This window comes from Chlorocebus sabaeus, chromosome 3, assembly GCF_047675955.1.
Source record: "Chlorocebus sabaeus isolate Y175 chromosome 3, mChlSab1.0.hap1, whole genome shotgun sequence".
Lineage (NCBI taxonomy): Eukaryota > Metazoa > Chordata > Mammalia > Primates > Cercopithecidae > Chlorocebus > Chlorocebus sabaeus.
Genome location: NC_132906.1, coordinates 92,506,782 through 92,577,897, shown reverse-complemented (window position 1 = coordinate 92,577,897; position 71,116 = coordinate 92,506,782). Strand labels below are relative to the sequence as shown.

The 71,116-nt window shown below is 44.0% G+C and overlaps 1 protein-coding gene, 1 long non-coding RNA gene and 1 pseudogene across 7 annotated transcripts; 1 reads left to right on the top strand and 2 right to left on the bottom strand.

Moving 5' to 3' along the window:
• Positions 1–14,113: 14,113 nt before the first annotated feature.
• LOC103214805 (poly [ADP-ribose] polymerase 1-like) lies at positions 14,114–17,919 on the bottom strand (annotated as a pseudogene).
• A 4,147-nt stretch (positions 17,920–22,066) lies between these two features.
• Positions 22,067–34,035, bottom strand: LOC140711433 (uncharacterized). Its single transcript, XR_012092629.1, has 3 exons — positions 33,901–34,035; positions 25,804–25,945; positions 22,067–24,355 (listed from the first exon to the last, which is right to left on the bottom strand). It is a non-coding gene; the product is annotated as an uncharacterized lncRNA (long non-coding RNA).
• Positions 34,036–34,077: 42 nt separating this feature from the next.
• Positions 34,078–70,456, top strand: ANKRD10 (ankyrin repeat domain 10). 6 transcript variants are annotated; one of them, XR_012092627.1, is made up of 7 exons: positions 34,078–34,449; positions 38,786–38,938; positions 43,147–43,238; positions 55,076–55,169; positions 56,022–56,257; positions 65,204–65,299; positions 68,880–70,456. XR_012092627.1 is itself a non-coding variant. In XM_007960900.3 (6 exons), exons 1-6 carry the CDS (start codon positions 34,240–34,242, stop codon positions 69,353–69,355), a joined length of 1,281 nt encoding a protein of 426 aa, XP_007959091.3. In that variant the 5' UTR covers positions 34,085–34,239; the 3' UTR covers positions 69,356–70,456. The 6 variants fall into 6 exon arrangements, 2 of the variants coding, with proteins under 2 accessions (XP_007959091.3, XP_007959092.3); XR_012092626.1 differs by having other exon boundaries at positions 65,204–65,884; XR_012092628.1 differs by lacking the exons at positions 65,204–65,299; positions 68,880–70,456 and adding an exon at positions 56,344–59,418.
• Positions 70,457–71,116: the final 660 nt, after the last annotated feature.

Below are 71,116 nucleotides of genomic sequence, written 5' to 3'. Positions count from 1 at the left end.
ACTGATCAATCGACCCTGTGACATTCTTCTCCTGGACAATGGATCTCATGATCTCCCCACCATGCACCTTGTGACCCCTCCCCTGCTGACAACAGATACCCACCTTCAACTGTAACTTTCCACTGCCTACCCGAGTCCTGTAAAGCTGCCCCTCTCCTATCTTCCTCGGCGGACTCTCTTTTCGGACTCAGCCCACTTGCATCCAAGTGAATAAACAGCCTTGTTACTTACCCGAAGCCTGGTTAGGTGGTCTTCGATAAAGACACGCCTGACAGGCTCTTTCCTCTAGAGGGGGCTGGTGGGCACCCGCAAAACCATATCCATTTAAAGAGAAGCAAATGCAAATTCAATGAACATTGTTAAACTATAGGGCTTTTATTTCCCCCTAGGTTCAAGTTCTGGCCTGCCGTCAAGTTTGTCAAGTTTTAAAAAATATGGATGACGAGATGGCCACAGCATTTGGTAAGGAAGTCCCTCCTATCAGCCTCTGGCCTGTATGTGAAGGGGGCTGGATGGTTGTCTGTGGCTGTTTCCAAGATAACCTGGTACAAGTTGCAGACAGTGGAGGGAACTGATTGGTTTGAGGCTAGAATCCCATTCCCGTGGCCCATAGATTTAGTGCTGACATCTAAGAGTCAAACTCAAGAAAGTAAGGCAGACAGAATTTTAGACCATTACACCTAAAAAGTGCCTGGGAGCCTTGCTTCTCAAAGTGAGGTCCAAGGACCCGCAGCCTCTGCATCACCTGGGAGCAAGCGGCAAGCCGGGCCCAGCCCTCCGGCACCAGCGCCACATTCAACCTGATGCCGCTGATTCCTTGCACCTGAGAGGCCCCGTGGCTGAGCCGTCCCCTCCTCCACCGCCTCAGCCCTGCCAGCCCCCTGGGAAGATGGTGGAAACCACGGACCGCCTGGCCCCACCCCGGGGATGCAGACTGTGCTGGTTTGGCTGGACCTGGTGCCTCTGTGCTTCTGTAGAGCTCTGCAGGTAATGCTAAAATACAGTCGCTGTGTTTCTATTGGACGGCTGGGCCAGGGCCACTCAACAGAAACACAGCGCAAGCCGCAAATGTGCTTTTCATTGTCTAGTGGCCACATTAAAAAGACACAGATGAGGCCAAAACGGGCAGATCACGAGGTTAACAGGTGGAGACCATCCTGGCCAACATGGTGAAACCCCTGTCTCTACTAACAATACAAAAATTAGCTGGGCGTGATGATGTGTGCCTGTAATCTCAGCTACTTGAAAGGCTGAGGCAGGAGAATCCCTTGAACCCAGGAGGCAGAGGTTGCGGTGGGCTGAGATTGCGGCATTGCACTCCCACCTGGCAACAGAGCAAGACTCCGTCTCAAAAAAAAAAAAAAAAAAAAAAAAGACACAGATGAAACTCACTGTAATAACATTTTATTTCGTGTGATGATTTCAACATGTGATCAGTGGAAAATCATTAATGAGATGTTTCAGTTTTTCCATCACGCTGGATCTCCACAGTTTGATGTGTCCTTTGCACTTCACGGCCATTTCCGTGTGGACAGCCACACTCCAGTGTGTGAACGTGTGACCAGTGCCCGCAGTTCTGCTCTGACCTCTCATTTTACATGTGGGGAAACTGAGGCCTAGGGCGCTGGGACTCAGAGCACACGGTCCTGACCCCCGCTCACATCGATGCCCTTGGGAAGCAGTCACCTTCCAGGACCTCTCTGCCAACGTCGCCTGTGCAGTGGGGTCAGGAGTAGGGGCTGGGGGCCACCTTCCACCCGGCAGGGCCTGGGACTGAGGCTGCGGAGGCTGCACGGCCTCGAACAGGGGCTCCCGTGGGAAGGCAGGGGCCCCCAGGTACTGGGCCCCTTTCCAGGAGCTGCTGCTGTCAGACGTCAGGCTTTGCTCCATTTCCACGTCTGGGTGGGAGAGTCTGGGAAAAGCTCTGCCTGTGGGCGTTCTGATGGGTTATGTGGATGGATGAGCGAGTGCTCCAGTGAATGAGTGGATGCTCCCATTCTCGCTTCTGCCGCCCCGTCCGCTTTCCGGGTACTCAAGGGAACTGCCCCAGGTGGGAGTTAGGCTCCCCAAGGTCAAAGAATGGCTGTGACTGGACTCACTTTCCTGGTGAATCTGGCAGTTGCCAGATTCTGAGAGTTTTCGTGCTGAGACCAGCACCTGCTCCAGCCAGTGGCTCAGTCACCACCGACGAAACAGCGGCCTCAGGGAAGGATTCAGGAAGAGGAAAGACTGGCTGGAGTTTCTGATCATTTTCCTGGGTCCTGACCAACTAAACCTAGAAGGAGGCGGCAGCTCCTACCCCCATCCGCACCCCCAAATTTCTTCTAGGTAGAAAGCTGAAAGCGTTGACAGTGAGAATTCAAATCCCTGTGTAGGTCAGCGAAGCCCACCAAGGCAGGCCAGGCCCAGACTGTCTGTCCAGAGCTTGCCCCAGCAGGGGAGTCGCCACCATCATGTGCAATTTCAGAACCTCTGAGTCAGGCAGGGGATGGGGCCTCACTAGGGCAAGAGAAGCCCAGGTCCCAGGCAGGCTTTGGCCAGGGGCGCTGGGGGCGGCTCATCAGACAGGCAGTGGGTGTTGGTGAGGGAGCGTGTGTGGATTTCTCTGGTCAGCTCTGAGTTAGAAGCGAGGACAAAAGCCAGAGGAGCTGTCGGTGATGAATGCATTCCTGTCCCTCTGGAGCTGGCTGGCACAGGGGTTGCGGTTTGGCTGCCTGAGTTGTTGCTAGAGGAGCTCTGATTTCCTGCAATTTGACTATGGAGCAGGCCAGCCCCCTGGACTGGCTGCTGCAGATGTGATCAGCTCTGTTTCAACGGATGCGCTCGTCATTGTTTGTATTTTAGCCTCTCCTCTCTCAAAAAATTCAACCATCAGCAATTAGACATGGTTTTAAAACCTTGTTCCTCCTGCTAGCTTCATCTCTACCTAAAGCATTTTTCTATCCCTGACCAATCTCCCCGTGGGTGGGGAGGCCTGTGGAAGGGTCCAGACAACCTGTCGCTGTGGGCAGCTCACCGTGGGGTGGCTCGGCCTCCCGCCTCTCCTTGGCCCCCAGACCTGCGGCTGCTCTCCGAGCAGGAGCTCACCTCCCCACAGCTGGGCCCCTATCCACCCATCTCAAGGACTCCTAGGTGTCTGCAGCTTGAGGAGACTCTCCCAGCTTCGCCCATGGAGTGGACTGGTTCACACTGGGCCAGGTCACGGACTGTGGGTGTAGTTGTTAGAGATGAAGAGCTGCAGAGAAAGCCCATCCTCATGGACAGGAGTGACTCCCAGTAACGATGGGGTAACTGAAGCCAGAATTGGCCAGGAAGTTCAGACAGTGCCCCAGGAGGACCCACTTCTTTTTTTTTTTTTTTTTTTTTTTTGAGATGGAGTCTCGCTCTGTCGCCCAGGCTGGAGTGCAGTGGCCGGATCTCAGCTCACTGCAAGCTCCGCCTCCCAGGTTCACGCCATTCTCCTGCCTCAGCCTCCTGAGTAGCTGGGACTACAGGTGCCCGCCACATCGCCCAGCTAGTTTTTTGTATTTTTTAGTAGAGATGGGGTTTCACCGTGTTAGCCAGGATGGTCTCGATCTCCTGACCTCGTGATCCACCCGTCTCAGCCTCCCAAAGTGCTGGGATTACAGGCTTGAGCCACCGCGCCCGGCCGAGGACCCACTTCTTAGCTAGTCAGCTGAATCCTGTCCTCTGCCTGCCCCCATCTGCCGTGGGGACCCATCTGCCCTTGGTGGGTGCTCTGTTACTACTGCCCTGCTGTGCCTGCTCACAGCTATAGAATCCTGACTCCTGGACATGGCTGGCTGGAGTGGGACAGAGACCAGGGACTGAGGCTGGGCCATCCTTGGCACACCAGCACCTGGGCAGTGTCTGGTTCAGATGAGTGCCCAGTAAATGCTTGCCCTTCAAATGCGTATCCACTCTTCTCCAAGACCCCTATCTCACTGGACACCATGACTGTTTAGGAACTTGGAATTCCTAAGATTGGTACTTCTGTCCAATCACTGGCCAAGGTCTCCTCAAGGTGGAGGCCAGTGTTGCCAGGGCAGTGCCCCAGTGAGACCACAGCCGGCCCCAGTGGACAGAGTGGGTCCTGAGTGGTAGCACCCAGCCCTTTGGCTGGAATCTTGGGGCACCCGAAGCTAAGAGGGAGGTGGCGCCGCCTCTGGTCTGGCAGTTCCACAACACGAGGGCATGTCCCTGACGTTGTCCTGGCCTCTCCTCTAGCTCATGCCTCATGATTAAGGATGGTGTCTACAGTGCCAGACACCTTATCCACTACCAGGGCAGGAGGTGGGGGCGCAGGCCTGGACACTGGTTCCCCTTTTATCAGGAGGAGCAAATTCCTCACAGAGCTGGTAGACTCTTGCCTACCTTACAGGGCTATAGCCCACCCCGCTGCAGGGGCCTCACTGGGGGCACGCATTGCCAAAACCCAGCGCTGTGAGCGAGGCAGAGGGAGAGTGTGGCTGCTGGGCGAGACACCGAGAGCCCAGGACGAAGCATTTTTCTCAGGCGTCTTCATTTCTTTGGTGGCATCTTCATTTCCAGTGGCATTTTCAGCCTCTTCCCCTTTACCCTCGAATTCCGCATGAGCTGGTCCTGGGGTGACTAGACACACGCTTTGCCTGGGACTGAGGAGCTCCTTGTTAAGGGACTTTCCGTGCTAAACCTGGAGGGCCCGGCAAACCAGGACCTACTGCCCAGCCCAGCACTGCAGCCTGGCCTGGCAACCGTGCTGCAGAAACAGCGGTGACTGTCAGTTGCTGCAACACCTGACCATGGCCCAGGCTTCATGCTGAGCGCCTTCTGCATACACTGCTTTACTGGACCCTCAGAAAAGCCCATAGGCAAATACAAACCCCTGTTTTACAGACAGAAAACCAAAGGTCAGAGCCATGAGGACGCTTGTCCGAGATCACATTCTGGTGGGAGCAGAGCCCGTGTGTTCTTTCTGGGTCTGTCAGACACAAAGCTCAGGGCTCTCATGGTAAAAGCTCCCCAGGAGGACTCATAGGGACATAAAAGAAGAAAATGAGGCCGCGTTGACTCAGAGATCAGGAGCGACGTTCGCTCACACGTGGAGGGTAGCTTCGGGAGAGCCTCAGGGATGGGACAGAGGGACTCAGGGCAGGAAGGAGACTTAGGACCACATGTGGGCCAAGCGTACAGCCTTGTACCTTTGGGGGGCAATGTTCAGTGTCCAAAACGTCCCCGTGGTCTCAGTTTTTCTGAAGTTATTGAGGGAGCAGCGGCCTGGCCAGCCAGAGAAGGTTCTTTCCAAAGTCAAGTCCCACATCCCCTGGGGTCCAGGAGTTCCTGTTTCCCATTCACTGTGTGCACAGATGGCCTTAGGGGACAGGAGCACAAGGGCCAGCCCTGCAGGGCCAGCTCTAACGTGCTCTCGTGTGCTTCTCCCAAGATGAAATTCTAGTCCAGGAGATTTTGGATCTGAATAAAACATCATGGACTGAAATGCCAAGCACAGCATCAACATTGTCAACAATACGTAAGGAAAACCGCGAGCACACCCCTTTCTTTTTTTTTTTTTTTTTTTTTTTTTTGCCTAACCCACTAATCGCACTGATTCCTGGAGCTCTGTGCTATTGAGTATATGACCTACTATTTGAACATTAAGACCAGCTATTTCCGGGGCAAGGGCACATGGAGATGTGAACAATATGGTGTCTAAAACCATTTCTACAGCTTCCTGAGACAGAGGAAGTCAACCCTAGACTGGCAGAGATAATTCCCTTTACTCTGGGATCTCTGGAGTGCAGGTTCAGGCACGTTCTCGCCCTTGGGAGCCACTGCAGGAACGCAGGGCACAGGAACATGAGAACTGTGCACTAACCAGCAGTTTCCAGTTCCTCCCACACACGCCCACGCTCTCACTTCACGCTCACCTAAGGCTTCTGAGAGAGCAGGGCAGTTGTCATTACCCCATTTGACAGAAGGTAAAACCAAGGTCTAGCAAATGACTTGCCCAAGGCCACACAGTGAGTCATGAACAAACACAAAGAATGTGCCTTCCCCAAGTGCAGCTTCACATGGCAAAGACATATGCAAGTAAATAGAACAGCACATTTAGAACCAAGACAGAGTACTGAATCCACAGTTGCCAAGGAGAGAACTGGGAATCAGAAATCCCCACGCAGTGCATGAAATGTATTCAGCAGCAGGAAAGTTCAGCACTCTCTTGAAATCTTGCGTCCAGATGTAAATTCCAGTTCCTAGGATTGGTTCACCTGCCCTCTGCCAAGGTCCACACTGCTGGTTCAAGGGAGTCAGAGGACACCTGACTCTGTTTACACATTCACTTGCCAACGCACACGTCCAAATACAGCTTGCAAATCATATTAGCCTCCCATCCCTACATTTTAAAATAAAGCATGGGCCAAAAATGTTTATACCTGTGTAATCACGAAAACTTTTCCCCATTTTTTCCATGGTCTTCATCAAAGAAGTCCATATTAAAGAGGATCATGACAACAGCACTTCTCAGAAATATCAGAAAAAGCAACCCTCTTCTGGGAATACAGGCAGACTTTCCTTTGATTGTAATTTCAGCCTTGCAATTACGCCTGCCCAAGTCCAGCTGTAACGGAAGAGGCATGAGGCAGGCAGACGCAGGCAGAAACATCTCCTTTCTGAAGGATAAACCCTTGGTGGGTGAACGTGCCTGCTGCCCCTCGTTGGGCAGATCTCCCGGTCTCTGTCAGGACTGAGGGACCCCTAGCACCCCCCACCCCCTGCCATGGGGCCAACCCTGGAAAAACCACAGCCCAGGGAAGCACAGCAGAAATGTCTCGTGGGCAGGCAGATGTCAAGACAGGGAGGCAGGCACTGCCACAATGCCTGGCCCCCTCTCCCAAAGCTTCAGCTATGTCACTTCTCCTCCCCAGGGCAGGTGCAGAGAAAGTCAGAGTGTCCCTGGAGGGTTCCCTCAGGAGTAAGGAAAAGCCTCCCTCCAACAGATGAGTTTGCTGCAAAAAATACAAGTGTGCAAAGGCTCAGAAGGTGAGGCAGTTAGACTCCATAGGGTGTGAAATATCTCCTCTTTACCCTAAAGATTTAAATCCAGAAAGGACATCTGTGTATAGCCAGAACACATGTGCAGGATGTCTGTCTTATACCCCACACTCAGGACCAGGTCACAGCTCCTGAGCCTAGTCATGCTCCAGGCACCAGGGAGGAGAGCTTATTAAATACACACCCCTGGGTCAAGCATCTCTGTTGGAGCCCAGGAATCTGCATCCCAACCCATTCCCCAAACAGTCCCCCAGTGGGACAGCCTCCGGAGCTGGGAAGGAGTGAACTGGAGATTTTCTGGGCTTATGCAAGAATAAGATTCTATTTAAACCTAACATTCTTAATATCTCTGAATTTTTCCCACTCATTGGCTTGTGCAAATTGCCTGATGGTTATGGGTTAAATATCACTGGGCATCTTCTTGCCAGTGGGCCCCATGGCAGGCGAAGTCACAGGCAAGTCTACAGGAGGGACCTCAGGATCCAGCTCTGTGAGTCAGACCCGTGAACACACTGAAGGAATGAGAGGAAATAAGAACAGACTGAGGCCCTGAGGCCGAGGCTGAGATGGAGGCAAGTGGGGAAGGTCTGAGCCTGGGGAAGCAGTGGAGGAAGAGGGGACGGCATAAGGCACACCTTGCTGTCAGAGAAGCCACGGAGAAAGAGCCCTCCAGGGCCCCGGGGCCACAGCCACCCTCCGAGGGCACAGTGCTCATGAGGGCAGCCCAGGAAGTCAGCCCACATCGTCCTGAGCCTCCACCATGTCGTTGCTGCCTCCTCTGCTCAGCCCTAGAGGCTGCTTCAAGGCCTCCAGGTGGAGTCTCCCTCCCTACGCAACTCCTGAGCTCGGGACAGCACCAGACTCCTTTAAGCCCCAAACACTACACTCTAGTGTAAATGAATCAACTGAATTGAATTGTTTTGCTCCTAACCACCAAGCCAAGACCAGCTGCATTAGGGACTGAAAGAAAAGAAAGGTAAGTGATGAGTTTGGGATGATGGGGAGGACCAGTCTAGAAGGGGACGTGGGGACACACAGAGGCTAACATGACAGCCTGGTAGACTGGGGAGAGGGAAGGCGTGGTGCCTAGAGATATCAAGCAAAGGGAGGACAGGGGAGACTGGAGAGGAGGGTCCCCACACAGGGTCTGTGGTGAGGAACAGATACTCGGTGACATGGTGTATCAGTCTGTTCTCGCGCTGCTATAAGGACATACCTCAGACTGGGTATTTATAAAAGAAAGAGGTTCAACTGACTCACAGTTCTTCAGGGCTGGGGAGGCCTCAGGAAACTTATAATCATGGTGAAAGGGGAAGCAAACACGTCCTTCTTCACATGATTGCAGGAAGATGTGCTGAGCAAAAGGGGGAAAAGCCCCTTATAAAACCATCAGCTCTCATGAGAACTCACTCACTCTCATGAGAACAGAAGCATGGGGGTAACCGCCCCTATGATTCAACTGCCTCCCACTGGGTCCCTCCCATGACATGTGGGGATTATGGGAACTACAATTCAAGATGAGATTTGGGTGGGGACACAGCCAAACTGTATCACATGGCATTGCAGAAAGCCACCAGTCTACAATAGCTGCTCAGAGGGCAACTGATAGCAAATTTAAGATGTTAAGTGTCTCTATGGCCATTCAGACTTTTTGTTTCTCCAAATATTTGGTTTGGGTGGGCTCCTCTACCCTCACAGTCAACAGGGGACAAGGAGGCTGAGGGCCCTGGGCAGGAGTAAGACTGGTGGTGTCACTTACCCCTCTTACATATGGGGACACATGGCAGAGGCCTCACATCCTTAGGCCCAGGCCCATCATACTGGGGGCAGCCTTCCCAGGAGCACCCATCATAGCTTCCTGTCAGAGCACTTCCTGTGGGGACTGTGCAGCAGTGGGACTGCAGGAATTGCTCTTTGCATGGTCAGAACAGCCCGGTGCCCAACACTCCCTATGGCCTGTCCAGCCCTTGGAAGCCTCTCTGGGCAGTGTTCCAGGCTCCCTGAAGGGTCAGGCCACCAGGCCGGTGTCCACTTTGTTTCTCTCCACCCTCAATTTGAGGAACACCCCAGCTATGCAGGAGCAGATGCAAATCCCAACGCTCCTGGCATCACAGGCAGGGCATTTTTGGCCAGGCTGCCCCTTCCAGAATCCCTATAAATACTGTCGTATTAGGAAGTAAGATCTTCATAGATGTAATTAAGTTGAGGCTTTTGAGATTTGATAACCCTTGGTTCCAAATTCGCTGACACACATCCTCATAAGAGAAAGGCAAAAGGAGACTTGAGTCAGGGAAAAGGAGAAGGTCATATGAAGATGGAGGCACAGACTGGACCTATGCAGTCCCAAGTCCAGAAATGCTGTCAGTCACTAGAAGGAAAAAGCAATGAATGCAATCTTCCAAGGAAGACCCTCTGGAGAGAGTATAGCCCTGCTGACACCTTGATGACAACTTGATCTGTCTTCAGGCCTCCAAAACTGTGAGAGATAAATTTATGTTGTTTCAGGCCACACGGTTTGTGTTGCTTTGTTATGGCAACCCTAGGGAACAAATACAGATGTGAACACTGAGATGATATATGCTGATTTTAGAGCAACAAATATAAAAATTATTCCATAAGCAATTATAAATGCTCTTGAAACTAGCAAAATATAGAAAATCTCAGCAAAAAAAAAAAAAAAAACAGAGAACCAAATGGAAATTCTAGAATTGGAAAGAATTTTAAACCAAAATTTAAAAAAAAAAAACTCATTGGAAAGGCTCAATAGTGAATGGACATGACAGAGGGAACAACCTGTGAACTCAAAGAACAATCAACAGAAATTATCCAATCTCAATGACTGAGAGCAGCCTGGAAAACAATGAGCAGAGCCTTAGAGATCTGTGGGACAATTACAAAAGTTCTAACATTTCTCCCATGCCGTCCTAGACCGCAGGAGAAAGAGTATGAGGCTAAAAAAGAATTCAAACAAATAATGGCCGAAAATCTTCCAAATTTGGTGAGAGACATAAATCTACAATTGAAAAGTTGAGAAAATTTCAAACAGGATAAGCCCAAAGAAATCAATGCAAAATCACATCATAAGCAAACTTTTGTAAATTAAGACAAAAAAAAAAAAAAAAAAAGGGAAAAAAAAAAAACCAAAAAAAAAACTTAAAAGCAACCAGAGAGAAACAATGCATTGCCTTTAGGGGAGAAACTATTCAAATAACAAATTTCTCTTCTGAAACCATGGAGGCCAGCAGGAAGTGGCATGATATTTTTCAATTGACAGTGCAAAAGAAAGCACTGTCAATCCTATATTCCACAAGTAAAAACATCCTTCAGGACTGAAGGGTTTGTATTTGGAAGAATGACTTACCCAGCCTTGAAACAGAGTGGTATACCAGACCTGATTCCGGCTAGCACAGGACTTTTTTGAGAGGGCCCTGAAACAGGGCATAGATATTTGTCTGCTCGTGACAACTGCCTTTGGTTTCCTACATTCCCACAAGGTGAGACTTAGCAGGCATTGAATTTTATAGTCCAGGGGGTGAAAGTTTCAGTTACGTTGACTGTTAGGTTGATTGGATATTTCCCTTTTATTGGGCTTTATTCAATATTTGCATGCCCTCTTACCTTAGGTATTAGGACTAATTTTAACCACATCCACCCCCCAGTGATGGGGCTCACTCATAGTCCCTTTTAGGTTTTCTTGGAGTTAACTTTAAGGGTTCCTTAGGCTATTTACACACTTCCTGTTGGCTTTTTTTCCTCCCTTCTGGGTTTTTTGTCTGTTTGTTTGTTTGTTTTACCAGTTCCTTGACCCAAGTGTAATGAGTCCACCCTTGTTCAGCTGTTCACACAGCTGTCTCAGTGGTCAGGAGCACTTGATAGGGACATTCCCAGCTTGAGTGAAGCTTGCCTTCCTTGCAAGTCTTAATCAGCACCATGTTGCCAGACTGGAAGTGGTGAATTGTGAACTTAAGAGGCGGGGTTAGAGTTAGAAGTCCTTTTAACTTAAGGGATAATAGGGTAGAGGATATGGCCAGTGCATCATTTTTTTTTAAATTGGTCTTTAATTTTAAAAAATTAGTAGGAAGGTCTGTAGCTCTGCCTAAATACGGGGGACCATATAATAACCCAAACCTTTCCTTGGGGCTGTTCTAATTTTAAGGGGTGCTATTGGGGTCCAAGGCATATTAGTTTCTGTGATTAGTTTGGTAGTATGCTTCTGAGAGTTTGATTTATTTTCTTTACCTTTCCAAAGGAGGGGGATGCCAAGGGGTGTGGTAATTCCATTTAATGTGTAAACCCTCCATAATTCCCCTTAGCACCCTCAAGGTAAAGTGGCTCCCATTTTCTGAATCTACATTTTCCAGCAGGCCAAATCTGGGTATAATTTACTTTAAGATTCTTTTGACGACATTCCCAGTGGTGGCAGTTGGGAGAGGGAAGGCCTCCACCCAGCTAGAGAGGTGGTTTCCCATTACTAGTAGATACTTTAGTCTCCTCATTTTGGGCATTTCTGTAAAATGTTCTTGAATGCTTTGAAATGATTTTAACCTGGGAGGTCTTCCCCCGGCAGTTTGTTTTCTGACTACCCTATTGTTTATTTTTTGGCAGGTCACAGAACTTCCACGCACTTGCTTAGCAAGGGTATACATCCCTATACACACATCATTTTTGAATATTGCATCACACATAGCCTGGGGACCCCAGTGACTTCCCTCGTGCATTGTGGACATGAATTCTCTCATTATGGGTTTGCTTATTATTTCTCTTCCAGCAGGGAGCACCCACCTCCCATCCGCAATTTAAGTGGCCCCTATCTTGGCCAGTTCTTCTTTTTCCTCTTTGGAAAATTGGTGCCTTAATACTACCTTAGGGATATCTGGGATTAGACTAAATAGTTTAACTCCTTCCTCCTGGAAGGCTTGATTAGTGGCTTCATTCGCAAACCTGTTCCCTAGAGCTTCTATACTGTTCTCTCTCTGGTGGCCATTTACATGAGCTACTGCTACCTCTGCTGGAAGCAGGAGATTTTTTAAAACCTGTTTGACCATTTCCCCATGTACCAATTCTTTCCACCTGCTATTTATTAGGCCCCACTCTGTCCAGATCTTTCCAGAGGTGTGTACTGCTCCACAGGCATATTTGAAATCAGTATATATAGTGCCCTTGTGGCCTTCAAGGAGCTTTAGGGCCTGGTTAAGACCATATAGTTCACAGGTTTGGGCCACCCAGCCATTAGGCAGTCTACCTTTCTCACATGAGGAGTGTGTGTTTTCACTAATGACAGCATAGCCATAGATCTCTTGCCATTTATTACTCAGGACAACCCATCCACAAACAGGCTTATCCCATCATGTAGTAGAGCTTTTTAAAGGTCCGGTCTAACTTTAGTCTGATATTCTCTGATATCTAAACAGCTATGGTCTGATGTCTCTTTATTCTCCTCTCCTTTCCATAGGAAACTGGCTGGATTTAAGCAAATATTTGTTGTTAAGACCAAATCATTTTTTTCTAGTAATATGGCTTTATATCTTAGAATCTGGGAATCAGTTAACTATTTCCCAGGTTTTTGATTTTGTATACTCCTCACCTGATGTGGGGTGCTCACTACCAGGGCCCTGCCAAAGGTCACCTTTCAACTCTTCTCCGCCAGCAAGGGGTGTGACAGCTACTGCCACATTCGGGCCCTCCTCGACAGGATTGAGAAGCCTGGAGATAAAAGCAACAGGTTGCCTCTTTCCCGCCCACCCTGCCACCCTACCAGGTTTGAATGAGCACCCCAAGGGCCTGGTCTGTTACAGACAGATGAAGTGTTTTATTTAAAGATGGGAGGGCCAGGGCTGGGGCTGTAGTGAGGGCTTACTTTAAATCTTCCACAGCCTTAATTTCTTCTGGGGACCTTTGCAAGGGGTCGGGTTCCCTTTTTAGTAACTTAAAATACAGAATCTTTGTCCTTTGAGCGTATGAGTCAATCCATAACCTACAGTAACCAGTAAAACCTAAAAATGTTTGGAGTTCTCTCTTTGTCTTAGGCAAGGGCAGACCCACTATTCCCGATATTCTCTCTGGGTTTATTCTCTGCTTTCCTTCACTAATTAGGTGTCCTAAATATTTAACTTTTTCTTCTACAAATTGTGGTTTGGTTCTGGAGACTCGCAATCCCCTTTCCCCTAGGAAATTAGGGGATTTCTAATACCTCGGCCCTCCTTTCCCCAGAAATTAGAAGATCCACCACATGTTGTAACAACTGGGTTTTTTTGACAGTTAGAATTCCTCCAGAACTTTTTCTAAGACTTGGCCAAGTAAGTTTGGGGCTTCCATGAAACCTTGTGGCAGCACAGTCCAGTGATACTGCTGCTTTCTCCCAGCTATGAGGTTTTCCATTCAAAGGCAAAGAGGTCCCTACTCAGAGTCTAGGGGACATGGCCAGAATGCATCTTTCAGATCCACTATGCTGAACCACTTATGTTTATAGAGTATTTTATTAAGGAGGGTGTAGGGGTTAGGCACCACAGGATGTCGAGTTTGAACAATTTTATATATAGGCCTTAGATTTTGCACTAATCTGTAGGACCCATCTGGTTTCTTTACTGGGAGAATTGGAGTATTGTTTGGTGACATACAGGGTTTCAATAATCCATCTTTTTTTAGTATGAAATCAATTTTTATTTTTAACTAAAAATAAATGCTTAACGTCTTTCCAAAATCAAAACTAAAAACAAACAAACAAACAAAGGGTGGAAATGTATGTTTCCTCCCCTGGGGAAACCAGTAAGGCAGACATTCTAGCAGAGCTTGGTTTTTTCCACAGGACTAATCTATGCAAACAGAATCTCTCTCCAGCTTGTCAGTTTTATCTATCCGGCAAGAAAAAACAAAAAGTTCCCCTCCCTACAAACACAACACAAAACAAGAGACTAAAAAAGTTGGGAAAAAGCTTTTAATGTGTTTCTGCAAAATCCTTTCTGAGGAGGTTTAGTACAGGTACTAGCCACCAGCAACTTAGCCGACCAGGTGAGTTGGTGCAGAAGCGCTGAGGGTGAATTCATACCAGAGCCACCATGTGCGACTCGGCCACCTCTCCCAGTTACCACAGGGAGGTCTTAAAACTGAATTCCAGTTTCAGCAGATATTTCAGATTTACCTGAGCAATATCGTAGACAATCTACTCATTATGCAGTAGACAGGTGTCATTCACACTAGATGAAATCCTGGTCCCAAGAGGAACCTCTACACCATCCATAGTAATACTAGCTGAAAGGTCAGGAGTAGTTTTGCCCAAACCTTTGACACTGTGCTTGCCTTTGGGTAACTTGCTGATACGTGCAGCATCGTTCAGTTCACACACATTTCTAAGGGCAGCTTCTTCTGACAGGATTAAGCCTATTGGTTCTCCCTAAGGTGTATGGCAGTAGTTGGCACTCTTGGAGATGAGGTCCGCAAACTAGATCACTTTATAAGATGTATGGCAGTAGCTGGCACTCTTGGAGATGAGGTCCGCAAACTAGATCACTTTACCAAACATGTAGCCCATCATGGGCGGGTCAGGTGGGGCTATCCAAAGACCCTGGGACAGGATCCCAGCAAAGTTGGTGGTCCTGGACCCATGCCACAGCAACCTTCAGTTATGAAGCTGCTTAAAGGGCTTGTAGCACTGGCACTCCCCTTCACGCTCTATCTTAAAGATATCAGTGACTTCCAAGTCATACACATTGTGTGTGGTTGCATGAGTGTTCTTAACATACTTCTTGATAATCTCAGCTTCTTTAGAATCTCTGTCAACCACCTTAATGTCAGTTTTGAGCTTCTCATAGTTGACATTGATGGGGTCCTTGCTGCTATCATGAGACCCTCCCCTGAGCAGACTGTAGGCCATCTCGATGTCTCCCTCCCCTAAGCAGACCATAGGCCACCTTGATGTCCCCTTCCCCTAAGCAGACTGTAGGCCACCTCGATGCCCAGCAGGTTGTCCAGCATTTCTACCTTGGCCTGCACAATGTCTGCATTGTTCAGGAGTGGAGGCTTCTTCATCCCAAAGTCGCGGGGGATCAGGATGTAAAAGCAATTTGAGAGATCCAGGATCTGAGAGTCACTGCTGCCCTGGGACACCGCTGCTGGACCTTAGGATGGAGTACATGGCCTGGATTTGCCTTTTGCTCAGCTTCCCCAAGGGCATCTGAAGGTCGATCTCATACCCCACCATGGCTTTCTTCATACTTTCCACATCAAAGATCATCCTGATGAGGTCCTGAACTGGCTTGGGTAGCTTGGACTCAGTGCCAGGATTTACTGTCAGCTTCTTCACTGCCTCTTTGTCCTGGCCATAGTCAATCTCCAGGGGGTAGAACTTTTCGGGATACTTTGTGAATTTTTGGAGTGCCAAGCGTTCCTGGTTTTTCTTCATATACTTTCATGAAGTGTACAATGGTGTCCTCCTTGGACAGCATCTGTTCCGGTTTGTTGCTACCGATCACCGTGCCCACAGGGCCCCAGGACCTGAATATCCAATGCCTGCTTTCCTTGTCATGCTTCAGAAGTTTCAGCTTGTAATAGGAGTTGGTTCCTTTAACAATGTCAGCCAGGCCAAGGGTGGCACTGAAGACCTTCCCACCTTTCTCCAGGACATGTGTAGAGTATTCCAGACCAGAGTCATGATCCACAACTGCTCCTCCTTTAAGAGTTCATTTCATTCTCTTTTTAGATTCATTAATACCTTCCTCCTTGACCTGGCCCTTGCTTTTTTTGGAGAGTACAACCCCTGACTTCCCTCTTGGGGCCACGACTTCAACAGGCTCTGCCTTCACCTCTGCCCCCCAGGGGGACAAGATGTGTGCTGAGAACAACTTCTGGAGCCTCTTGGTGGAGGCAGAGAAGTCCTTGAGGAAGTCCTCAGACACAGCTCGGATGTTGGCTTCTTTCACTTCCTCCATCTTCTTCTTCTTTTCCACCTCCTCTTTAGTGCTGGTGCACGGGAAGCCTTGTTGGCCATCCCCGTCAACTTTCCCCCGAGTTTCTCAATCGTGGCCTTCACTTCATCCTTGTTCGGGGAGAGCTTCCCAAGAGTCAGGATCTTCATGTTGGATAATGGCTTATCTGCTGGAGCAGAGGCGTTCACGGCAGCAGGCTTGGAGGCTGTGGAGGGTGGGGGCACGGGCGCCACTGTGACACTGATTTCTGTGGGGAATATACGGTCCTGCTTTTTAACCTTAAATTTCTTGAGGTAAGAGATTTCTCGGAATTCCTTTGGGGTCACCTATTCCTTCTGGTTGGGTGTCTGTGTCTTGACCATACACTTGGTCCAGGCAGTGACGTCCCCGGTGCAGTAATAAGTGTCGCTTGAAGACCAGCTGACCCAAGCATTCCTGGCAGGGAAGGAGGGCACTGAACGCCATGCTGTCAGCTACTCAGTCCAAGATCATCGACTTCCTGGAAGGCACCTGCTGCCCCTTGAAGATGAGCAGCTCCTTCAGGTCATTATTAGAACACCTTTTCTTTAGCTGGTCCTTGATTGTTCCACATCAGGTCATTCTGGGCCTTTAGGGCCTTTTCAAGCTTATTATCCTTGTCTTTTTCTTTTCTGGATTTTTTCTTGGCCACTTCATCCACTGCTTCCGCCTCATCGCCTTCTCTCTTTCCTTCACCCTTGACTCCTGGGAGCTGCTTCTTCAGGGTTTCTTTTCTTTTCTTTATTTTATTTATTTATTTATTTTTGAGACAGAGTCTCGCACTTTCACCCAGGCTGGAGTGCAGTGATGTGATCTCAGCTCACTACAAGCTCCTCCTCCAGGGTTCACGCCACTCTCCTGCCTCAGCCTCCCCAGCAGCTGGGACTACAGGAACCCACCACCACGGCCGGCTAATGTTTTGTATTTTTAGTAGAGACGGGGTTTCACCATGTTAACCAGGATGGTCTCGATCTCCTGACCTCGTTAACTGCCCACCTCGGCCTCCCAAAGTGCTGGGATTACAGGCATGAGCCACTGCACCCGGCCCAGGGTTTCTTTATCCTCTGCAGCCAGGAGGCTGAAGCCCTTGAGGTGACTGGCACTGTACTCAGGCTGGAGACCCAGCTCCTCCCTGTTCTTGACAAAGCAGCCTGGGTGTTACCAGTGGTCAATCATGCCTAGCTGAGGCTTCTCAGGGTCCAGCATCTTCTTGGACAGGCGCAGCTGGCCCTTTTCTATCTTCCCCATAACACGCCTTGCACTTGCTTCTGTTGGACTTGGCATACTCTGCTGTGAAGTCACCCAGCGTCTTCTCTGCCTTGCTGCCAGTTCCATCCTGGCTTTTGTCCATCCCTCCTTTAGCTTCCACTGTCTTCTTGACTTTCTGCTGGTCATGAAAGCTCAGAGAATCCATCCACCTCATCAGGGTGCCACATGGAGTGGCCCACCTTTCGGAAGCAGGAGAAGTGGTACCAGGGTGGGACTTCTCCATCAAACATGGGCCATTACACCATCATGGCCATCCGGAGCGAGTCCTTGGGGATGCTCTCGCTGCATTTCTTTTTTTTTTTTTTTCTTTTTTCTTTTTTGTTTTTTGTTTTTGTTTTTGTTTTTGAGACAGCATCTCGCTCTGTCGCCCAGGCTGGAGTGCAGTGGCCAGATCTCGGCTCACTGCAAGCTCTGCCTCCCGGGTTCACGCCATTCTCCTGCCTCAGCCTCCCGAGTAGCTGGGACTACAGGCGCCGCCACCTCGCCCGGCTAATTTTTTGTATTTTCAGTAGAGATGGGGTTTCACCGTGTTAGCCAGGATGGTCTTGATCTCCTGACCTCGTGACCTGCCCGTCTCAGCCTCCCAAAGTGCTGGGATTACAGGCGTGAACCCCAGCGTAGAGGTGCGTCCGCTCCTGGTGTTCTCCACTTGGTAGAGCTTATTCGAGGACTCCGTCATCCTCCGGCCTGGAGCTGCCGCCTCCCGCCCCGCTTACGCTCACCTGGCCGCAGGCGCCCGAGCGCCCAGCTCAAAAGTCCATCTTTAATTAGTCCTTCTATTACCGGTTGGAGACCCTTCCTCCCTTCAATGAGTATGGGATATTTTTTCCTGTAAACTCTTTCTCCTGGATGTTTTAGTTCAGTCTGTAAGAGTGTGATTTTTAATCCTCCCCTGTTGCTTTCTTTAACCCACAAAAGGGGATTAATCTTACCTTCTTCTTCCTCTGTTAGGAGAACCATCATTCGTTTTATTTGTCCCTCCTCTACTCCTAATCCTAAAGCTAAACCTAATCTACAATCAGGTCTCAGCCCAGGAAGTTAGTTCCTGCTTCCGGAACATGTAAGAATGACTCCTTAATTGGTTCTGATTCCTGCCTAATTAACATTTTCTTGAATATTGGAACCTGAAATCCCTCTCCTTTCACTCTGATACTGTTAACTTTTTCTTAGAGGGTCTGTGCCCCTTGGTGGGTATATTAAGGAAGAGGAATCCACCCCAGTGTCGACCAAAACTGTCATGGTTTCCCCTTCGGGTCCCACCCTCAAGTTTATGAAGGGTTCCTGGTGGAACCTGGTTAGAAGGAGCCCCTGACCCCCCCAGTCCTCATTAAAATTCATAATGGGGATTACCTTTTCTTCCTTCTTCCATTCCGGACATTCTTTCTTTATATGTCCTGGTTTCCCACATTTGTAACATCCGCTAACAGTCTTGGGAGTTTTTCCTTGTATTTGCCTCCAGTCTCTTTGCTGAGGCCTAGTATTCTCTTGTCTCCTCTGAGAGGGCTCTTGAGCTAATCTCTTTCTGATTGCTTCCTTTACAGTGCAAACCATGACTTTTGCCTTTTGTTTCGCTTCTCTTCCTCTCTTCTTACAAAGACCTTCTGAGCTTCCCTCAGCAATTCCTCAATCGTTTCTCATTCCATCCATCAATGTTTTGTAGTTTCTTAGTAATTTTACTCTCAGGCCAGCTTTTAGTTACAAAATCAGCCTTTAAAACAGCCTTGCCCTACTGGGTCCTCTGGATCTAATCCTGAGTATTTTTTCATTTGATCCCAGAGCCTCTGCAGAAATGCAGAGGCAGTCTCCTGTTCTTCTTGTTGAATCTCAAATACTTTCAAGGCATTTTGTGTCCTAGGAATGGACTCTTTAATCCCCCTGATTAGTTCCCTAAGGTCTTGCATTTGGGCCGGATCCCTGGGGTCATTGTTATCCCATCCGAGATTCGCATTTGGGAATTTCTGCTCACCCGGCAGGACTCCTGGCCCGGGATGATGCTGTCTCACCCAAATGGTCATAGCTACCCTTCTCATTACTGCCCTCTCTTCTTCAGTAAGCAGGATATTCGTGATAAACATTATCTTAGCCCAAGTATAAAAATTGGGTCCTAAAAATTGATTTAGCTGTTCTTCTAATCCAAGGGGATCTTCTAAAAGTGGCCTCATTTCCTTTTTAAAATTCCTAACCTCAGTACTTGTTAAAGGCACGCTCATAAATCCAACTTCTCCCAGTCCCATAGGGCCTTCTTTAAGAGGAAACATGTTGGTATTTAGAGCAAATAGGGAAATTCTTAACGTTCTTCTTACATTGCTTTAATTCTTTGCTTAAGTTCTGATAAGGATTTAAGGGAGCAGTGGGTTTAGTTTCCTCATAGCCCCCAGATTTCTCTTCCTCCAGCCTTCCTGTTGTGCCCTGATCTCACTGTTCCTTATTTTGTGAGATGTATGGTGGGCGCGGGGGGAGGGTGCCCAAGTGTGTTAGGGCATCCCACGGCTTTTTATCGGGTGAGGGCTCTTTACTATGCTCTTTTCCTTTTTCTTTGAGGGGAACATGGAGGCTAATTCCCTGACCCAACAGACAGCATAACCTGTCTTTTCTTGTGAGGATAAGGTTTTATTATTCACATGTAGAATTAAACCTTGGCACACCCAATCCTCATCTGAGCCAAACTTAGGCCAAAAGACCAAAGGCTTACGAATGGGATCTTTGGGCCCAATAAGACAGCGATACTTTATCATCTTTGCTTTTCCTTGTCCCTGGTTTGAGGGTTATACCTGCAAACCTGCAGCATTCTCCCCAATGGACTATCTGTGGGAATGTCAAAGGGAACCTCCTTAGTTCTCTGTTTCCTTTGTTCCCTAGGCCTAGAATTCCTGTTTCCTATTTTCAGTGAGTCTCTGTGTCTTTTCCCTCGGTATGCAGCCCCTGCTACAAGAGCTTTCTTGCACACCCTGAGAATTGCTTCGTCTGTCTCTGGCTGTTTCCCTCTGCGGGAGAACAGAACCACAGATTGGGACTCCACACTTGCTTATCTAAGATACGTGTCAGTCACACACACTTGACCTCCAAAAGTGCCCCACCACCAAGGCAATACTTACAGTCCGATTTTCCGACCTTGGCTAGTGCCTGGTTTCTGAGGTGCCTGCTTTTTTCCCTGTGTCATCTCCACTGCCTCCTGGATAACAGTCTCGGGTTTGTCTGTGTTTTTTTTTTTTTTTTTTTGAGACGGAGTCTCGCTCTGTTGCCCAGGCTGGAGTGCAGTGGCGCAATCTCAGCTCACTGCAAGCTCCGCCTCCCGGGTTCACGCCATTCTCCTGCCTCAGCCTCCCGAGTAGCTGGGACTACAGGCGCCCGCCACCTCGCCCGGCTAATTTTTTCTATTTTTAGTAGAGACGGGGTTTCACCATGGTCTCGATCTCCTGACCTTGTGATCCGCCCGCCTCGGCCTCCCAAAGTGCTGGGATTACAGGCGTGAGCCACCGCGCCCGGCCTCGGGTTTGTCTGACTTCTGTGGGGAGCTGCTATCCCCAGACAGAGTGGGCCACCTAAAGTGGGTGGGACGTGTCTCCCCTCTAGGCTGGAGTCCCACTCCATGCAAGCACAGGTGTCCCAGATGAGCCCCCAGGTTGTGAGAAACAAACTCAACCCTTCAAACCTAAAGAATGGACTTAGAGACACAGGGAGCAGCAGAAGTGAGACTTTTAATGACAGTCTTGCAAGATTGAGGGTCTGGTGGACAGGCACACTCAGCATGGTTACTACAAGCAATTTATCCCCTAGTGTGCAGGTCCTTCCCCGATTCCTCATAAGGTGAGTACTATGGGGTCACAATCTTCCCAGATGTTGCCTATTGGTCATGGGGTAGGGGCTTTTACGTAGACTTTTTTAGGGTCACCTCACTGCATTCTGTTGCAGCCCACAATGCATTGCAGTTATAGTTAGCTCAGGGGCTTTTTAAATATTTGACCTATGACCTAGGTAGGCAAGCTGATAAGAATAGATAAAGCGAGCTATTTTGGAGGCTAATAAACTTTTTATTCTAGACTAAACTTCTTTGGTTCGGGTGAGGGCAAAGAAGGGGCCACAGCAAGCAGGCGCTGGCTATCAAAGCAGAGGCCTTATGTAGTGTGTTCTTCAGTAGTTTGCAGATCCAAGCCTATTCAAGGCACTTTGTCTTGGAAATGGACCACCACATACATTATTTCCTTCAATACATATTAGGACAGCTAAATTAAAATACAGTGGTAACACCAAATACTGGTGAGGAGGCAGAGAAGCTGGACCTCTCATGCATTGCTAGTGGGAATGTAAAATCGCACAGACACTTTGGAAAATTATTTGGCCATGTCTTATCAAATGAAGCATACAAATACCATACAACCCAGCAGTCACACTCTGAGGCATTTATCTCATAGAAATCAAAATTTATATTCACACCAAAATCTGTACACAGATATTCAGAGTGCTTTTATTCATAATTGTAACAACCTAGAAATAACCCCAAAATGTTCAACTTTGGTATATCCATACAATGAAATACTACTCACCAGTGAAAAAGGAACAATCTATGATACCAACAATCTGGGTAGATCTCAAAGGCAATTGTGTTCAGTAAAAAAATCACAGGGGCATTACTCTCAGTGGAAAAAGCCCACCTTAAGAGGTTATATACTGTGTGATTTCTACAACATTCTCAAAATGAAAAACCAACAGAGATGGAAAACAGATTGTAGTTTCCAGGAGCTGGGGACTGGGAGTTTGGGTGCAAATATAAAGGGGTATCATAGCCTGGGAAACATGGTGAAACTCCATCTCTACAAAAAAAAAAAAAAAAAAAAAAAAAGAAACAGTATTCTCCTAGCAGAAGAAACAAAACAATTAGTTATGTGATTTATTGATAGATGAGATACATATTAGTCTCCAATATCCCAGTGCCATTGTATTAGTCGGGGTTCTCTAGAGGGACAGAATGAATAGGATAGATGCTCACATAAAAGCGAGTTTATTAAGGAGTACTGACTCACACCATCGCAAGGTGAGGCCCCACAATAGGCCATCTGCAAGTTGAGGAGCAAGGAAGCCAGTCCAAGTCCCAAAGCTAAAGAATTTGGAGTCTGATATTCGAGGGCAGGAAGCATCCAGCATGGGGGAAAGATGGAGGCCAGAAGACTAAACCAGTCTAGTCTTTCCATGTTCTCCCGCCTGCTTTTATTCTGGCCACACGGCAGCTGATTACACGGCGCCCACCCAGGTCAAGGCTGGGTCTGCCTCTCCCGGTTCACTGACTCAAATGTTAATCTCCTTCGGTAACACCCTCACAGACACACCCAGGATCAATATTTTCCATCCTTCAATCCAATCAAGTTGGCACTCAACTATTACAGCCACCCAATAAAAATAAAATTTGAGATATATATGTTATTTAAACCTTTTCCCTAACCACATACCAAGAAAAGAGAAACAGGTGAAATTAATTTGAATAATATATTTCCTTAACCCAGTGTATCCTAAGTATTATCAATTTATATTAACATATTTACACTTTTTTTTTTTTTTTTTGAGACGGAGTCTGGCTCTGTTGCCCAGGCTGGAGTGCAGTGGCCAGATCTCAGTTCACTGCAAGCTCCGCCTCCCGGGTTCACGCCATTCTCCTGCCTCAGCCTCCCGAGTAGCTGGGACTACAGGCGCCGCCACCTCGCCCGGCTAGTTTTTTGTATTTTTTTTTAGTAGAGACGGGGTTTCTCCGTGTTATTAGCCAGGATGGTCTTGATCTCCTGACCTCGTGATCCGCCCGTCTCGGCCTCTCAAAGTGCTGGGATTACAGGCTTGAGCTACCGCGCCCGGCCCTATATTTACACATATTAACATACATTCAACATTTAAAATCATTAATGAGCTATTTCATATTCCTTCACTTTTACCAAGCCTGGGAAGTTCAGTGTGTGTTTTACAGCACATCTCAATGGGGCACTAAAGTTTCAATGAGAACAGTTGAACCTTACTTAGATTTTAGACCATTACATTTGAAAGAGTTCCACGCACAGATCTAAGTTGTTCCAAACCTACTTAAGAATTTTCCAATAACTGAATCAGGCTTCAGTTTTTAAGTTCACATTTAAATAAGTTAAATAAAATTTAAAATTTAGTTCCTCAGTCTCACAGGCCACATTTCAAGCGCTCTAAAGCACCCTGTGGCCAGCAGTGGCTACAGACCACACAGTTTTCTACTGTCCCTTACAAGCAATTGAAAGAGATTTGCAAGTGTTACAGGAAAGGGGTCCCGAACTCCAAGAGAGGGTTCTTGGATCTCCTGCAAGAAAGAATTCAGGGCAAGTCCCTAAAGTGAAACCACGGTTTTTAAGAAAGTGGAGAAATAAAAGAACTGCTACTCCATAGACAGAGCAGCCCTGAGGGCTGCTGGTTGCCCATTTTTACAGCTATTTCTTGATTATATGCTAAACAAGGGTTGGATTATACATGCCTCCCCTTTTTAGACCATATAGGGTAACTTCCTGACGTTGCCATGGCGTCTGTAAACAGTCACCGCACTGGTGGGAGTGTAGTAGTAAGGACCACCAGAGGTCACTCTCATCACTATCTTGGTTTTGGTGGGTTTTAGCTGGCTTCTTTACTACAACCTGTTTTATGAGCAAGGTCATGATCTGTATCTTGTGCCAGCCTCCTATCTCATCCTGTGACTTGGAATGCTTTAACCACCTGGGAACGCAGCCCAGCAGGTCTCAGCCTCATTTTACCCAGTCCCTGTTCAAGATGGAGTTACCCTGGTTCACACGCCTCTGACACAAGAGCAGCTTTGACTGGGAAACAAGCAGCAAATGATTTGAATTTGTCACTCAATCCCTAAAGGCACCACTCCACTGTAAATTTAGTTTTACCTAAATTTATTCGTTAAAACATTTAGTTAAATTCTGAGTATCCGCTGTGAAGGAGGCCTTGTCTCTCTGGGCCATCCATTCAAGGGGGCCAGGACAGTCAGTGAGAAATCAGATCATTCCAGAGGTATATGCTGGGAAGAAAGCAAAGCAGGCGCTGCAGAAGACGACTCGGGCTGGGGTTCAGGCCATACCGTTCCTCCGAGACGACATTTGAGGGGAGGCCTGAAAAACAAGGAATCAGCAATGTGAGTTTCAGGTGACAGCATTCCCAGCAGACAGAGCCGGGTCCAGGAACAGGAAGCCCGAGGCCTGCATAACCCCAGTGAGGGCAAGAGAGAGCAGTAGAAGGCTGGGCGAGAGGGGCTGCAGGTGCCCAACGGGGCACCAAGTCTCTATGCAGTTTGGATTTTGTTCCAAGTTCAATGAAAAGGTATAGGAAGGTTTTAAGCTGGCGCTATTATTAGATTTATATCGTAAAAAGATCCTCTGGCTGCTGGACAGGAAAAGCCGAGAGGCTACCGTGTCAGTTTAAGTGAGAGAGAATGGGTCAGGGAGATAGGAGGGGAGAAAGAAAGAGGCACGTGGACTTGAGATATATTTGGAGGTAGAGCCCCCCTGGGCTTGCAGGTGGTTTGCACGTGGCAGTTGGGAAAGTATTGACCTGCAGATGCTGGACTCAAAGCCCCTGGATAGGTGGTGGTGTTATTTACAGAGTTAGAGAACACTATGTATGTGTGGGATGGGCAGCAGGTGTGGGGAGGGTGACTCAATAATTTCATTTGGGGCATGAGTAGAGATGCCCCTCAGAGATCCAAATGGAGGTATTTACTAAGCCATGGGATTTGAGTCTGGAGCTCAGAGGTCAGGTCTAGACACATAAATTTAGAAATCACCAGCATGTAAGTAGTGTTTGGAGGTGTGGGATTAAATGACATTGCTTAGGAAGAAATACAGAGAATGGAGGATTGAGGACCCAGTCCTGGGGTCTTTAAACATTTGGGGGTCCAGCAAGAGAGTTGATGTGTCATGGAAGCCAGGACAGAGTGTTTCAAAAAGGAGCTAATGGTCAACTTGTTGCATGTTCCAGCAAGATAAAACCAGATAAGAATAGAGAATTGACCATTTGGTTTGGCAGATCTGAAGGACTATGATGAATTTCCCTGGCTATCCCTGGGAGTGCTGGGGGCTGATGTCCAGTTGGAAAGGGTTGAGGAGGGCCTGGGAGACAATGGCTGCAGACAATTCTTTGAAAGGGCAGAGGAGAGATGGGCAGGAGCTAGAATGGAGTATGATGAGAGCGTGTGCTTATTTTAAGGTAGAGAACCACTGTAAGTGGTTGCAGCAGATTTGCCTGGTGAGGGGACTAATCCATTCAGTAGGGCAGAGAAATTACTGATTTCTGAGCATCTTGCTTATTGGACATTTAAATCTCTTTCTAGTAAATTGCCTGTCAATATCCTTTGCTCCTGTTGTTCATCTCTCTCTTCTTGATTTGTAGAAGTTCTTTTTATATGCTGAATAAGAATGCTCTACAGTCACACCCTTCATTCAACCTTTTGGTCAATGGCAGGCTGCATATACAATAGTGGTCCCATGAGCTGATAATACTATTAATATATTTTGACTGTACCTTTCCTATGTTCAGGTATGTTAAATATGCAAATACTTACCGTTATGTCACAATTGCCTGCAGTGTTCTGTATGGGAGCATGCTGTACAGGTTTGTAGCCTAGGAGAAACAAGCTCCACCACCTAGCCTCGGTGTGTGACACGGCTGTACCATCCAAGTTCGTGGGGACACACTCCAAGATGCTGAAACGAGGAAATAGCCTAATGGTGCATTTCTTAGAACGTATCCCTGCTGTTAAGCGAGGCATTACTGTATGTGTTAAATGAATTGCAAACAATTTCCCTTGTTCTGTAGCTTGTCTTTTGCTTTGAAAGAAGTTATGTTATTAAATAATAACAATTGAAAGACATTATTATATTATTACTTATAACATAGGCAAGTTTGGACATTTCTATGGCTGTGCTTTATGTGTGAAATCCTCCACCCCTCTAAGGTCATAAAGATGTTCTGCTATGTTTTCTTCTAAATCTTTTTCCATTTTGCTTTCACACTGAAGTCTAATCCATGTGGAACAGATTTTTGAGTGTGTTTGAGCTCTAATTGTTCCTCTGTCCTTGCCCACTACTCCTTGGAGTCAGGCTGGAGCGAAGCAGCGGGAAGGCACATCCAAGTAAACAGGAGCAACTCTGGGTTTGTGGCCCTGGTTATTCTCTATGGAGTGACACACCCTTGCCAGCACACCGAACCTGCAGTAAGTGTGGATCAAAGTCACAGGCTGAGGGCTGCTGCACATTGGAGAATGAAGAGGAAACAGCCATCCTACAGGGATGAACTCCCCATGGCCAGAGGTCAGAATGCTGCAGCCACGGCAGCCTGTGTAGAGGACAGTGCCAGGTGAAGCAGTACCCCAGGGGCACTGGGTCCAAGGAGCAGGGCACAGGAGCCCAACAGGCACTGGGGACACTCTCAACAGCTGGCCTGCACTCAGTGGTGCCAGTTTTTGACAACAAAGCCCCTAGCAGCCATTACCACTGCAATTTAGTCTTCATGAAAATGCAAAACAAACAAACAAAAAATCTAATAGCAATACCTAGTATCAGAAAGAATCGGGAACTGGGATTTTGGTGAATTGCTGTTGGCAGTGTAAATTCATAAAGGCACTTGGGAGAACAATTAGTACCCTGCATCTTCCTGGTCTAGAGATCCTTCCACACCCAAAAGCTCACCTGACCCTCACAATGACCTTTACCTGGACAGGAAAATTATTGTCTTCCTTTAATAAATGAGGAAACTAAGGCAGGGCAGGGAGGAAACCCTCCTCCAGCAGAAGAACCCCCTGTGCAATGTTGTTTGCAATATTCTTTTCAACCCAGCCTTCAGAAACAGGGAAAAGAAAAAGAAGGCGGTCACAACAAGAAACTGAACTGTCCCAGTAGTCACCCACTGGCTCTGCACTGGGGCTGAAGCTGTGCTGTTTTCTTGTTTCCATCCCTGCTTCTGGCTGCTCCCTAAAACACTTGGTTAGCCAAGCTTATAGAGTCAGCGCTAAAGTTTGGAAGAGCCAGGGAGGGCTGTGGAAGGTTTTAGGCGCCACAGGAAAAAGGGAGACAATCAAGCGTTTGTCTGCTGGGCAGACCCCACACTGTGACACCAGTGATTTGATCTCTTTGGCTCCCCACGCCCTGGTGCTTCTGCATGGCGGGGACTGCTCTGAATTCACTGTCTTATGCTGTGAGGTATAAGTGGTTTTAAGGCGACATCCACTTCCTCTTATAATGAGACGGGTGGATTATTTTATTCTAGGTCATGAAGATTCCTATCAGGGTAAATGCTTTTGTTTTTAGAATGGTCTTAAGGAATAAATACAATAATGGCAATTTCAGGAAGGGTGAGGAAGATGTAAATCCCTTGAGTCACACAAGGTACCAGGGCCTGGTCCAGCCGGGAGCGGGTCAGTGGGCCCTGCCTCGAGGCTGGGCACTCGGCTGGTGGAGGACAGCATGTGTGGGGGGTGGGAGGGCACCAGCACCGCTCCCAGGAAGATTGGCAGAAGCCATTTTAATAACAGCAGTGACTCACTAGGGACTTTCCTCTATGGTAGCCACATGAGGAAGTTAAGGAATTGGTTGAAAACATTTTCAAGGACTGTATGGTTGCTAAATTAAAGGTCAAGATGTCAGGAAACCACCTGCGGGTCATCCTCCCCCAGCAGCTCCTCCGGCGGCTTGCTCTTTCTTTAGGGGGCAGGGACCAGCGGGCAGCCTGTTTGCTTTTCCTTCCTTCAACACCCTCGCCCATCCATCCCTCCCCACTCCACAGTCGGTCTCCCGCAGACAGGCCTGCCCTTGCTTCTGAGTAGAGCTGCGGACTTTTCCTTTTTTTTTTAAATGGGTAATCACTTTTGCTAATTTAAAGTGATTTTGCTAATCACTTTTTTAACAAGACAAAAGCAAGACACAGGATGATTAGTAAGATTCTAGAATCTTCATGTTCTTTATATTCAAGATCCCTGGTCCATGGTGCTTTCTCCCTTTCTGAAGGGAGCTATCAACTGATTTGAAGCTCAGTCTTCCGTTTCAATTTCATGCCATTCAGGAACTAGGCATTAAGGACTTAATATGGGCTGGGCACTGTCCTACTTCCTACGTTCGAGGGATATAGTAATGATGGAGAGACAGACAGAGATCCGTCTGTGACACTGCTGAGCAGAACACGGAGCATCAGCCAGAAGTATTTAATATTTTCAGAGCAGTCTCCTCTACCTGCTTAAGGGGCTCACCAAGCGCTCCCCTCCAGAGCAGAGAGGGAGCAGCTGGAAAGACAACTCTTGGTTTCCACACTTAAAGCCCCCAGAAGCAAATCTCTGGCATGTTTCTAATCACAAGAGTATACGAATAGGGGGATGCAGTCTCAGGCACGCCTCTCTACTGTCAGGATTTTTTTTAAAATCAATCTCTTTCATGATTAGAAATAAGAGTAACATTTACTTGTCTGGTTTTTAAATTGTTTCATTTGGAGGTGACAGGAAATCCTGTGAGGGTAAATGCTTTTCTTTCTAGAACGTTCTTAAGGAATAAATACAATAATGGCAATTTCAGGAAGGGTGAGGAAGATATAAATCCCTTGAGTCACACCAGGTACCAGGGCCTGGTCCAGCCAGGAGCGGGTCAGTGGCTGGGCACCAGGCTGGAGGAGGAGAGCATGGCAGGGCCACCATCACCCCTCCCAGAAGATCGGCAGAAGCCATTTTAATAACTCGCTAGGGACTCACTAGGGACTTTCCTCTATGGTACCCCACATGGGGAAATTAAGGAATCAGTTGAAAACATTTTCAAGGCTAGACACCTGGATCCTCCCGGGCCTGCCTGCAGGGGACGGAAGCTCCTGTCTTAACATGGGAAACAGCTTTGGAAAGCGAAGTGAACAGCACCGGGGAAGCCAGGGCACAGAGGCACCCAGGGGGTGGCTGGGGCCTCCCCACCTCGGGCGAGAGAGGTGGAACCCAGTAAGAACCAGTGTGCTATTTCCCGGAGCCGGACGGCTTCACAACAGAAATGTGTTGTCTTGCAGCCCCGCAGGCTGGAAGGCCCAGACGGAGGTGTCAGCAGTGCTGGTTCCTGCTGGGGCTGTGAGAGAAGGATCTGCTCCAGGCCTCTCCATGGCTTCTCGTGATTTGCCCTTGGGGTTCCTTGGCTTGTAGAAGCACTACCCCCATCTCTGCCTCCATCTTCACATGGTTGTCTTCCCCCATGTCTGTGTTCAAATGTCCCCTACCCCTTTTGTTTGTTTGTTTGTTTGTTTTTGAGACGGAGTTTTGTTCTTGTGGCCCAGGCTGGAGTGCAATGGCCTGATCTCGGCTCACCGCAACCTCCGCCTCCCGGGTTCAAGCGATTCTCCTGCCCCAGCCTTCGGAGTAGCTGGGATTACAGGCATGTGCCAGCACACCAGGCTAATTTTTTTTGTTGTAGAGATGGGTTTTTCTATGCTGGTCAGGCTGGTCTCAAACTCGTGACCTCAGGTGATCCACCCACCTCAGCCTCCAAAGTGCTAGGATTACAGGCATGACGAATGTCCCCTTTATATAAGGACACCAGTCATATGGGATTGGGGGCCCACCCTACTTCAGTGTGACCTCATGTCAACTATTTATATCTACAGTGACCGTATTTCCAAACAAGGCCACATTCTTAGTTCTGGGGGTTAGAACTTCAACACATGAATTTGGGGGGACACAATTCAACCTAGATCAGAGGGAGTGGACTCTGGGACAGGGCAGGGAGCAGCCTTCCAGGCAGAGGTAGCCCTAGTGTCAAGGACGTGCTCTGGACAGCCCTGGGCAGTGACATAACAAGAAGTCCAAAGACAGGCAGTCGGCCCTGGCTGTAAGGACATCACCCAGCCAAGGGTCTGATCTGGGACTTTGCTTGCTGGGAGCATTTTCCCAGGTGTGGTCTGAAAACCTCAAATGGCAGAAGCCAATTTGGAAGGTTCACAGAACAAACTCTATTTTGATATCTATTTGTTTAAATGAGTAGGGAGAAAATGTAACTAGCACCACAAACTAATGTTTTATTAATGAGAGGATATGAATGAAGTAGCTAAGTTTTAAAAAGGTGAACCAGTTTTAAGAAAAAAATATCAATCCTATGTAGATATAAAAGTCCACATAGGGCCAGGAGCCGTAGCTCACACCTGTAATCCCAGTGCTTTGGGCTTTGGGAGGCCAAGGCAGGAGGATCTCTTGAGCCCAGGAGGTCAAGGGTGCAGTGAGCCATGACTGTACCACTGTACTCCAGCCTGGGTGACAGAGTGAGATCTTGTCTCAAAAACAAAAACAGAAACAAAAACAAAAAAACAACAACCCACATGCAGATGGTATCTGAATGACAAGTTTTGGAAACTGTTCTTGCATCCATTTTTAAGCAGATTTGCCCTCTCAAAAGATGGATCTGCCAGTGTAGTGGATGTGGATAGGAATCGAGAAGGGGCCAAGGGGAAAACAGCAAGGCTTGGAGGCCCACGTTGAGTCCTGAAGGTGTCATCACAGTGGGCTCCCTGACCTCCATTCTCACAGCCAAGCTGCAAGTCTGACCCGGGTCCCCCCACTCCTCCACCCCAAGTCATCACTCCCTCCCTTAAATGGCACAACAAAACCCCTCATTGGTTCCCAAACTTTTTGAAATTAAAAAGCCACTCCTTAGCATGGCATGCTTAGTATGGAACATCAGCTGGGGCTTGCCTTCCTCTCCAACTCCACGTCCCTCAGGGCGCACTGCTCCTGGTGTAATAACGACACTCGAGACGCCCATCAATGACTGTCACACGTATGGACACTGTATCACTGTGCCATTCACACAACAGAGCCCTGCCCCATTTCCACAATTGCTCACACAATACAATCCTTTTCCGGAAAAAAAAAAAAAAAAAAATTCCAATCTAAAGGCAATCTTAATATGTTTTGAGTTTTCCTAAGTTGGCTTGTGTATGCCTAAGTTGGCTTGTGTATGGTTGCTTCATCAGATGAAAAAGATGTTATGACTCTACTCTTTTCTTCTCTTTGGAGCTTTTTAAAAATGAGAGTCCCAAAGGAAATCTGAGATTGGTAATGATTATGTTACAGGAAAGGGGTCCCAATCCAGACCCCAGGAGAGGGAGGGTTCTCGGATCTCACTCAAGAAAGAATTGAGAGTGAGGCCACAGAGTAAAGTGAAAGTAAGTTTATTAGCAAAGCAAAGGAATAAAACAATGACTCCTCCTTAGAGCAGCCCTGAGCGCCTTGGTTGCCTATTTTTATGATTATTTCTTGATGATATGCTAAACAAGGGGTGGATTATTCATGCCTCCCCTTTTTAGACCATATAGGGTAACTTCCTGATGTTGCCATGGCATTTGTAAACTGTCAAGGTGCTGGTGGGAGTGTAGCAGTGAGGATGATCAGAGGTCACTCTTGTGGCCATCTTGGTTTTGGTGGGTTTTAGCTGTCTTCTTTACTGCAACCTGTTTTATGAGCAACGTCTTCATGACCTGTATCTTGTGCTGACCTCTTAACTCATCCTGTGACTTAGAATGCCTCAATCTTCTGGGAACGCATCCCAGTAGGTCTCAGCCTCATTTTACCCAGCCCCGTTTAAGATGAAGTTGTTCTAGTTCAAATGCATCTGACAATTATAAGAGTTGGGAAAACCTGGGCGACCAACCATTTAGACCACTGGCATTGGGAATAGTCAGTAGACACCATCCTATCCACAATCCTCCTGCCACAGTTACAAGATCTGTCTTGGGGATTCATCACCATGTATATGTGTCAGTCTACTCCAGTACAGCTACATAAATATGTATACAGTCGAAATAATCCTTTAAAAAAACCCAGTCATCTGAAGCCAGGAAAGACGTACACTAAGTATCCCATCACTACAACCTATTTTATCTTCCTAGCCTTTAAGACTCGATGCAAAATAAATTCCAAAGTTAAAAAAAATCTAACAGTGGGTTGGAACCTAGGTCTGGATAGTATTCTAAGCTCTGCTGCAGGCATGCAGTTTGCCCTCGGGCAAATTCCTTGACCTACCACTGGCTCTGTTTCACCATTCCCAGAATGCAGCCTAGCCAGTAATCCCTCCCTTTCATTATATGGAGGACAAGATACACTCACGTCCCTTTGCAGAATGGGACGCCTCTTCCTAAGAAAGATTGAAATCATTATCAGGGGGATATATTTTAAAGAGATTAGATTAAAATAAACACGGCATGTGAAAAGAAAAATGATTAAGTTCTAGAGTAAACAGAACCTGAAATGAGTTCATAGTCTATTCTCACCCTTTTGGTCCAAACAAAAAAGTATTGCTCGATTCTTTTTTCCAGCCTCACTAACAGATTACAAACTCCTTGAGAGAAGATAGATTCTGTGTGTCATACTTTCCATTCATTAGCAAATTGCTCACTGAACTGAAATATTTGCTACTTCCTCACTGGAGTGCCTCTCAATGTGTTTCATTCAGCATTGTACTCAACAAATGTTTGCTGTATGAAGCAATGTCTGTGTTGAGTAGTTACACCACTAGTTAACAATTTCCCTTTGTTAAATATTAGGTTTCTATTTTTTGTTTTACTAACCAATGCTGCAATATGCCTTCTCGTGCATCGGTGTTTCCCTATACATCTAATTGCCTTGTTAAAGTTCAAGTTCTGTGACGTAGAATTTTGCAAAAAGGAAGGAAATTTACACAGCGGAAAACTATATATACAAATGCAACAAAATACACGATTTTAAAACACCGCATATTTAGAAGGAAAGGAAATATTCATAAACATTGCGGTTATTCCTCAATAATGAAATCACTGATGCTTTCACAATCAGAATAAAATTACATATGTAAAAAAGTCCATGATACTGTCATTCGAAACAGGGAATTTAGTATGCCCTTACAGTTACACAGTTCTCAACAAGAAGCCTTTTATTTTTTGCTCTGTCTGGTCTTCTGGCTCATCTCTTAAAGCTGCAATAGTGCTCGCCCACTGCACTTGGTTCCGAGGAAGACGTCCCTCAGACAAAACCGAGGAATCTGTCCTGCTCTGTAAGGAACTAGGACTTGTTGATTCTCAGATTTTAATGCGAAGCCCTGCTCTCCGTAAATTTTAACTGAACTTCACTGCGCTCTACCGGGCCTCCGGGAGACCCGTGGCTCCCAACTGCTCTGGGCGCGGGCCCGCCGAGCCTCAACCTGCGCCCCCGGCAGCCGGGACTCCCCGCCCGGACCGGCTCCCACGCTGGAGACACCACGGTCCGCACCCGGGGCGCAGCCGAGACCCACAGCGCGGGCGGCCACCAGCCCCGCTCAGACCAATGCCTGGCCGCTCTACACCCCCGAGCCCCCACACAGCCAGCCCAGTGACCTCAGAGCCTCGGAAGCCGCCGTAAGCAGCGGCCCAGCCAGGCCCCGCCCCCTGTACCAGAGCTCCAAGCGTTGATTCTAGACAGGCCCCGCCCCCGGCCGCCCCAGGCGTGGACCCAAGCCAGGCCCCGCCCCCTGTCTGGCTACTCCAGGCCCCGCCGCTCCAGGCCCCGCCCCCTGGCCGGACGCTCCAGCCGTCCTCTGGCCCAACCCCCCGCCCGGCTACTTCCAGGCCTCCTCTGCTCCAGGTCCCGCCCCCTACCCGGCTACTCCAGGCATCCTCTGGGCTAGACCCCGCCCCCTACCAGCCGCTTCAGACGTCCGCAGCTCCAGGCCCCGCCCTCCGCCCGGCTGCTCCAGGCGTCCTCCGGCCCAAGTACCGCCTCCTACCCGGCCGCTCCAGAGGTCCGCGGCTCCAGGCCCCGCCCCCTGCCCGGCTGCACAAGGCGTCCTCTGGCCAGGCCCCGCCCCCAACCCGGCCGCTCCAGGCCCCGCCCCGCCCCCTCCGTGCGCGTTCCGCTCGGCAGCCTGTGGGACGCGACCGCGGCGCTAGTCTCGTTTCTTTGTGCTTCGGCGGCGGCTTCTCCAGTCCTCTCCGACGCGTCCTCTCGGCCAGACAGCCCCGCTCTCTCCAGTGACGGACCATGTCGGCGGTGGGAGCGGGCGCGGGCGTGGAGGCGGGCTTCTCCAGCGAGGAGCTGCTCTCGCTCCGCTTCCCGCTGCACCGCGCCTGCCGCGACGGGGACCTGGCCACGCTCTGTTCGCTGCTGCAGCAGACGCCGCACGCCCACCTGACCTCTGAGGACTCCTTTTATGGCTGGACGCCCGTACACTGGGCCGCGCACTTCGGCAAGGTGGGCGCGAACGCTTTAAGGCGCCATTTTCCGCGGCTGTCCAGTGGGGGTCGGTGAAAGCGGGTCTGAGGTGCGGGGGGCGCGGGGCGTGCCGGGATCGCGGGGCGGAAGCGGGGTCGGCGGCGCCTGTGCCTCGCGGGGCCTAAGGCGCCTGTGCGGCAGCGCTCGCCGTCAGGGGCCGCGGCGGGGCAGCCGGGGGGCGCGGGGCGTGCCGGGAGCGCTGGGCGGAAGCGGGGTCGGCGGCGCCTGCGCCCAGAGGGGCCTAGGGCGCATGTGCGGCGGCGCGTGTAGCAAGTTTCTAACAAGGCGGGCTCCAGGAGTCCCGGCGCCTGTCGGCCGGAGCCTGCGGGCGCGGATGGCGCCGGGCCCTCCAGGCGGGTCGGGAGGCGCGGACGACTTCGCAGAGCCGGGTATTACGCCGCGTAGTCGCCCCGGCGGCTTGCGGGGAGCCGAGGCGGGGTCGGAGGAGTCTTTCGCCCTCGCGGTGCCGGAAGGAGGCGCGCGGGGAATGCCCGGGCGCGGTCGACCTTCTGGTTCGGCACACCCTCGCCGGGAGCCACGGGCCGCGCTGCGGACGAGCTCAGCCGAGGACCGAGCTCCCCGGCGGGACTGGAAAGCTTGGGCAGCCGTGTGCGATGGAGGCCGGCTCTCCAGCTTCTGGGTTTGCTTTAAAGCTCGTAACTGGCCCCGCTTCAGGAAAATTAGTGACGGCTGTGTTTATCTTGGATCTAAATTACTGCAGAAGTGGTTAAATTAAGCAGAATTCTCTTACCGTGGAGCCTTTACGTTCCCCTCTTTTTTTAAACTGAAAATTCTGAGGGAACGCAGTGCTGCTTTAAGGTTTTAAAACATAGCTACAGTTTCCTCATCTGTGAAGTCGTTGGGCTACTTGCTCGGAGAAATCTTAAAATGAGATTTCACCGTCCTTTTCAGAAGTGGCTGGTTTTAATGATTTTTTTTAATGATTAATATTTTTAATTCACTAAAATTCAGGGATATTTATAGTGTTTTTCTCGTCATTCTCGTAAATGATGAGATGGGGTTAAATGGTTTTGCAGAAATATGTGGGAGATAATGTGAAATAAGTTATTTTAAGAAGGCCTGGCCCTGGTAATGTCGTTACCAGCTGACAAAGTTGCGCTTTACCTTGCTGCCCCTGGTGCTACATTCACAACGCAGTTGTATCTTTTGGGAAGCAGTTTCGGATTCTCCTTTTAAAGTGGAAAAGTCACTTTTCTTTCAACAAAAGAAATGAGAAGGAGTTTTGACGATCAGGGTGGGACAAGCAAGTTAATCCACCCTCAAGGGCTGTTAGGTTCCTGTGGCACTGTCTCCGAAGTTGTGCAACCGTAGTACCAGCTGGAGGAAACAGGTGCCCAGGGGAAATGAGTTTCTTAACAAACAAAAGTATAAAAGCCGCCTCCCTGCGCTTCTGCCTGGGGCCTTAAATAGATTTCCCGAGGTAGTCAGTAATCTGAGGATTTCCGCTCTCCAGAGTGTCTCTTGCTGTGGTTTATTTTTACACTAAACTTTAGGATTCCGTCCTTTCTACCCTGGTTGAGAATGACACATTACTGGGTGACAGTCAACAGCGATCTGTAGAATGCTTAACGCTTCATTACAGATGGTCACTTAGAAAATTTAACCCAATGGCGCCTCCACTTGTCTCTGGGAATTAAAATAGTCATAACTGCCTTAAAATTGTAACTTTTAAGGTGTATTTTATCACAATTTTTATAAAAACACCAACTGAAATCACTTTTCAAAAGTCTACTTCCATGGAACTTGGAGTAGTAGCTTTATCTTGGTCATCAAATGTTATAACAAGCAGTTACTTCATTGTTTCCAGCTGTCTGAATCATAGGGCTGTTTGGTCTTAGATACCGAAGGGGCCTTAGAAAGCCCCTGTCCAGGGTCCAAACATTCCCTTCTGAGAAGAAGCTGTTAGGACAGAAGTCAGGCCAGGACTCGGCTGCTGCTTGCGAAGTCTAGGCTTTCTCCCCAGCCCTGCTAACGGCTGCCCTCCTAACACAGGTTTCAGGCTCGTGTGCTTAGAAATGTGCCAGTGCTGCACAAGATCCCTAACCGCTGGTAAGACTCGTTTGTTTCCAGAGGACTAAACGGGTTGTTTAAAATCTCTGTTGTACTTTTTATGATACCATATTGAACAGTATCTTTCCGGAATAACAAATTGAGGTTTCTAAACTGAACCCAAGGGTAACAGGTTTAAGCCCAGCGAGCCCTCAGTGGATGATTTTTGGTACGCCAAGTGATTTTCATCCGTTTTATTTTTATTGGATTTGAGACTTGTTCATCTTATCGCTAGTTAATACTTCCATTTTCACCCAGTAAATTAATAAAGGCAATAAAAAAAAACAGACGGCCGGGTGCAGTGGCTCACGCCTGTAATCCCAGCACTTTGGGAGGCCGAGGCGGGCGGATCACGAGGTCAGGAGATCGAGACCATCCTGGCTAACACGGTGAAACCCCGTCTCTACTAAAAATACAAAAAATTAGCCGGGCGTGGTGGCGGGCACCTGTAGTCCCAGCTACTCGGGAGGCTGAGGCAGGAGAATGGCGGGAACCCGGGAGGCGGAGCTTGCAGTGAGCAGAGATCGCGCCACTGCACTCCAGCCTGGGCGACAGAGGGAGACTCCGTCTCAGAAAAAAAAAAAAAGAGAGAGAGACATCAGCCTTTACACCCAGGTCCAAGTTGGTTGAAGAGGGTGTTTTGAGTCTGTGTACCCTTCATCTCACAGGAGTGTGTATTGAAAGCCTGACAGTGCTTAGAGAGATGGAAAAGGAAACCTTGAGGTGAGATGGGAGAGTGTCAGGTGATGTTGCTTCAGGTGAGGTCTCTCCTCTTCAAGAGACTTGCTTGCGGTCAGGCATAGCTTGTTCCCTAACTGCATTGTGATTGGAGTGAGGGAAAACCAGCCAGTCTAGAATCAGAGAAGGTGGGTTGAACAATTGTTTGGCACATGGTAGGCACTTGCCAAATTTGTTGAATGTGGTGAATTATTTTAGCCAGAGGCTATCATAGTATTGGTGCCTGGCCACAAAGTCTTAACTTGCCAGTGTTAGTCACCCCACTAGGTGCGTTGCTCACTTATGCTGTAGGCTTTTTTTTTTTTTTTAAACATAGGGTTTTAAAATACAAATCATTTGAAAAGAGTAAAAAAATGTAGAGAATGGGGTCTCAATTGAGTAATCAATGAGTATTCAGTGCTGGCATGTGTAAAAGTGCACAGTTGTGCACACTATAGAAGATAGTCTTTGAGGAGTTTACTATGGCTACACAAAGTTTGTGGGGTTTTTCGTTGTGTTGTTTTGGTTTTTTTGAGACAGGGTCTTGCCCTGTTGCCCAGGCTGGAGTGCAGCAGCGTGATCTCTGCTCACTGGAACCTCCGCCTCCCAGGATCAAGCGATTCTCCTGCCTCAGCCTTCTGAGTAGCTGGGATTATAGGCATGCACTACGCGCCCAGCTAATTTTTTGTAATTTTGTATTTTTGAAACCCCAACATGGGGTTTCACAGTGTTGGCCAGGCTGATCTTGAACCCCTGACCTCAGGTGATCCACCCGCCTTGGCCTCCCAAAGTGCTGGGATTACAGGCTTGAGTCACTGCACCCGGCATTACACAAAGTGTTGTTTGAGATGGAGACTTGCTCTGTCGCCCAGGTTGGAGTGCAGTGGCGTGATCTCATCTCCTTGCAAACCTCCGCCTTCTGGGTTCAAGCAATTCTCCTGCCTCAGCCTCCCAAGTAGCTGGGATTACAGGTGCCTGCCACCACGCCCGGGTAATTTTTTTGTATTTTTAGTAGGGTCGGGGTTTCACCATGTTGGCCAGGCTGGTTTCGAATTCCTGACCTCAAGTGATCCACCTGCCTTGGCCTCCCAAAGTGCTAGGATTACAGGCATGAGCCACCGCTCCCGGCCTACACAACATTTTTTAACCCACCAATCCCTTTTAACATTTTTGTTTAGAATAGTCTGTGCAACATACATTTTTGTTGGAAGTCTTGGAACAGCGCAGTCTAATATTTTCTGATTTTGGCTTACTCAATTGTAGGGAAACCAAAATATTTAAATCTGTGTAGTATTATTAGTCTTTTTGCATTTTTCTATTTCTATCTACCATCTTTTTCATAAGGACAAGGGAAAATGTTATTTTAAATGCTCTTTAAAATTTGCACGGCATTGGGAAAGAGTGACTTAATTTGATCTATTAAACTGGTAACAATGCCATTTGTCACCATTGTAGAATTTAGATTATTCCTGTAATGTTGAACAGCGTACTGACATGTCTGCGTGTTTTCATCACCCTGTTTTCGAAGTTGGAGTGCTTAGTGCAGTTGGTGAGAGCTGGAGCCACACTCAACGTCTCTACCACGCGGTATGCGCAGACGCCAGCCCACATTGCAGCCTTTGGGGGACATCCTCAGTGCCTGGTCTGGCTGATTCAAGCAGGAGCCAACATTAACAAACCGGTAAGAGTGCTGGTGATGGGCTTTTGCTTTTGCTTTTGGTTTTTGCAGTTATAATTATACATGGTATTGCTTTAAATGGAGGCCTTAATTAGAGTTTGATATCTTTACCTGAGGGCAAACTGGAGTTTATGTTTCTTCACTTGTTTGTGAGGGATAATAGACCCTTTCCATAGGAATGCTTCCTGTTCATAGAGTGCTTTCACCTGTTGTGTGATAAACTGATCCAGGGTGATGTGCCCAAGGTTATAGCTTGTAATTAAAGGAGCCTGGCCTTAAGCCCAGGTTTCCTGGCTTTCTACTCACAGCTGCCTTAGCCTCATTTCCACAGATAATTATAAAAACACTTTCATCCTAGAAAAAGCATGACTATTAAGTCAGCTCCAAAGCGAGCTTTAGATACAAGTTGATGCCTTGATGCAGATAAGTAGCTAAGTATCATTTACTAAGTCAGAAGAGTAAGTGACTTGAGGACTTGGTATTTAAGATTAAGCATACAAACAGGAACATAATCATGCCCAATTTTTTTCATGGTGTGTTTTCAGTATCATTTCACCTAAACCATACACACGAGCATTCAGATTGTTAGGTACTTGGTTGTATAAGACAAGCAGCATCTGATAACCATTAGGTTGTCTGACTGGGAGCAGTCCCTGGAATTAGTGTCCTTTGCTGAAGATGGATTAGTCCTTAGACTAATTTATAATTTTCTTAAGACTCTGGGAGCTGTTTTTTATGCCTCTTTTACTCCTATTTTTAAATGCTTTATAGTCATCAAGGTCTTGTATGCAAAGTTGTCTACTTTTCTGTCTTTCCCAAAATTCATCCTTGATTATAACCAGGTATAAGCTTGTTGCTAGTCCCTTTCCTAAAAACTCAGCTGCCCATCTAAGCAGTAATTGAGAAAGGAGGTGTGTTTAGCCATGATTTAAAACAAGGATCAATGGGAAAGTGGGGTAAGTGATAAGAAGGCAATTTGTCGCCTTAAGAGATACGAAGTGTAAAAAACAATGTAAGGGAAGGTGGCCAAGAGTTTAGGCCTGTTTGTTACTAACCTGAAACTTGGGATGTGGGACAACTTGTAAGGTTATGCTGCCACTTCTCTCCTTCCATCTCTGCATGTATGCCTTTACATAATGTATATTTCTCTGCTGCTCTGTTGCTTGTATTCATAAATTCAAGAGTTATGAATTAACCTACTCTATACCCTTATGTGCTGGGCATCGCCTTGTTTTTTTCCTTCTTCCCTACCTCTGTCCTCTGGTAGAAAGGGCAGTGTGGTCTTGATTCCTTGGGCAAGTCATTAACTTGGTCTGTGGCTCAATCTCCTTATCAGTAAAATACGTTGAATAATTGCATGAATGGCAGTAATTAGTATGGAATTTGTATAATTTTTGTATGTTAATTTTCATGAAATTGTTACATAGCATCTTATTTAGAGAGGACTAGAGAAATTGTCTAACATTGCTTTCCAGACCTTTTTAAATGGAGAAGCCCACTTTTCAAAGTGTCTTATGGCAGTTCAGTATTTTCGGTAGATAAAGGGAGTAAGGCAGAAAGTGTGCTGCTGTGTCCCCCACCTTCCTCTCAGATGCCTCTAGATAACACCTTCTGGAAACCTCTACCACACTCTGCTTCTTCCCAGGCAGGATCCTAAAATATTTTTCTTTGCAGCCCTCCCTGTACTTGAAATATCCAGGTAGACATTTCCAAGTCCTCACATGTGCCTAGGGCATATCATTTGGCATTGTTAAGCATCCTGGAATTTGTCCTTAGTGGGCCTTAGGTAGTTGTGGTCTGCTAGTATGTGGAGTTTACATCCGAATCTCAGGCATCATCTCACTTTATTATGTAGTGGGTGAATTTCGGCACCCAGTGACTATTGAGGACACAATAGCCCTTTTGTTAGCTCCCCACCCCGCCTACCTGCTGACTCATCTCCAGGCAGACAGTTTCTCATTTCTCATAGAAACTCAGGATGCCAGATCCAGGTCTTTCTCCTTTGTTGTTTGTATCCATTTAATTTTTTGAGCCTGTTGATGCAGTCTTTTAAGACAATTTCTAGTCTGTTAATTTTTTGGAGTGTAAGCTACTAACAGTTCTAAGTTCATTTTCCTCAAGGTTAATACCACAGATTTTTTTGGCAATCTCTAAAGTGAGCCTGTGAGATTACCAAAACTCATATGCTGACTGGAGGCCCGTGTTCTCGGTTTCCCCAAGAGGAAATGAAGTCAGCTTTCCTGTGATTTTGTTTTTAGTGAATCTATATTGACTAGCCTTGGTGTGTAATCAGCAAACATTCTCTTTCATATGCCTCTTATAGAATTCTGCTGGCCTTTGATGTTGTCCTTAATTTTTCATATCTAGATTAGAAATGAAATTTTTCTTTATGAAAACCCAGGGTGCCCAGCCTGTCTTGAGCATTCTGGCACTGCTCCCAGTTCCCTATATCACTAAATTTGCCGTGGCTGCGATGTGACTGGGCTGAGCTGGAGGCCCGGGCACCTTCACCTGGCTCTTTGCTGGAAGTATCTTTTCTCTTGGCTACCTTCTCTCAAGGTGGCTGGGCTTTTCTTTAGTGTTTGCTCTGCCCTTAAAGATTGTCCCTGAAGAGCTTGGTAGTTTTGCTTTTTCTCTGTCATCTGTTAATATCCCACCATGACAGACCCTTACTTTTTTGTCTTGTTCCAAGGATAGCTTTAAAGACCTTTTTTCTTTTTTAGCTTTTTTCTTTTTTGGCAAAACTGTATCTAAGTCTCAGCTCCAGTTTTCCTGGGAATGTTTTTATGTAATTTTTATTTGTCTTTATTTTGTACTGCTTCTCTCCCCTCCCCACCTCTCTTTTGGGGAGGTTAGGGCTAGGTTTTCGCTTTTTAAGAAATCCGTGTTGGCTGGATAGTTTATAGCTGTGTGGTTTTCTGTGTTTCTGTCTTCAAAAATGGATTTTTCTGTTCAGAGCTTTACGTTGCTTTATATTCTCTTTAGACCTTTGTTTAAATAAATGTGCACACTTTTCCCTCCACCAAGCACTCGAGCCTTTCATACTCTTATTTTTCTGTGAATTAATCTACCGCTGTGTTTTTAACTTTGGGCGGCCCTCACCTCATGTTTTTTCCTGTGAGTACGCGTTGGTGAGGGAGCTTAGCTATTTACTGAGTTTAGGAATGAACTGTTTTCTACGTGACCCACAATTGCTGCACTCCTTTTTATCTTGGTCTCTTAATTGTGTGGTGGTCTGCCCAGTTCAGCTTCCAGTGAGGTTTCTGTGTGAGTATTCAACAGGTGGTGCTGTGGAGCCCCCAGGATTTCCCAGAGTCTTCATTTTCCACCAGAAATCACTTTCTTCTCTTGATTGCTGTGTCTGATTACCTTTCCTCTCTCTTGCTTAGCTGATAGCCTGTGAAGATGGTCTTTCACATTGTTTTATTCATGCAGCGTAGACCTGGGTTGGCTGCTCATGTTCACAGTGGCTTTCCTGGGTCTGCTCGCTTTCCTTTGCCTCTGTGTGTGCTTCACCTCCCCTCCGCCCCAGGGGCGGAAGTGCACTTTCTGAAGCAGGAATGAAGCTTAGTTTGCTTTACCTTTGTGTTCTTTTCCCTTTCCTCTAATAAATACTGAAAATAGATTGGGAGTATCTACTAACTGTTCCCTCTAGTAAATACTGAAAATAGATCAATCATTGAACCTTAAGCCATCTTGCTTAAGTTGTGGTCCCACTTCAAGTTCAAAGCAGAAGATTCAAGATCGACATTGATGATGTTGACTCTGGTTGGCCTTGGGGTAGGCACAGGGGAAAGTGGGTAGCTGAGACCATATGTCAGCTCTTACGTGCCATTTCTTGGCCTCGATGACTATTTTAATGTGTGTGTGGTTGGTTGGTTTGGTTACTTATTCTGGGTTTATATAAAACACATGTGCTAAGATCTGCTAAGATGCAGCATAAAGTGATTTATAAATCACTGTTGAGAGCATTCACGCTGTCACTACTGGAGAGGCCAAGTAGTGACAATGACCAAGTATCTTGGCCCCTCCTAGTTCGCTCTCATCCTCCGTTCACGGGTAAGTTTCTTTGTGTTCTGCTTCAGATCTTGCTCAACACGTTTTACTTCAAAGAGGGATGAGAAGGTCTCTGATCTGTGCTAATGACGTTACTTCAAAATGTCAGAAATTTTCTTCTGAGTATGTGTATGTTTTGCTTTTTGTTGTTTCAGGATTGTGAGGGTGAAACTCCCATTCACAAGGCAGCTCGCTCTGGGAGCCTAGAATGCGTCAGTGCCCTTGTGGCGAATGGGGCTCACGTCGAGTAAGTGTTTTTCGTTTATTCTTTCCAGCTGAAGATGTAGTCGAGGATGTTTTGTTTAAAGGTAGTACATAAGCAGCAAAAATCCTAGAACTTTGTTTTCAAAATTAGTAATGTAATTTTGCCTTTTAGAACAGTTGGTGTTAGTGAGGAAAATTGTGTGGATTAAATTGATCTCTAGAGGAGGGGGTTTAATTTCACAGCAGCCTCAATATTCTTGCTGAGAGAGTGTATTTGAACTGAAAGAACAGTTAACTAATTAGATTTGGAACTTGGCATCATTACTTTGCCACCATTACTTTGCCACTAACTAGTTGTGTCACTGTGGTCTTTACACTTTTCTTTGCCAAGTTTTGATTTCAAAACAAGAAGCTTGGATTGGATTAAAATATCTTTTCAGGCCTCTCTGGCTCAAAAGGTTTCTGAAGAAAATTCACTTTTCTTTGTTTTGATTTCCACATCTTAGCAGATGTGAGCAAGTTATGTTTTAAAGCCTATTATAACTTAATGGTTGATAGTTCCTTGTAAAATAGGATTATTTCATTAAAGACCTCAAGCTTGCTGTAAGCTTCTGGTACTGGTGGCATTATTTTAAAATATCTTTTGTTTTAGCTCAGCTTACATCAGTTAGCTTATTTATGCTTTGATAGGACAATCTTAATGTTTACGTGTATTCTTTTAGAAGTGAGATCTTATATGCAAATCATTAGCTAGCCATGGCATTATACATTTATTTTAACTATTAAATTTATTTGTATTAACTTTTTCTTAAAGATTTATATTATAAAAATTTTTCTTCTGCAGTTCACAGCATTAACAAAGTGGATGCGGTTTTCATCCTTAAATATTGAGTGTAAGCTATAGAGCCATAATAACCAAAATAACTGATACCAGCTTTTTTGTTTTACCTTAAATGTTACGAATAATTCATAAAGATTAATTATAAACCACATTATTCTAATCAGAAATGTGAACATTTAGACTTTGGAGGAAATAAAACCCACAAAACTAGTTTAACCCTTTGGTTTCCATTTCATTGCTTTGACTCTGTATTATAGTAAATATTGAAAATAGATCCTAGACAGCAAAACCATACAGCTTCATGCACAACATGTGTAGGTACCAGAGGCTGTCAATCATCTGTGAATATCTTAGCTTCTGTTTTGTTAAGTTTATTGGCAAGATTCGCCATTAGTTTGGGCTGTGATCCTTATATAGTGATTTAGTATTATAAACATGGCCTCTATTTACTGTTACATTGCAGGGACTCTCGCGACTTCATGTCTAGTTGTGACTAAAGGTAATGTTGAAACAATTGATAGTATGTTTTATACAATAGTAGAACATTGAGATGATTCTCAGTGGATTGCTTTAAAGCAAAGTTGTGCATTTTTCTTAGCTGTAGTTAGATTAAAAACTCATCTTTAATTTTAGTAACAGAAGCTTTCATTATAAAATACGGAGTCGTATGATTAAATTGCTTGTCATTTATTGAAACAGTGGATAATTAGAGGGTGATATTTTTAATGACTTACTTTCTAAATAATACTCTAATTGGTCCTGAACATTTTATTACAAAGGTGTTTTATTCATTTTATGGATAGCTTAATCTTTTTAGCCAATAAATATCACAATGTCCTTTTTTCAGTAGGTGTCTTTTTGAAAATGAGCATCTTTTATTTACAATTCTGTCCTTGGTTACAGGGCCCTCAAGTGTCTCTTTTCCACCAGGTGTGGCTGAGATGGGCTCAGGTGCCAGTCTGTTTTTCCTTCTCAGTATAAGAGCCACCCCTCAAGACCCTGCATTATGGTGACTTCCCTGGACTGAGCTTTCATATTTTTTTTTACAAGAAATATTTAGCCTGAGCTACCTAGCCAAAAACAATTCTCAAAGTTATAAGCCTTTGGCCTGGAGATAGAGCACAAGTAATCATTATTCATTGCTATTGTATATGTGGTTATTTCATTTTAACATCTAGATAAAATGTCACTTTTGTCAGTAAGTTAATTTGTAAGTTGCTTCTTGATTTCTGCACATTTTTATACTTTACCCCATTTAGTCCACCACCGTGTAACAGTTTGAATCTCCAAAATAATGGTACTAGGTCTGTTTTATTCCCTGTAATGCTGCTCATATGGTAAAGTGTAGTCCTAGCAAATCATAACCTTTTCTTTTTTTAAGACGTTCAAGGAGCATAGAATTAACTTATTTAAAGTTACTTATTTTTTTTTTTCATTCAGAATGGACCAGATTATTAACTCTTCATATTACATGCTATAATATTTAGGAGATAACATAAATTTTTCCTTGTCCTGTGAATAGATTAAAAGCTGCCTTATATCAGTATTATTAAATTAATTTGCTCTTAATTCCTGCTTTGCTTTTTATATATCTGCTACATAAAGTGCCCAAAGTCTTCAATTGTTGTGCTTTTTTGGACATCAGGTACATAATTATAAGGGCAAGTACACTAAGTGTCTGTGGCTAGAACGGTTTGTTATATAACTTACTTGTTAATGTAGGTTGCATCTGTAAGATAACGCATTTCAGCTGCTGTGCATCGTATTAAATTTTCTAGCACCACACGTGAGTATGTTAATGGACTTTCTTTTTCTTTTCTTATTTTAAATCTTGAGTTTTGGTGCCAAGTTTTCTGTATGTGAGACTCTGTTTCTGGCTTATATGTTGGTCATTATTATTTACCATTGTTTACATCTAAAAATTAAAATGCACAGGATTAAATCTAACTTGTGACCAAACTCCAATGTTTGTGTACTTTAAAGGACCCAATCTCTGTGTGGAGTTTTCAGCAAGTACGTGAAGTTGTCACCATCCTTAATCTTGCTTATATAGTAGTTCCATTTTTCCACTACAGCCAGTATTTGAGTGCTGCTTGCTTAATACTCAGGTTTTTTGACTGGAAGAAGAGGATATATTACAAAAAGATTGTCGTCTCATTTTTCTTTTGGACAGTGGAACAAGTAACAGTATAACATTAAGTCTTAATGTGATTTTGGAAAAAGACTTGAAAACTTACTATCTGCTGATAAGAAAATCTTTTCACTACTAACATTGTAAATAGCAGAATTCGAGCCTTGGATTAGCTGTACTTTTAGTAATTTGGTACCAATTAATTTTGGCTAATTCGTCTTTATTTTCTTGAGATAAAGTGGAGGATGTCAACCAGCTAGTAAAATAGCTTTATACCACTGAGTAGAAATAAAGAGATTTAGAATGAAACCAGCATTCCTTGCATCTCAAGCGATTTGTAGATGCATTTTAATACTACATTATACGGATGCCAGTGTTTAATGGCAAAGTCTTAGAATTTTTCTATAGGAGAAGATTTCTTTGGAAGCATTTATTCTGTGGTAACCAGATCTTCAGCTGGGCTACATGTATTTTAACTTAATTATTTTTATCTTAACTGGGATCATTAGATAGCTTGAGAAGCATCAATAGCCTTATATAAGCAAATTCAGTGACTAACTCTAGAAAAGTCTCTCCTGCCTAGTTTAGAAAGTAGGCACAGTTGGCTATAATAACAAAAGCCTAGAATGTGATGTTAGTAGACTATTTTAATGCCACGAAAACTGCTTCGCTTTTAGACATTTTAATTAAAATGGAATTGTCTTAGTTTGGATCATAATTGACCATTTATGACCCACCTTTGTTTACCATAGAGCCCGGTCTAGAAATCAGATTTTCATTAGGGCAAATACAGGTGATGAGCATATTTAATACTAGTATTAAATTCATTTGCGACTTTTGCCCATGGCAAAATGTAACCTAGATTTACTTTTAGCCGTTCATTTTGTGGTTTATTTTCATTTGTTCATTTTTTTGCCCGTCAGAATAATAGTTACAAAATCTACCAGAATTATGACTTTGAATTCATATTTTCTGATTTTAGGTCCTCTGAATTCTGGTCATTCTCACATGCTACTTTTTGCCTCTGTTTTTTTTTTTTTTTTTTTTTAAAGAGACAGAATCTCACTCTGTCGTCCAGGCTAAAGTACAGTGGCATGATTATAGTTCACTGCAACTTCAAACTCCTGGGCTCCAGTGATCCTCCTGCCTCAGATTCTTAAGTAGCCGGGACTATAGGCACATACCACCATGCCCAACTAATTTTTTAAAATGTTTTGTAGAGATGGGGGTCTTGCTATGTTACCCAGGCTGGTCTTAAACTCCTGGGCTCAAGCAGTCCTTCCACCTCAGCCTCCCAGAGCACTGGGTTTACAGATGTGAGCCACTGTGCATCAGCCTCCTTTTATCTAGTTGTCACCACAGCACACTTGTCTGGTCTTGGCTATTTTCTGGTTGTTGAAAGTATTTCAGGATGGAGGAATCTCTTCCTGAGAAATCTGTTAAGTTCTGCCTGCTAGACAGGGACAGTAAGTGGGTTGATACCATTCCAGACTTCAGAAATTAAGTTTAGAATTTTGATTGTTTTTCATACCAGCTTGATTAAAATACAGATAAAATTTCTTTACTGCTTTTGTAGATAGTGCTTTCAAATAAAACCAATGATTTCTAAATCCAAATGTCTTTTTCCCTTGCTATATTGTAGCAGGAGCATGCTAAATATTTCATCAAACTCCTGGAATGATGGTTTTACATTTTAATGTATGCAAACATAATTGTGGTTCAATTGCAGTGTAAAACTATCCTCAGTAACTTTGAACTTGAAAACTTGGCACCAAATTTATTTAGGTAGAAACTCTTTAAAATAGTTTCTTCCTGTTATTAACTGAAGGATATATTTAAGAAAGTCTTCATAATTAAATAAGATTTTGGATACCAAAGGGTTAAAAATACACGTGTTTCTTTTGCTGAAGATATCTAAGATGTTTGCTAATGTTTTGTCTGTACAAATGGACAATTTAGTAATGTTTATCTTTTTTTAATGATTCCATGTATTTGCTTATTTCCATCTAGGAATAGTTACTAATGTATTTGAGATACAGCATACCAAATTTTAAAGTAACCAGAATCGTGAGTTGATGGTTTTTAGTCCATACTGTTAAACTTATGTTGAAATATTGACATATTTAAATTGGCTTCATGCTAAAAAATTACCAAAGGTAATTTAAAAGGCAGTGTTTTAGAGCAATAGCTCGTGGTCAAGGTGGTCACATGACAATGGCTTAAGCTCAGTCAGTGTGCTTCTGCACATTATGTGTGTCTATGTATTTTTAATCCAAATGTTGCCTGCAAATATGTGATCCCTTATTATTTAAGTTTCCTGTATTATGAACCATTGCCCGTTTGAAATCACACAGAAGATTCTGAATCTGTAAAAACTACACATGTCAATGTTTTACAGCTACGTAATTCGAATTGACTTGATTTTTTCAAGTAATCCTAGAAAGGGGGAGCATTCCATATAGAAACTGCTGAAACTGCCACAGGTGCTTCTCCGAAAACCTTACAGCTGTGGCATTGAATGCTCAGTATCGCTTCCTTTCTGCACACGAGGCATACTGTTGAGGTATTTGTTGCGGTGATTGGTTTTAACGCTAATCTAGGAATTCAGATAGAGATGCTTTAGATTTGCATGCTTTGCTTTCCTAATTTATGATATCTACCTTTCTATTTGTAAACTAACAATAGCTAAGTTGAGATCAGAATTTTAACAGAAATATTATTTATATAAAAATTGTTATCTTTTATTGTCACATGGCATTAACAATAAGAAAACATCCTGGAGGTGATGTGACAACTCGGATTCTAAAAATTAAACTTCAGGTATTTCCTGATCTGTGGTTTTTCAAAATCAAAACAAAGTCGTTCTCATCAGAATGGCTTCTCCTTTGTTCTGGAATTGTGGCACTATAAGTGGAAACTGGTGGGACCCTGGCTGGCTTCAGAGTAGAGCCTGATTTTTAAAGTTCTTTGGGGGAGAATTCTTAGATATAAATTTTAGTGAAAGTTCTTTTGGGGAGAGTTCTCAGGTATCAATTGGAGTGTTTGAAGAGACAAGGTCTTCCTGTGTTGCCTAGGCTGGTCTCAAACTTCTGGCCTCAAGTGATCCTCCTGCCTCTGTCTCCCAAAGCACCAGGATTATAGGGTTGAGCCACTGTCCTTGGCCTAGAGGTAATACATTTTAATATTCTATTCAGAATAAGAAAATATAGCATATCAGCATTTGTGTCTTTAGTAAAGTTAATGCCGGTTTGATTTGTTTTTGCCAGTTGTTTAACAGAACATGTAATTCACAGTAAAGATGATTCCGTGTTGTCCCACATTTTAATATTCCTGTTTTGAAAGAATAGTAGAGAGCAGATGGGTGGCCTGCTCAGTGGCTGCTTTTCCCAGTCTTGGTGAATGTTACAGGGATAGAATTTATAGATCAAAGCACAGCCATCATAGTTTCCACAATAAATTGCAGCACATTTAGCTTGCTAGCCTAAAAGTCTGATCATGCTGAGTTTCTTTTAAAGAAAGTTAATTTTAGAACTTCAAACTAGAACCAGTTTGAACCGCAAGTTGACCATTGTTTGAGTTTTAAAAATCTCTTCCCATTTTCAAAGATTTTTCAAATGGATGTTGGAGAGGACCAGGGAGGACAGGCTGTAGCTGTAGAATGACAGATTGCTATTTTCAGAAATGAACAGACACGCATTTTAGGTCAGGCACAGCCCATGTATCCAGCTGCATCAGACTGGGAGTGCTCAGTTCAAAAGTGCGTCTGTTTTGAAGATTTCATCTGAAAATAATGTGTACACTTTCATTACCACCAGTTTGCATTCAAAATCGTTTTTGAGACTCTCTTTAAACTCTTTCTTCTGGATACTTTAATTTTCCCTTTGGAATAGTGTGCGTAAACAGAGTCCAGATGAACTTTGTCTTTACTACTGATACCTCACTTGAGGTTGACAGGAGTGGCCAGCAGTTAGTGCCTATGGTCACGTAATACACTAAGTCGGTACCTGTGGAGTGAAAATCCAGTCTCCATAAAAAACTTAAAAACAATGGCTGGGCGCAGTGGCTCTTGCCTGTAATCCCAGCACTTTGGGAGGCTGAGGTGGGTGGATCACCTGAGGTCAGGAGTTCAAGACCAGCCTGGCCAACATGGTGAAACCCTGTCTCTACTAAAAATATAAAAAATTAGCCAGGTGTGGTGGTGCATGCTTGTAATCCCCGCTACTTGGGAGGCTGAGGCAGGAGAACCTCTTGAACCCAGGAGGTGGAGGTTGCGGTGAGCCAAGATCACGCCATTGCACGCCAGCCTGGGCAACAAGAGTGAAACTCCGTCTCAAAAAAAAAAAAAAAACAGAAACAGAAAAACTAGTTGGGCATGGTAGTGGTACCTGTGGTCTCAGCTGTTCAGGAGGCTGAGGTGGGAGGAGCACCTGAGCCCGGGAGGTAGAGGAGGCTACAGTGAGCTGTGATTTTACCACTGCGCTCCAGCCTGGGTGACGGGAGTGAGACCCTGTTTAAAACAAACAGACAAAAAACCTGTGGAGTGAAGGGTAAAGGATGGAGTATTTAAAAAGTAGTATGACAGAACAAAGAACTAGAAGTACTAGGTTTGAGTGTAGATGGAAACACAGAACCTGTAAATCAAGTGTTTCATTTATGTGTCCAACTCTTACTGAATTTTAGCAATTAAAACATGGAAATTGAAATATTGCTTAACAAATAGGAAAGCACATATGAACATACAATTTAAAGACCTGAACCTCTTTTATGATCTTTAATGATTATTTGTTCTAATCTTTGCCTTGGAAACCCAAATTATTTTCAGTCTAACGTATTTGAAATTTAACTATTAAAAAAGTTTGAGGAACTCAGACTTTGAAGTTAGGGCTCCCTTTTTCCAGATAAAGCATATTGCCTGGTTTATTGCAAGGCACTTAGAACATGTAACCAAACACACTCAATTTAGGAATATGAATGATTGTTTTACAGCTAAGTGCTCTCTTAGGGTCTTCTTTTTTACACCCCTCTCAAGTTTACCTTTATATATTTTTCTTGTTCTTTAATATTTTGTGACAGATTTGGCAACTCTTAAAAAGTTACTGTTTTATTTGAGTTGAATAGTGCATAAAATTAATAGATGTTTTCAGAAAATCCATTATTAAGAGTAGAGGAATATTAAGAGGAGAAATTATTCTAAAGAGCATCAAAACCACAATGAGAGACTGTCTCATCCCCGTTAGAATGACAGTTATGAAAAAGACAGTAACACATGCTGATGAGAATGCAGAGACAAAGGAATGTTTAAACACTGTTAGTGGGAATGTAGACTTGTACAGCCATTGTGGAAAACAGTATGGAGGTTCCTGAACACACTAAAAACAGAACCACCATATGATTCAGCAGTCTTACTAATGGGTATATATCCAAAAGAAAATCCATATACTGAGCCATCTGCACCTGCCATGCTCATTCCAGCACTGTTCACAATAGCCAAGATTTGGAATCAGCCTAAGTGTCTGTTAGCACATGAACAGTGGTATGTGTACCCAGTGGAATACTATTTAGCCATTACAAAAAAATTTTGTAATTCTCAGCAACACGTATGAGCTTAGAAGACATTATGTTAGGTAAGCCCGGCACAGAAAGATAAATACGCCATATACTGTACTTACATGGAAGGTAAAAAAGATCTCATAGAAGTAGAGAGTGGCTCATGCCTCTAATCTCAGTGCTTTAGGAGTCTGAGGTGGGAAGATCACTTGAGGCCTGGAGTTTGAGACCAGCCTGAGCAACATCTCTTTCAAAATTAAAAGAAAAAAAAGTAGCCAGGCATGGTGGCACATGCCTGTATACCTAGCTACTTGGGAGGCTGAGGCTAAGGAGGATCCCTTAGCCCAGGAGTTCCAGGCCGCAGTGAACTACGATTGTGCCACTGCACTCCAGCTGGGGTAACAGGGACATACTCTGTCTCTTTAAAAAAGAGTGGTTACTAGATGGAAAGAATAAATTCTAGTAGTGTTACCTTGCCCTGTAGGGTGACTAGTTAACGATAATTTTTTGTTTTTATTTTTTATATAGCTAATTCAATACAAATGAAAAGTGAGGTGATGCATGTGCTGTTTTGTTTTTTTAATCCCTATATGTTGTATTGGAATTTACAGTGTACCCCATAACAACAGAGGAATATTTACAGTCTCTGTTTGGTTAAATGTTATTCAGCAGTTCTGGCCTGCTGCCTTTTTTTGTATGACCTGTGGGCCAAGAATGGTTTTTACATTTTTAAATAGTTGAGCAAAAATCAATAGAATAACATTTTCTAGTGTATAAAATTAGATGAAATTTCAATTTTAGTGTTCATAAATCTTTATGAGAGCAGAGCCATGCTTAATTGTCTTGAGGCCGCTTTCAGCCTACAACAAAAGAATTGAGTGGAACTGAGAATGTAAGGTCTTCAAAGTCTAAAATAATGACTGCATAGTCCTTTTTAGAAAAGTGCCTTCTGGAAGATGATTCTTAATGATCATTTCAGGCCAGTTTCTATAATGTGCACTACACAGTTGAGCGACCACTTGCAAGGTTTTTAATGTGAGCAGGGATAGTGGAGGTGATGAATGTAGGTAAGGAGAGGAAACGAGAATGAAGACTTTCAGGGGCAAGAGATGGTGGTGTCGTTTTGTGTTGTGTTCCTGAGTCAGGTGCCAACAGATTTCCTCAGAGTAGAATATAAATGCTATCAAGTTAAACTGTATGTTGTATACATTCAGCCCTTGGTAACAAGGGAAATGATAGAGTTGAAATGTTCTTGTACCTCACTAGCAGCAGAGAAAGGGTGCTGGATATTTCTGTTTCTGATAATGCTGCATAGATAGTGCCACTTAAATGTAGAGCAAAATTACAGTCTCCTGTAAGTAATTCCTCCAGTTACCGTGTATCCTAGATTGTGATACCTGTCCAATACAATTTCTAGAACTTTTTGATCTCCCCATCATGTCTGCCTTCTGGTGCCCCAAAATTATGTGAGCTGCTAGAAGTTGTTTGACCTGTGATTGTTCTTGCTTCTTTGGTCCTTATGCACGAATAGAGTATATAGCATGAGTGGGCCATACTCCATCTTTTGAGCTCTTTTAGTAAAGTAAGTTTTGAGATAATACCTAAGACCACATGGAAATTTGGTTGGTCTAAGTAAAGGACAAGCACATGTTTAACTACTTTTGGTAGGGGAAAAAGTGAAGTGGGAGAGCTTACCAGTGCTATCTGTGTGTAGGCTAACACTCTCAAACTTCACAGTCTCCAGGAATCTCCATATGTTGGCACTATTTTGTTGATTATTTTTCTTTAAGGTTATATTTCTTTGGAAGATCAGTAAACTTGCTGTTTTAACCCAAATTCAGTGTAGTCTTCAGCTTCTGAATAAGGAATAAAAGTATTGAATGTGCTTTGGATGTTCTTCTAACAACTTCAGCATGTTGGCATGCCCACTGAGCATCTAAACTTCTGTCAGCGAATTTGTATTTATTTATTTATTTAGAGATAGAGTCTCACTCTTGTCGCCTAGGCTGGAGTGCAGTGGTGTGATCTCGGCCCACTGTAGCCTCTGCCTCCCAGGTTCAAGTGATTCTCCCGCCTCAGCCTCCCGAGTCGCAGGGACCATAGGCATGTGCCACCACAACACTCAGCTAATTTTTTGTATTTTTAGTAGAGATGGGGTTTCACCATGTAAGCCAAGCTGGCCTCAAAGCTCCTGACCTCAGGTGATCCACCCGCCTTGGCCTCCCAAATTGCTGGGATTACAGGCGTGAGCCACCACGCCCAGCATAGTATTTATGATTCTAAGTGCCATTTCAAAAATCTGTTTGCTCTTTTTTATTCTCTGGTCCACTAAAGAGTAATCTTTACTGTGGGGTTTGTTTCATATTTTTATTTGTTCTAATACTAAGTAGTAGCTTCTCATGTCTCTATTTCTTGATTTTGGAGAGCAAGTCTGTGCTCATCTGTAGAAATAATCAGTTTATAAACTTACGTTCTCCTTGAAGAGTTTTTGAATTTTCATGTGGCAGCTTATTTTTCTCTCCACATTCTTGACAGAGTAGACCCTCCCAGGTCATTTGCACTTCTGATATCTTTTGAAAGTGAAATAACACCATTAATAAAAAGTTCAGCTATATGATTAAGCTGTCACTTAATATTAGTATATTTTCGATTTCAATAACAAGGTGATCTGATTTTGTACAAAGTGTAATTAATGTAATTCAGTCTGCCCAAACTTTGGTGCTTCCTTTTCATTTAATTCATATATCAAAATAAAAATATGCAATACTAGAAAATACGGCCATTCATAGCCATGAAGTCTTATTAGCTAATAAAAATACCGACTTTAGTCTCTAATCATCCTGCACATAGCTGCCTGACATTTTTAAGAATTTTGTTGGTTTCTGAGATTCTCAATTCTCTTTTATACCTGATCAAATAGGATTTGGGTCTTTTTTCAAAATGTATAATACATTTATGCTTTAAAAAGTAGAGACACGTTTAGTGAGCGTCCATGCCCACTTTTCATTTCTGAGGTCAGAGCTTTATGATGTCCGGAAATAACGAATACAACACTATTGTTCTTATAAATAAGAAGATATTATTTGTCCCTAATTCTGTAGTTTTCACTCTCAAATGCAGGGTGTTTTTGTTTTTGTTTTTGTTTTGTTTTTGTTTTTTTGCATTAACAGTAACCCCAAGAAAGGCATCAGGGTTCTGGATTGGTTGTTTGAGAGACACAGCACAAGGCCTTTATTTCATCATGCTTTTGCTGTGGATGTAGTGTAGCTTGCTGAACAGGTATGGAAGCTGTCTTTGCTGTTAAGTACTTCTCCAGTTTGTTTATCAACCTGCAGCTAACAGGATGTCTGCTTTTTTACAGGTTTATTTCACAGAGCAGTGTACATTCTTGTCTTCCAGGGGAACTTCAACATGGAGTTACCTTTGATCCCTCAGTTTTAATTCAGTGTCTAAAGGTTTACAAGTTCAACTTACTCTACTTTATTCAGCTCTTTCACTTATTCTGCCACCATTTCCTACTTTAATCTGAGTTTTAGCTACTGTAGAAATCCCAGTCCTTTCCTTTTTAGTACTATTAGCCAGGTAGAACTTCGGTTCTTGTGAGTGATAGGGATGAGTTTTTAGGACAGTATTCAAAGCCTTTTTAAAGGAACCAACTACTCAAATGCTCTAGAATGCCAAAAATGTAATACTCTTGCAAGTTTTTCCAAACAAGGCCAAAACAATCAAAATCTGACAGAAAAACACAGCTTTTCAGCTCTGAAGTCTGATGATAGTTACTTCAATGTCAGGACATCCTTCTAAACTTCCACTTACAGTGTCACATGTAAGCATAAAGGCTGGCTTGTTGGTAAGCCATTACTTTTATTTTTAGGAAGACAGTTATGAATGCCATGGACAATTTCAGTACATGTTTGTTTGTTATGATTTTATTCACGCTAAAGGAATGGGTTATTAAAATTAAGTGCAGATAATATATAATTCAGTTTCAAGTCTGAAGTTAGCATAAATTTAGATTCTTCAGACTAAATTTAAACATAAAACATGATTTTGAGAAGTTAAATAGGAAGATGCCTTTTTAAAACGTTTAGCATATTTATTTTATCTCCCAAATCTTGCTTAGAAATCAAATGTGTATAAGAGAAGTTAGTTACAGAGCTAGATTGATTAACTACTTCTTTAATGAAGATTTGCTATGAATTTGTTTACTCTTTCATACCACCCTCAGATAGCTAGTCAGTTCAGCAGGAGCAGAGACCAGGTTAGCACGCGGACGGGGTGTAATTCAGTGTTTTTGTGTTGTACAGCCTGAGAAATGCCAGTGGCCTGACAGCAGCAGACATTGCACAAACCCAGGGTTTCCAAGAGTGTGCCCAGTTTCTCTTGAACCTCCAGAATTGTCATCTGAACCATTTCTATAACAATGGCATCTTAACTGGGGGTCATCAGAATGTATTTCCTAATCATATTAGTGTGGGAACAAATCGAAAGAGATGCTTGGAAGACTCAGAAGCCTTTGGAGTAAAGAAAGCTAGAACTGAAGGTGAGACCACTTTGTGGGTGGGAAGAGCACACTTATTTTTCCTTTCTTTAATATGTTTTCTTTTTATGGCTGAATGCACCTTCGAGATGAGACCTTCACTTCAGGTGGTAATGTGCCTGGTGGATTGTGCGGTGACGGTGGAGATTTCTCCTGTACTGCCACTGCGAAGATGGGACACTTAACAAAAGGGGATGTGAGGGAAATACTGACAGCCCAAGTGTAAATGTCTGTGTGGAACTTTTTGAGCAGCCATGTTTACCTGCCGTGAATTAGATTTTTTAATCTGTTGTATCTGTTCGAAATATATCTATTAAAGAAAATCTGCCACTGTGCCTGATTTTTTTTTTTTTTTTTTTTTTAATAATTTGTTTCTTGTAAATGTTCCTGGGCTTATAAAAATTGCTGATGGTCTGGCAGTAAAACATTTTCACATTCGGGAAGGTAAATGTTTTCTGTACTATTTCTGTACTATGATTTGACCTCAGCTGGTCTCTGTACCCCACATGGTAATACGTGTTCATTTATCACAGCAAGATCTGGTGTATAATTTGATCTTGAGGATTTAAGTCCCTAAGGTAAGTTATTTTCATTGTAAGTATTTTTCCACCCTTTTTTAAAAAGACAGTCTTGCTCTGTGACCCAGGCTGGAGCGCAATGGTGTGATCTCAGCTCACTGCACTCTCCGCCTCCCAGGTTAAAGCAATTCTCCTGTCTCGGCCTCCCAAGTAGCTGGGATTACAGGTGCATGCTATCACGCCGGGCTAATTTGTATTTTAAGGTATGTTTGAGTTTGCAGATAAGCAGCCAGCCAATCATTCTTGAAGTCGAAAACATCTCCCTTTCCTATAGGAAAATCATCTGTATCTATAAGATGTCTTAGGCTAGTTGTCATGGCTCATACCTGTAATCCCAGCACTTGGGAGGCTGAGGCAGAAGGATTACTTGAACTCAGGAGTTTGAGACCAGCCTGGGCAACATAGTGAGACCTGGTCTCTTAAAAAAAAAAAAAAAGAGTCATAAGGTAAATGTGATAGCCTGGCAGGCGTATTTAGTGGACATAGAAAGGGAGAGGTGGGAGTGTAAAGTAATGAACCAGATTGTGAGCTCAGATTTGCTGAGGATAAGCACAGTTTTGCCTGTTGGTCTAAAAAAAACTGTACCAAGTTATAGCATAAGAAAAACTGAGTGACTATCAGTTAAGCACCTAAAAATACAGAGGTTTTGGTTAACTTTAAATTTCATGAACCAATATCATCATTTCTACCTTATTTTAATGAGTGTGTCCAAGTGAAACATTTTTTTCCCTATAAAGTTGATAAAATGTCAGCATTATGTACTTCACAACTATTTAAATCTTGTCACCATAAAAATTCCTGTGATGAGACTTTTTGTAGTAATGTATAAACTTAACAGTTTTATAAAATTCAAGATTTTTATGAGTTAAGCATTTCCGGAAAGATGCTAAAATCATAAGCATGACATGAAGAACTGCATAAAATTCAAAATGGTTTTTTTTAATGGTGATGTATTCAGCATTGTCATTTATTTGTACCATGTTTTAACATTTTTTTCTAATGTATTTTCAAAGCCTTTTAAAGAGCATCCACTTTTTTAAAAAATCCTTTGTCATTTCCTTTAAAGCCTGGTTAATATTGTAGAGTGGCCTTGTGCCCTCATGCAGGAATTGCACATGTCTGCCCGTGTATGTCACTATAGTCTAAATGTCCTTGAAAAATGATTTATGCTTCATTTTCTTATTGCTGATAAATTTTAAATTGTTTAGTATTTTTAAAAAGAGATCACTTAACATGCTAATTGGACTCAAAATGCACCTAGAAGAGTTTGTAAAACTAGTCTCAGGGTTTCTAAGGTCAGTTGAATTGGCCAGTACCACGTTGCTTAATTACCCTGAAAAGCATTTCTGGGGATTCCTTGTTTCCTAATCCTCCATAACTATATACATTTGGTTTAAAGAGTCCTGCTGATTTCCGGGGATTTTATTTTTTTCCTTTAGAAGGAGGATTTGTTTTGGTTGACCAGTGATTAGAAGTTCCCATTTTGCACATTAAACTCGCCATGCAGCCTTCCCAAACCATACATTCCTGGTCCTAAGCCTGAGGGTGCCAATTTAGACAAAAATATGGTTGGAGCCGGCACTTCTGCTTACGTGTTGCAGGTAATACGTAGACCTAACAGGTTGAGCTGCTGTTCCAGGTACACAGTACATGACCGACGTTTCTGTGATTATCACAGAAATATTTCAGCCAGGATGCACACTACTTTAAAGCCGCTCATCTCTGGTTTTCCTAATTTGTATACTGACTGTGACTTGACTGATTTCCTGGAACTTCTAATGGTTCTGTCTTTTATGTAGTTGACAGTCCTTCAGTTTGCCCCACACGTCACAAGCGTGTGTTGTATATATTTTATTTTGTGTTTGTGTGAGTATAGATGGGCATCTTCAGCTTACCCACACTCCCACCACTCTTCTCCCTGTGGGAAAAGGTGATTTTCCCCCCCTTTTACATTGCATACTGAATGTGGTATGTTGGGTATTGGGAATCATTCTTGATCATTGAAACAGGATTTTTTTTTCTCCCAATTACCTGAGTGTTCTACATGAAATTGTTCTTGGTTTCAATAGATACATAACTATTTCCATTATTTGGCCAGTTTTTTAGTTTTGAATTAAAGATATGTTGCTTTAGTTTGTTTTAATTGTAATTTCTGGCATCTTGTTTTGATTTTAAATGTGTGTGTTTTAAGTTTTCCTTAATCTGAATTACTAGGTTTTTGGTTCTCATGCCAGAGTAAAAAAAAAAAAAAAAAAAAAAAAGGTTGTTTTTTCCTCATTTAACACATGCATATAAAATACTTTTGAGTAACTTCACATATAAAAATATTTAGAAGAGTTTAAGTTGGGTTTTTTGTTTTGTTTGGCTTTAAAAGCAAGTTACAGGTGCAGGGATAATATCTTGGCTGCATAAGTTATCAATAAAACGTAGTCTATTCCGTTTTCCTAGAATTTAAGAGTTACAAATATTGAGGCTTTTAGTGTGGAATTTATATTTACAAAATTAATTACTTCCAGAAAGTTTTCTCTCTTAAGGAGATCCCTGTAAAATTCACTCTTAAAAAAAAAAAAAAAAAAAAAGCCAAAACACTTGTCTGAATGTTAACCACTTTTCCCCGTAAAAAGTAGTATCTCTGCTTTTAGTAAACTACCTTCAAGTATTTTAAATTGGAGGAATTTTCTTTTGGAAACTGATGTAAAAGATCTTAAGTGAAGAATAAAGACTTGGCCTTTTGTATTGCTTGAATATTACCTGTCTTGGAAGTTAGGCTACAAGAAGTCATACTTTAACTTTCATAAAGTTATTTGCATCTGTATCAAATGCAGTTTAGTCAGAACATATAATGGGTGTGGACATGAACTCTGGAGGGTGAAATACAATCCACAGTTACTTAAGCAGTTTGTTTTGATGGAAAGTATCTTGGGATAATACTTTACCCAGTGTGGAAGTTTGTTCATTTTAGATGGTGCAAGGAAGTCAGTTTTTAATTTTATTTTGTTTTTTGTTAATCATTTGCTCTGATGGTATGACGCATGGGCTTCGGGATTCCAGCTGCACTGTATGAAACTGAGTTCAGGTTTGCTAGTGTTCTTGGTTAATCTTCAGGAATAACGCAATGCAATTATTTTTATATGTACTCCTTGGAAACTTGTCAAGTTTTTCAGTGATCCTGGTTAGAAAAGAATGCCAGTCCCTTCCATGAGTGAAAACTTTATTTTGCTGATAATTGTTTTGGATGGAGCTCTAAGAGTCGTGGGGAAGAAGCAGGGGAACACAGTGTGAGTTTAAAAACTGACCCAATAACTTCAATTTCACAATTGGGACAACATTTGTCCCAGAAGTAGGCTGTGGTGACAGTAGATCTCAAGCGTTAAACTGAACTGAACAGCTCGGTTTTAATCATAGGCATATTATTGATCGTAGAATCTCATTCATACTGTGAAGGCATTGAATATAAAAACACCTTACAGAAAGAAGTATCTACAACCTGATGATACAGAGGTAAAGTTACTGGTGGAAAGTTTTAACACTTTCCCAGAATGGATTTAACCTGGATAAAGGATCTCTGCCTTTTGTCCTTAACTGTTCGTGTTGAACAGGGTTAAAGACTATTGGTAAAGGAGGGCAGATATGACTGGCTGGTTTGTTAAATGATAGATGGTAATTGCTTGAAACTTGAGAGGAAATAAAATGCCTCCCAGGAGTAAATTTGCAATTTAGTTCCTTCTAGTTTAGTTACATATTAGAGCACTGTAACTGCTGACATCCTTACTGTTTTCAAATTTGCAGTATATTTGTTTATAAAAATTTGGCCAGGATGATAGAACACACCTACCTAATTGTGTTCAAATAAGGAATGATTGTTTTTTCTTGATCCCTGAAGATGTGACGTCTTGAAATACAGTCTGAATTACTTCCAGTCCAGACAGTGTCTGCGTTTTCCACTGTTAAAAGTCTCCATTTGAGCAAACTTAACGGGCCTGAGTTGTCCTCAGCACAGTTGTGGACACTCCAGTGGGAAGCAAAACCAAGACTGGCACACTTGATCACAAGCCGCTTTTGTATTTGAGCCAAACCCCCAGTCTGCCCTAGTCTTTCCAGAGCGCTCACTGCCTTCCTCTGTCCTTGGTTGCTGCTGCTTCCTGCTGCCTGGAGTCATCCCAGCCCTCTGCACTGCTGGAATCTGGGCCCTGGTGGGTCCCACAAAAGGTCACCTTGTAATAGAAAAACATTTTGGTTTTAACAGGACCTTAAAAAGTTGAGTAAAATGTGCTCTACAGCAGAACAAAGAATAGTTCCAGGTAACGACTGGTGGGAAACCGAGAAGGCAGAGCGTCTTGCCTTGCTGCTTTAATGAGAGGACATTGAGGCTTCCCCAGTGGAAGCAACAGCAGGATGCTCTCAGTTCAGTGGAAAGGCCACAGGCGGGAGGGGTCCTGGGCCTTTTGGCTACCTTTCAAGGGTTGTGGGTCAACACCTGGGACCCTTCCACACAGCACCTAGAGGCACAGTAAAAGGTAGATTACAAGTCTAGGTCACGATCTCAAGCTTCGCCTAAGTTCATTGTGTGAAACTACTTGGCAGTTTTTGACTTGTAAAATGTCTCCTGCTTTAGTCTTGGGAAATATAACCAGTATGGCTCGGGTCTCGGGAGTAAGGTCCTGTTGGCTGATTGGAGCTCCTATATCCCAAAATATGACTGTTCCTAAAGTGCTTTTTTTTTTTTAAAATAAAGTTATGATCAGGCATTTTTCCTAAAGCTTACATGTATCTGCAGTCATGCCTGTCAGTTACAGTCCTGTTTTCCTGTGTGTTGGTATGAGTGGTGCACCGGAGTGTCTTCACCTGGTCAGCACTCCCACAAGCCTCTGTAGTGGCACGACCTTGATGTCCAGGTGTGTTACTTCTGTAATGCGGCAGACCTTTCCGAACTTGAAACTAAGACTTTTTTCATGGTTTCAAGCTGCTGGATCCTGAAAGCTCATATAGTTGCAGTTACTGGGAACTGCCTTTAGGGGTTTTGTGCAACCCCCAAATTTCAGATGAAAATACAAATGCAGACCGTTTAGTTGCCCTGGGCATCAGCCCTAAGTGGAACATCTCTACGTGTCCTCCAGGGTCAGGAATGCGGGTTTCTCAGCCAGAGGCATGCTCGACTGGCTGTAGTTCTCGCTTAGGAGGGCAGGCAGTGACCACACCTGGACGTGGCTGTATTTGTGAGCAGGGAGGCTGGAGGTTTTGAGCTAGTCCTAGGTAGGTTTCCATCCTGAACGTTGTGTCTCAGGTGTACTAGAAGCCTGTCTTCCCAACAGACACCTGCTTTTACAGTCAGGTAAAGACCCTTTGTAAAAAGTGGTCATGCTAACATTTTCAGAAATAATCACTGTTTAAGACTCATAGGAAGACAGGAAAGGATAGTGCTTCCTGAGTAAACTGATGACCTTGGAAGACATTTTTCTGAAATTGTACAGGCCACCTTTCTCAAATGCAAGATGTAATTGATTCCTTCAGCAGTGGCAACAGGTGTGTGGGAGCAAATGCCACAGTTGGCAGGGTCTTGATTGTGGGAGGAAATGGGTCCAAATCCAATGTTCTTAAAATTTTGAGAGGCCAGTTTTAATTTCATGGCTTACAGCATAATTTAAAGAGATAATTGCAGGCTTAATATCTGTACCAGCCAATTGAGAACTTAGTATAGCTGCTAGGAATGAAGAAGGTGGCATTCATGAAACAGCATTACCCAAGGCTCTGGGACAGCTGGTGGGAACTACACTGTATAGAGAGGCCATATCTATGGAGATAGAATGAAATTCTAGGTTTTGTTGGCATGATTCCCACAATCGAATCTTGCTTGGTAAAATATGGAAGCCTTTCATTCTTACCCTGCTTTGTTAGAGAAACCATCCGCATTAACGAAAGATGCGTCTACTCAATGGAGCAGCTTCTGAGAGGTCCCTGGCCGCCGTGAGCCTTCTAGTTACAGGATGAATTGCTGGGACATAGTGTTTTGCCCGCTTTCTCCTCCTCCCTGGGCTGCCCTTGACGCGGCTCTTCGGCCCCCTAGTGGCGCCTCCTGCACCTGCACCTGGCACGGCCAGGCCTGCCTGGATGGTGATTCCTCGGGTTGTATTACAGGCTGCGCCGGCTACTGATCATTTTTTTGTTTACCTTGTGGTTTTGTTTCTCCTGGCTAGTGAGTGGGCTTCATCTGTTGATGTGAGTACTATTCTAGGTACTGGGCCTAGTGAAGAAGACAAACACCCCAGCTTTCGTGAGGCTCTTCTCTGTTGGGGTTTTCTAACCTGCTTTTCAGAGGTGTGAAATTGCAGGTAACCCCTAGTTGTCACTTTATCCTGGGGAACATTGGCCTCTGAATGCCAATTGAGTGTGTAGGTATTTTAAGCTGTCTGCATTGTATTCCCATCAAAGTTCACCCTTTTGTACAAACCGTGTTCGTGGTTGGCTTTGCAGGATTGCAGCCTGTGGGAGGAGCGAACGCTGACCTGCTCTTGGCTGCAGGTTCTCCGTGTATGCATGCCATGAAGGTTCCTGGAGGTTGGGACGACTTTCGCACACTTGGGAGATCTGCTCTTCCACCACCCCACGCTCCCAATTTTTTTTTTTTTTTTTTTTAGAGTCGAGCTCTGTCACCAGGCTGGAGTACAGTGGCATGATCTCGGCTCACTGCAACTTCTGCCTCCCGGGTTCTAGTGATTCTCCTGCCTCAGCCTACCAAGTAGCTGGGACTACAGGCGCTCGCCACCACACCCGGCTAATTTTTGTATTTTTAGTAGAGACGGGGTTTCAGCATGTTGGCCAGGATGGTCTTGATCGTTTGACCTCGTGATCCACCTGCCTCGGTCTCCCAAAATGCTGGGATTACAGGCATGAGCCACCACGCCCAGCCAATTTTTTTTTTCCCCCAAAAGATGCCCTGCTTACACACTGATCCCTTAAAAGTACATGCCTGAGTCACAGTGAAAGTGGAGCCTGGCCTGTGGAAGATTTTTTAAAGCTTTGAATGAGTAAGGACTAAAATCCACCATTTAATGCCTCTGGTTTTAAAGCACCTGTATTTTAAGAATGCTTTTGGCCTCCTACCTATTCAGACTTCTGATTACCCCCAATCCCCCCAACTACACAAATCACACTGCTCTGTTTGTCTCCCAGATACCAATTCAGAAATCGGGTTTCTCATCCCGTACATTAGCATCTTTGTAGAATAATCCAGATCCAGTATATACAGTATAATCAAAAATGAGTTGTGTGCCTCTAAAATTAGCTAATTTAAGCTGCAAAGTTCCGTTCTCCCTATTTTTAAATGTTTATGTGAAAGAGGTATTTAGCACTGAAAGTTGCTATTTGTGGTGTGTATTCTTTGGCCCAGAAATAATTCTAAGTATCTGAGTTAACCAGAAATACACACAAAAATGCATTTATGAGTATGTTAATTGTGGTGTTCATGATAGGAAAGAAAAGGGCTAAGCAGCCCAGACAGCTGCAGGGAATTGGGTTAGGTGAATCGTAATACAGTCATAGGGCAGAGGAAAGATTGTTTTGAAATTAACTGATACAACATTTATGCCATGGTAAATAAAGCAACATGTAACAGTGATTTGTTAGAATCCTTTTTGTTTAAAACACATTTTTAAACACTAGAAGCCGTTCAGACACGTGGAGCTGCTTGTAAGAAGTGAGTCTTGCTAGGATTCGGAGGCGGAGGTGCTTGTGCAGAGTGTATCACATGGGGCATTCGCATCTCCACAGTGCAGAGGATGGTAATCTTGTAAGTGAAGTGCCCATGTAGCTTTAACTTCACATTTCTAACTCTTTCTGTATTTTGGTGTAATTATTTTACTGTATTTTGGTGCTCAGATCAAATGCCACTCTGGAACAGTGCTGACAGACTACTCTTGAGTCTCTCAGCCTTTACATTATTTTTTTGTTAATGGAAATAGTGAATTTTTTAAAAAAATCAGGATTGTTTTAATTGTATGTTAAGAATTGTCTTAGTATTTTTTTTGTTTGTTTTTAAAGTCTACTGAATTTGAAAATGGAGTTTAGAATTGTTTCCAGGTTATATAACCACTTTATGTCCTCTAAATGGCCAGAAAATTAGAATTTTTGCCATCAAGTAAATCTTATAGTAGGTATCTGAAATTCCATGACTTTAAACACTGCACATGTCAATAAATTTTTTTGACTGTGGAAAAGTTTTTCAGTCGTGTGCTAAGCTCATTAGTGACCTGTCGATTTTTTTTTTATGTGATTGTTTAAAGTGTTCAGTGCCCACACAAAATAATGTAAACTGTGTGTCTGAACACTTATCTTGTTACAAAGGAATCTGAAATAGTCTTTGTTTTCTGTGCAGCTCAAAGCTTGGATTCTGCCGTGCCACTCATGAATGGCGACACAGAAGACGATGCTGACAAAATGCACGTTGATAGGGAGTTTGCTGTTGTAACAGGTGGGAGTGGACAGTTTCCTGTTAGCTGCAACAACAATCCAATGGTCGAAGACACCAAACAGCAGGAGAGTGGTTCTGTTGGACCAAAAGAAATAGAAATATATACTGTGTCAGCAATGCAGACCCCTTGTCGTTGCAAGAATCAGTATGCATATTACTTCTAACATGAGTTTTTCTCAGATGTTTTGCACTGTGTTGTCCAGTGTCTTTTAAAAATGTTATAATTTGCATATCTTGGGCAAGTTTGTAGATACAAGGATCAGTGTTTTGGGTATATTCTATGAACATGAAAAATGTAAGTGCAATCTTTCTATTCTGATTTGAAGCTGTTGCTGAATGTGCCTTGCTTATTTTTAATGAGGTTTGCATTTTTAATTTTCTGACATATGGCCTTTGGGTGAATATACCGAACATGCTACGGTTAATATTTTCAAACCAATATACCGCAAAGAGGACGACTAGCAGTAAACACTGAGAACTAGTCAATGTGGTTCTGACTCCACCCGGTCACTCCAGCATGGAATCTTTTACCCAGGACTTGGTTGCTTTGGTTTCTGTGGTCTTCATTCTGAGTCTGTTAAAATGGTAAACACTGTGTTTCAAAACACACATTTTATACATTAATGTTTTTAGTATATTAAAACAGTATTCCTATTTCCAATTTTTAAAAGGCAGAAGAAGCTCAGTTCTTATAGCATTTAGAATATCTAAAATGATTTGTCCGTTTAGCTATTGCTTTTTTTCTGCTGCTCTTTTATTCAGGTGACTACAAAAACATTTTTAGCCATTCTCTTAACATGTTAATATATTTAGAAGTAGATTTTTTTTTAGTTTATTATGTCTTTATGCAAAATTCATAACTGGGGATTAAAAAAAAAGTATTTTTTTCCCAAACCCACATGAAAAAATCATTTCTGTTCACTAAAGTTAAAAGAAAATGTGTTCATCTTTCTGAAAGCTACAGAATTGCTGGGGTCGCCTTTTTCCCAGTAGAGAAATTCTGATCAGTTAGTAGATTTAAAACAATAGGTTTTCTGTAGTCAGGGACTATTTGACCTTAGGTAAAGATCCATAACAAAACTCAAATCCTGCGTTTTTTAAAAATGACCTTGCTACCTGCTTTTGAATAGGCAGAAGTGGCCACCCTTTATTCGTCAGACATTAGTTCTTTGTTAAACTATATCCAAGCTGGAACGTACTTTTGTAAAACCCAGCCCATCCCGTTTACCAGATGCCACACACCCCGTGTTTCCCGTCATTTGATTTATGACACTCTGACTGAATAAACAATGTGTTAAATCACTAGAGATTACTCGAGGTTTTCCTTGTGGGACATGGCACTCCACGTCCACTAGAAGCTTGAGGGAGCTGCCTCCATAGTCCTTTGAGAATCAGACCAAAGGCTGCTCTCCTTTAAACACTTAAGTTCAAATTTTTGTTTGGCCAAAATTATTTCCAAAGAAGTCTACATTTTTGAACAACTATGTACAGCTATCTTTGCATTTTAAATGCCCCTAGTTTGAGACTCAGGGGAGGGTCAAGTGTCCCCACCCCTGGAAAGGACTCAGGTAGGAGGGTGCTTGCTTCTAAATCCCGATCTTCTCTATGGGGTTGGCTGGAAGGGAAGTAGGATCTTGTCTGAAACCTCATCCCCAGCATTGTGTTTGGATGTTCGTGGGATCCGGGGGCTGGCCAGGCAGACAGTGAGAAGGGAAGTGCAGGTCGTGGCCAGCAGCTGGGAGCAGAGGAAGGGAGAGCGTTGGAGGTTGTGATGTGTGTGCTGTCCCTCGGTGGGTCTGAGGTGCCCGCTGTTTTATGCTCAGTTTTATTAGATTCTCTGTAACAACATGAGCTTACCAACCAGCCTTGATTTGGAGATTAAATAATAGAACAGATTTAGTTTAACTGGGCACTGAAGTAAAATTCTACTTACTTTATTCTCTTAGTAAAAACTATACATACAATAAACAACTGTCAGTGTTGCCATCATATTTGAGTTTTGTCACCTAGGAAAACATTGTTTATACTTTGTTTTTGGAAAAAATCGTATGAATTTCCCCTGGAAATAACTTGTTTTATTTGTTTTTATTTTCTATTTAGTCCTTAACACACATTTTCTAGTCTAAGATTTTAGCCAAATAGAAAAGCTATCACTTAATTTGGGGGAAAAAAATCTATTGTCCTATGAAGAATTTATAGCAATTATTAAACTATGTTGCTGAAGTATCTAAAAACTGGACAATTAATGGAATATTTAGATAATGTTTCCATTCACTGAACAAGCCGTGATCCTTTATTGGCCGGAAGACCTGCAGGACATATCAGAAAGCTCTGTCAGGTATGCAGGCGGTGAGACGGAGAGGAAGCCCTCCATGGGAAGAGTCGCGCAGCGTGTGACGTGTTAGGGTAATCGGATGTATTTAAGCTGCGTCCTTATTCTAAAAGTTATTAGAACTGAGCTCTTCTAGATTTAATATCATGCTTTGCTTTGGTAGTGAAGAACATTGAGATAAAATCTAGTATTACCAAGTTAGAGATAATTTTAGATCATCCCTTATACTGTTATGTGAATTGTTGTGAACATGAATATTACTGATTCTCAAGTTCCAGTATACAGAAGAGTGACTTGTCGTTGCCTGTCCTGGTGTGCCCAGATGTTCCGTGATGGACTTTTTATCCCATAAGACACTCCCTCTTGATAGATGTCTGTATGTGCAGATTAAACTATCAACATTTTTTCCAGCAAAGGTGGTTTTTGAAAGTAACCTAATGAAACCCTAGCTGCCATGGTCATTTTAATTGCTGGACTAGAAGTGCTGTTGGCCCAGGCCTGCAAGCGTGAGGACTGTTGGCCGTCACAGTTCCTTGCTGTGGTCGCTGGTTTCTCTGTATTATGCCAGTGCTCTCATGTGGCGTTTGGCAGAAGTACTACGTAGATTTCTGTGCTCCTGAAAAAAATAAAAATAAAAACTTAGGGGTTCCTTTTAATAGCCCTGATTTGAGGCTCAGGGGAAGGGTCAACAGTCCCTACCTGATTTATGAGAAGATTTTTTAAAAACCTCATGTGATGCTGTCGTACATAGTTCAAAGAGCTTCCTTAATTCACTTAATTTACCTTTTTTTTTTTTTTCCCATTTTCGCTTGAGAACTAGAGAAGTTTGTGTTCTATTGGAACCCTCTGTAGAACACTTTACACTCAGTTCTGATGGACCTTTTCAGGGGCGATTTTTAAACCACTCTCGAAAGTAGTCTTAAAATGAGAGCACTTTATTGATGGCTTTTCGGGACTGTGTTGGTATTTTTCATGCAGTGTATTTGTCACCTTAACATTTTTCAGTTGAGCTACCTGATGCTACTGACATGCATGTGATTTTCCTATCTTACCAGGCAAATACTACTGTTAACGTTTTAATATTAAGTCTACTTATGCACATTTTACTTTGAAAAAAGAACTGGTTTAAAAGGGAAGAAAAACCCAAAAACTAAAATTCTTTAAAATTGTAATGGCAATGAAGCATTTTATAGTTTCTCCTCTCTCATTGGTTCTGAATTTTGGTGACAGGTGTATTTCTTAATGCAGATATGAAAAACAGTAGCTCCGTATCGAATACATTGACAAATGGATGTGTCATCAATGGACATTTGGACTTCCCCTCCACGACCCCGCTCAGTGGGATGGAAAGCAGGAATGGCCAGTGCTTGACAGGATCTAACGGAATTAGCAGTGGATTAGCCCCAGGACAGCCATTTCCGAGTAGCCAGGGTTCTCTCTGCATTGATGGGACTGAGGAGCCAGAGAAGACCCTGGGAGCTAACCCTGAGTTGTGCGGTTCTCTGCACCTGAACGGGAGTCCAAGTAGCTGTATAGCCAGTAGGCCTTCCTGGGTGGAAGACATTGGGGATAACCTGTACTACGGACACTACCACGGGTTTGGGGACACTGCTGAAAGCATCCCAGAACTGAACAGTGTGGTCGAGCATTCCAAGTCTGTGAAGGTGCAGGAGCGGTACGACAGTGCCGTGCTGGGCACCATGCACCTGCACCACGGCTCCTAGAGACACTGGCCTGGCTCTTGGAAATGCAGGAGTCCTTCCTGGTAGCCAGCTCAGAATACCGATGTAGCAGCAATTTGAACGAATGTCACAACTTGTACTATTTTTTTTATACTTTAACTTTCTGAAAAAGTCAACTTCGACAAGTTCCCAGCGACTGCTTGTTTGTGCATGAGTAGGGCTTACTAAGTGCATAGATGTTTCTACAGTGAGGTGTCCTTTTTATAAGATGTACTTTTGGAGTTTTTGTGATGCCAGTCTCAACATTGTCTTTTTAATACTGTCACCAGATACTGCTGTTTTTCCTTTTGTTAAAAGATTATATGATCAAGATAAATTGGGGCGGTAAATGAGGTGCCTGGTAATTTATCTCTTTGCACATGGGCATCATTTTAAAAAGCTTGCTTCCACTGTTTTCTGTAGAATTTGACAGAATACAACTATTTCCCTATGCAAGGTACAGCCTTACAAAGATTTCTGCAGTGATTTGTGTGAAGAAGAGAACGTTTGTCTTTTTCAATGAAGCTTTGCAGATCACCATGTGGTTGAAGGTTTTAGTTGTAGACAGTGGTCCCTCCTTGGTGGAGATCACTGCCTTGGGCTTCATGGAAAGCAGGCCCAGCCTGGGGCTGCGTTCTGATTTACTGTTTTTAATTCCACATTTCCTACTTGGTCTCTGGAAATTTTACCACATGTAACAGATTCCTTTATATGTAGTGGAAGTTACTATTTGTAGGAACTGTCAGGTCAAAATATTTAACTGACTTTTGACATGTATTTTCTTTTTTCCTTGGTTTTGTTTTTTGGGTTTTCTGCTTTAAGATATATATATACCACTATGTATATCCAGTTAACTGAGAGAATTTTGACTCTCTTAATAAAACTGCATTAAGTTTTTGATTTTGTAGAAATTAGCTTTTGTCTAGGCAACTAGTGGTTATACTGTGCAAATATTGTAATGAATTTTTACTTTTTTGATTTTTGTAATAAAAATTGGTGCAGATAGAGAAAATGTCAAACGAACAAACCAGTGTTCTAAGAGTGTTACTAACATTTTGTTTTGAAACTGTCCTTCACAAATTGAATAAAAAACTCACACACTCAGTTTGTCCGTGGGGTTTCTCTCCGGGCTTGGCGGCCAGCAGGGTGCGGGTATCTGTGGAAGGAATGGGAAGGGAGGAGAAGTTGACTCTTGTTTCCTTTTGCTTCTAAGATTTTACTTGACTCTCTGACACTCTTCGTAGGGTGTTTTTTCCCGTTTTTGAGTTTCTACTCGAGTTTTATGGGCCCTGTTGGTGCTGAGCCTCTGTGGAGGAAGGATGAATTGCATGTCAGTTCAGCATCGTGCCTCGGTGCTTATTTTCATAAAAGACAGCAACCATCATGTTCTAAACTTCTTTGGTTTTAGCAAGTGTTCATTAATGTAAGCCTTTTAGGAATATGAATTACAGTTATAAATAGCACCAAAATAGCCATTCTGGCATGCCTACCTATGTTATTTAAAACATTCAGTACATCATGCATATTCTTGTAAAAACTTAATAGACCACAATGAGAGAGCATTACGCTTTGGAAGTTTTGCAAAAATTACAGTGAGAACAGGAAGAGAATGCATAGTGCTCTCCACCGCCCCCATCCTATGGCAGACACTAGTAACCAAGCTTAGAACTGAGATTTGACCTCAGGCTGATCCAAGAAGCCAACCAAACGACTGAGTTTTTAAGATGAAACCTGACGCCATCCCGTTTGGACTGTTTTCTAAGG

What these genes read in the sequence shown, in the direction of transcription:
- ANKRD10 (XM_007960900.3), top strand. Translation starts at nt 34,240, where the DNA reads ATGTCGGCGGTGGGAGCGGGCGCGGGCGTGGAGGCGGGCTTCTCCAGC. An exon ending in GGGCCGCGCACTTCGGCAAG is followed by an intron (nt 34,450 to 38,785) that starts GTGGGCGCGAAC and finishes CTGTTTTCGAAG; the next exon opens with TTGGAGTGCTTAGTGCAGTT. An exon ending in GAGCCAACATTAACAAACCG is followed by an intron (nt 38,939 to 43,146) that starts GTAAGAGTGCTG and finishes TTGTTGTTTCAG; the next exon opens with GATTGTGAGGGTGAAACTCC.